General features: G+C 39.9%; 4 protein-coding genes and 2 non-coding genes across 10 annotated transcripts in view; 2 read left to right on the top strand and 4 right to left on the bottom strand.

Moving 5' to 3' along the window:
- kmt5b (lysine methyltransferase 5B) overlaps positions 1-4,883 on the bottom strand; it is a 13,286-nt gene extending 8,403 nt beyond the window's left edge. The window contains exons 1-8 of one of the 3 annotated variants that reach the window (XM_054771619.1): positions 4,757-4,883; positions 2,814-3,071; positions 2,576-2,723; positions 2,325-2,490; positions 2,137-2,246; positions 1,895-2,061; positions 300-319; positions 56-192 (exon numbers count right to left, since the gene is read on the bottom strand). In XM_054771619.1, coding sequence (XP_054627594.1) covers positions 56-192; positions 300-319; positions 1,895-2,061; positions 2,137-2,246; positions 2,325-2,490; positions 2,576-2,723; positions 2,814-2,982 — 917 coding nt within the window. In that variant the 5' untranslated portion in view covers positions 2,983-3,071; positions 4,757-4,883. Of the gene's footprint in view, positions 1-55; positions 193-299; positions 320-1,894; positions 2,062-2,136; positions 2,247-2,324; positions 2,491-2,575; positions 2,724-2,813; positions 3,072-4,098; positions 4,303-4,339; positions 4,697-4,756 lie in introns of those variants that run through there. The other 2 variants (XM_054771618.1, XM_054771620.1) reach the window with 2 other exon arrangements.
- A 4,912-nt stretch (positions 4,884-9,795) lies between these two features.
- Positions 9,796-15,349, top strand: pole3 (polymerase (DNA directed), epsilon 3 (p17 subunit)). Its single transcript, XM_054770840.1, has 4 exons — positions 9,796-10,151; positions 12,218-12,303; positions 12,672-12,790; positions 14,499-15,349. The coding sequence occupies exons 1-4, from the start codon at positions 10,086-10,088 to the stop codon at positions 14,672-14,674; spliced, it is 447 nt and encodes a 148-aa protein (XP_054626815.1). The 5' UTR covers positions 9,796-10,085; the 3' UTR covers positions 14,675-15,349.
- A 3,082-nt stretch (positions 15,350-18,431) lies between these two features.
- Positions 18,432-21,723, bottom strand: rpl12 (ribosomal protein L12). 2 transcript variants are annotated; one of them, XM_054771855.1, is made up of 6 exons: positions 21,555-21,723; positions 20,451-20,524; positions 19,220-19,318; positions 19,011-19,092; positions 18,857-18,943; positions 18,432-18,576 (listed from the first exon to the last, which is right to left on the bottom strand). In XM_054771855.1, the coding sequence occupies exons 1-6, from the start codon at positions 21,589-21,591 to the stop codon at positions 18,458-18,460; spliced, it is 498 nt and encodes a 165-aa protein (XP_054627830.1). In that variant the 5' UTR covers positions 21,592-21,723; the 3' UTR covers positions 18,432-18,457. The 2 variants fall into 2 exon arrangements, with proteins under 2 accessions (XP_054627830.1, XP_054627831.1); XM_054771856.1 differs by having other exon boundaries at positions 21,457-21,606.
- LOC129179180 (small nucleolar RNA SNORA65) lies at positions 18,649-18,776 on the bottom strand. The gene has a single exon (XR_008569917.1). It is a non-coding gene; the product is annotated as a small nucleolar RNA SNORA65 (small nucleolar RNA).
- On the bottom strand, positions 20,275-20,401 carry LOC129179181 (small nucleolar RNA SNORA65). Its single transcript, XR_008569918.1, has one exon. It is a non-coding gene; the product is annotated as a small nucleolar RNA SNORA65 (small nucleolar RNA).
- Positions 21,724-38,728: 17,005 nt separating the features above from the next.
- On the top strand, positions 38,729-54,793 carry LOC129179025 (potassium voltage-gated channel subfamily G member 4-like). 2 transcript variants are annotated; one of them, XM_054771826.1, is made up of 3 exons: positions 38,729-39,103; positions 42,836-43,685; positions 47,716-54,793. In XM_054771826.1, the coding sequence occupies exons 2-3, from the start codon at positions 42,927-42,929 to the stop codon at positions 48,544-48,546; spliced, it is 1,590 nt and encodes a 529-aa protein (XP_054627801.1). In that variant the 5' UTR covers positions 38,729-39,103; positions 42,836-42,926; the 3' UTR covers positions 48,547-54,793. The 2 variants fall into 2 exon arrangements, with proteins under 2 accessions (XP_054627801.1, XP_054627802.1); XM_054771827.1 differs by lacking the exon at positions 38,729-39,103 and adding an exon at positions 40,798-40,924.
- Positions 54,794-61,667: the final 6,874 nt, after the last annotated feature.

Genomic DNA, 61,667 nt, shown 5'->3' on the forward strand with positions numbered 1-61,667 from the left:
AGCCTTCTCTGATAATACATGTACACTCACAATGCAAAGACAAAGTTGTACCTACCGTTCACAGGTGTAGCATTCACAAAATTCATTGTTTTCCCCAAAAAATCCATCTCCATAGTAGCAGGAGATCTCCTCGCCCGGTTCAATATCTCTCAGCACCTTCACACAAGCTGTGTCCCGCCCTGTCGACACAAACTAAAAGAAACAACAAAAAAAAACAAACATACAATAATGGTGAATACGGACATTTTTCAAACTTTTCTGTATCAACCATACCAATAACTATTAAAAGACTTATTTACCTTGCAGTTTGGACGACAATCTGAAAAGAAGCAGACAAAATTAATTTGGCATCTGAATACGGTTGGCAAATAAAAAGTGCAAATACAGAAAACATCTTCGAAAAACCTAATTTATTGTTGTTTCTGTTATGGCCGGGAGTGTTTATTTACTCAAGATGGTAAGGTGTTTATTAGCTGAGCGTTTTTATTTGTATAAATTTATTTCAAGGATGCTTGATTAAATACAACGGTTTAAATAATAGTTTAAACTTGAATAAAAGGAGTACTTTACAGAAAATGCAGACAAACATCAAGAACCTAGGCAGGCTGGACAGAGGAACACAACATAAAAGTTGGCCCGGCCAACAATGGAGTGGAAATTGCCAGAAAACGTCCATATATTAAAAAGGTCATCTTCATTCTGCGCAGGGAACCTGTTTAAAACATTTGACTGTTTTGCTTTGCAACAAATTTTTGCCGGGCTCAGCGGTTCACTCTTGATTAATGTGAACAAAAGTATCTTTGAACTGAGGTAATTCAGGTACCACCAGTTACACAAGATGAAAAGGAGGCATCTACGCGCCTGACAATTTAGATTTGGCGTCAATGAGAGTGGAGGCCACTATTTCAAGAAATACAGTAATATCCCTGTGCAAACGAACATGGATGTGTTCAAAAATATAAACACCCCTGCAGGTATTTGGTCAAAACGATATATATATATATATATATATATATATATATATATATATATATATATATATATTTTTTTTTTTTTTTTTCCCCCGTAGTTGCTGTGAGAGGCAAAGGTGAAACTTTAACTTCTAAACACTAAGTGTTCATGGATCGTCTTACATTAACATTCATTAGTGTTGAGTAACTATACGTTTTGTAATTTAAATGCTTTTAGAAAGTGTGTGAGTTGAAGAGAGGCAGGGCTACGTCAGCTACGTCGCCCGTCTACGTCATCAGCAGTTGACTCTCAAAAACACAAAACATGCTTTTATAGTTTTACATGCATAAAACAATTCTAAATACATACAAATGAAAGGGACAAATGAACATTTACGGTTACTTTTACCTTCATTGAAGACATGACTGTTCCCACACACACGATGTGGCAGCGAGACACCACACCATCTTTCTGTTTTGTTTTTCCACTTTCATCAAAAAGTGCTGGCACTTTCTTTGGCTCCATTTTAAGTTATTGAGGTGAGAAAAACGGTTGAATTCAAGAAATAACTCATGGCAAAACAGGAAGGTGGTGTCCGTGTGGTGCCACATCGTTTCTCTGGGAACAGTCAAGAATCAAGTCTTCAATGAAGGTAAAAGTAACCTTAAATGTTCATTTATCCCCTCCATGCATCATTTATATGTATTCGTATGCATTTCAAATTGTTTTCTGCGTGTGAAAGTAATTGTAAAACTATAAAAACATGTTTTGCGTTAACATTTTCGGTTTTCCAGAATGGATTACTTGGATTTACATTATTTCTTATGAGAAAATTAGATTTGGTTAGAGTACGTTTTTGGTTAGGGACGGACCCTCTGGAACAAATTAATGACACTAACCGCTGTATTTGTGAAACCAGATAAGTAGCATAAAGGTCTAATACCATGGTTAATAAAAGCAGCTGGCCCCAGCCAGAGCTGTGCACAATTCTTGCGAGTAGAATACATGACGCTGAAGTCATTCTCTCCATGCCGGAGTAGCAAGTTCTCTTCACTCTCAGACAGCTCAGCAATGCATCCCACCAAGTACTCAATCTTATCATTCCTTTTCCTGCAAAACATCCAAAGAGTTTTAAAAGGCTTTGAACTGCGCTTTTCATGTATTCGCAGGGTCGTAGAACCTCACCATTCTTTAGTTGCCACAATTTTGGCTCCATTTTGCTCTGAAGAATAGCGATTACATGGAAGAATCTCAAAGCCGCTGTCAGTGGCAAACATCCGCAAATACACGAAAACCTGTGGAAAACACACGGGTTCGTCATCAAGTGAATGTGATGCTGAGAAACACTGTAGATCTAAATAAAATATGCTTACATGTTGTTTGAAGAGCTTTTCTTGAGATTTTGTCTTATGAACAAAAAGATTTCTGGACCAGTCGCCTGTCGTCAAAGCTCTAAACGCTTTCTCCAAGTTATCATGTTTTTTGAAGCGTTCAATGATTTCCTTCAGCTCTTCCTGACGTCCCTTGACTGGTCGAAATCTATGGAATAGACATGCAAATGTGTGCATAAGAGAATATGCATAGCAGTGTTTAACCTTAAGTGCCGCAGAAGTAAATGGCTGACCTGGTGTTCATTTTGTGTGTCTGAAAGCCCAGGTATGGATCTAGTATGAGGCTTGTGGTCAGGTCATCATTCTCACACAGCTCCTTTGCAGTCATTCCGGAAGAGGGCACATATCGCCTCTCGGCCTCTAGACTAGTTGCATGAAACCCTGTGTAAAAAAACAAAACAAAAACACACCCAAGCTAGAATGTGGAACTGCCAACAAAAGCATAATTTCATTAGAATGCCTGCAACTCACTACGGCTACATCTTCGGTTCCTTGGGTGGGTTTTGTTATGCCTCTGGGATGCCCGCTGTGAATGCTGAGAGCGAGTCTGGCTCTGGCTCACAGGTTGATCGCTGGTCAACTTGCTTCCATGTCGTCTGCCATTTAATACCATGTTCTTGGATTCGCCCAGCCACTTCATGCCCACAAGCCCCCTGGTCCAGTTGCATTTAGTCCCCGAGATGAAGAAACACTCTTGGGTTGGGAAGACTGGGGTCTAGAATATGAACTCTGGAAACAAACAGACAGAACAAATAATATGAATCCTAACAAACGTTCAACAAGCAAGCATACAAAAACAACATTGAAGTGCTGTCATGTTAAAAAAAAGTTACATATGCATGTTTTGCCTCATCATTTAAAAGATAATATAAAATTTACTTAGTATTTGTGACATTTGTGATTATTATGGGTAGGAACAGCGTTCTCGAGCATTCAAAACTGAACTGTAGCGCTACCTAGTGGTCACGTAAAATAATGCACGCGTTTATTGTCTGCAAAAGTAACGTATTTGATTACATCTACGTGATGCATCGATGCGTGCCTTATTGCGTATTTGTGTTCACAATCTACAAACACGAGATCGCTTTTGTGCCAAAACACACTTGTTTTTTTCAATGTTAAACTAAAACACAGCACGCGCACGCACGCGCACCATGATGAAACCCGGAAGGCTACCGCGACATGTCATAGCCATAGCGATTAGCTTGTATTGTTTGCTAACAACTGCCGCGGCAACCCATCCAGCGAACACCACAGCAGTGCCTGATAGGCGGTTAGCTTGCAGCAGACGCCGGCAGAATGCCACGACAAAATGACAAAACAAGCCTAACGTGAGCTTAAGGCCACAGAATCCCCCGATGTTAGCAGCCACCACATACATTAAACAGACCGCAAAGCAGAGTAATTCGGATATTGTAATGTTTATTGAAGATTCTTCTTAACGACAGTTTGGCAAGAACCAAATACATTAAATATAGCGTCACGATAAAAAGGAAATCACCATTATGTACACAAAACTGTTGTGATGTTTAGTCCTGTTTGCTAACGAACACTTCATACCAGATAGCATTAAAACTTCATCAGGTTAGCTTGGCTAGCTAACATTGTCAATAGCGATCGGTCGGTAAATGAAACAGCAGTGGCCGTTATCGCACTACATCGCGATATATTAAATAAAGTTCACTAAATAGCCAAATGCAATAGGCGATAGTGAGCAACACATGTCTGTGTAAACGGCAAACATTAAATGACCCACCTACAAACCATTGGACGACACGCTAATAAGCTAGCATTAGCTTCGCTAAGCAAACAAATCAGGTAGTTGTCGTATCCCCTCTCGCACGTAATTATTATCAGTAAATAGATGAACCGATGGTCATTTAACATGTCAGTAAAGCAATCCAATTACAATATGCGCAAATCATTTTCACACGATACTATCGTTAAATGTCCCCTGTCAAGAAGCCAGAAAGACACTCAAAATGCCTTTTACTCACCGAGTGACCTCGTCAGATACCGCACGACAAAGCGAACGTCCTTGAAAGTCATTTAAATGAAAAACAGCATCGTAAACATCGCAGGAAAACACATTTTTTAAAAAAAGAAATTAACATTAAAATTCAAGATGGCGGACTGGCACGGGCGAGTGGGAGAGAGAAAGGCGCAGCACGGCTGTCCGACAGAAAGTAGTTCCCAATGCACACGCGACCGTTTTCTCATGCTTTCGGACCCAGACGGCTAACAGAACCAGTACATGTAGGCGACGTGGAGTCTTAACATTTTAGGTTACGGTCGCCCTTTTCTTTAGATTAAGTTCACAAGCGGACACAAATATTTGTCTTGGTTTTGAAGCCGCTTTGGTCGGATGTACACACGAGTGCCGCTGCATAAACAAACCTATTGACGCGTCCTACCTGCTCACAGAACCTCACAGAACCTTACAGAACCACGCCACAACAAGACAACTTCCACTTATGCCTTTGTTTTGAACTTCTTCGTCTTCGTTGAGTCTTCCGTCTGTCCGAAGCCACACTTCATTACGGATGTCAAGTTTTCTATACTGTATCTCCAGTTATTGACTGGTTCACATTAAGAAAATAAATCAAATCAATATTCACCTTGAATTCAGGAGGTGTGGTGTAATTGTTAATGAAATGTGAAGTTAAGGCATTTGTGCAGGTTTATTAAGTAAAGCACACTACACACGGTGTGAGCATTTTAAATTATTACAACAGCTGTTACCTGTTTTTGGGGCTCTCATATTTTCCTATTTTTACCAGATCTGGGCAATAATGCAAATTTTGGTACTGATCCGATACCAAGTAAATAAAGGGTCGTTGTTTTTTTGTTAAAACTTTTAAGGTCCTTGAATGATTTTGCCTTAGAATAAATTACAATAAAACAAAGAACAAACATTTTTGGCAAACAAAATACTTTGATCAACAAACTTATTTGTGAACAATTTAGCAATCTAAAAATACATCAATTTAAGACAATGTAACAACATTTACAAAAAAATGTAGATAATTAGTCCCTAAGTCTTATTTATAATCTACAATTGTTTCAGCAAAATCAGTCAACTAAAGCAAAAACTATTGTCTCTCATTCAAATCCTCGCTTTTTGCCCACACAGCCCCCCTATGTCCAAAACCTTATTCCCCAAGTGCGTAAACAATATAACAATACATAAACATAACAATATCAACATTAAAGAACACAACAAACATTTGTGAAAATAAACATTGGAGAGAAGTGAAAAATATCAGTTAATCACGCTAATATCAATCCGATAGTGCTACTACCCTTGGCAGAGGTGTCTCAAGTCTTGAATCACAAGACTCAAGTCAGGCCTCAAGTCAAGACAAGACAGGTTGAGTAAAGTCCCCAGTCGTAGCCTTGAAATTTTCGAGTCCTTACAAGTCATAAGCACTGTTTAATGTTTACCAAATAAAATGCCATGACCTCGTAATTTACGAATGCAAATGAAATTGTCCTCGGTAGCATGTTGACACATCCCAGTGTTAATCACTGCCGCTCTCCAGCAGTCTGGCGCTCACAAAAATGAAAGCTACAGCCTCGTTGTTTGTTCTTAAACTTGCTTGGACGTTAATAAATGCATTCAATGAGGCAGATTCTGTGGGAAAATGTTGTGTCTGGCTGGAAATGACATAATCACAGTCACATTAGTTGAATACTTTGAGTGGGCACACACATCGAAAATCTCAAGTAATTTCAAATCATCAGACTAAAGTCCGAGTCAAGTCCCAAAGTCATTGATGTCAAAGTCCAAGTTGAGTTGCATGTCTTTGATGATATCGTCGAGCAGAGTCCAAAGTCATCAAAAATGTGACTCAAGTCTGACTCGAGTTCACACCTCTGACCCTAGGTATCAATATAATCGATTTTTGGATCGATCCACCCACCCCTTGAAAAATATTTGTTCTGTACGTACAAGCAAGGGTGCCGTCTGGGTGGGGAAAGCTAGGACAATTCCCAAAAAGATGGAGATGTGTTTACAGCAGCTGCCCGAGGGGGGGGGGGGCACCCAATGTGATTTTTTTCATGGGGCCCAGAATTCCTGATGGCACTCCTACATAAAAGGTAATCTTAGTGGTAGGGCTCTGTATCATTTACATATGATCCGATACCGCTGCCAAATCGGTACATGAATTTTAGTCGTATTTAATTTTATTTGTTACAACAACAGAATAAAACAAACAGAAGTGCAGTTTGTGAGATCTTTTTGAGTCCTTCCTGTATTAATTTGTATAAAATTTAAATAAAAGTTATCCCACATTAATATAACAAAATAAAAACATAGTTGCAGCTGTGCAATTTTAAAAACGTAAACATAAATTTAGGAACATGTCTTGACCGGTCTGAAATAAATGCTTTTTTTCTGAAAAATTGATTATTTTATGAAATATTTGATAAATACTTTAAATTGTAAATGCTAGTGTTCTCATCTGTTTAATGCAACTTGTGTTTCTCTCGATGCGGATCTTCTTGATGACTTTGCTCTTCACACAGGACTGTAGGATCTCATTTGTGACCGATATTGATGAATTATTTATTTTTTTGATGTATTCATGGTTAGCTTACAGTGGGGGTTGCATGCTCAAGAAACCGCCTGCAGGTAAAGGCAAAGGCCATAGACGTGGCTGTGCTGCATATTTTAATTGACTAAATATAAACATTTTTTAAAATTCAGTGTTTAAAGTTTCACTTAGAACTCAGAGATATAAAATAAACCAAAGTAAAATGATATATATATCAGAATTCCAAAAGGAGCCACAGCAAGGATGCTGAAGAGACGCATGCGGATCCGACGCCACGGGTTGCCTAGCCCTGGCCTGCGGCCTAACTGATTCCTCGATTAAGCGAAGCAATAAGCCTGCTTCAGGTTAATCGACTAAGAAAATAATCGTTAGTTGCAGTCCTAATGTATTATATTCAATATTTGCTTTGAAATATATATAATTTGTCATAAAAAGGAATTATTCATTCATTTTCTACAGCGTTACCAAAGTGAACACAAATGAAGAGTGTAGTAGTAGGGGTTGACTTAACAATAGTGTGATTTGTGAGTCATGTAAACTTTAGTATCCTGGAGCACAGCCCAGAAAGATACAGCACCTTGAACTTGGTGGGTGTAGAAACTCACCCTATAGTCTGCACAAAGGAGTGGTGTACAATGTGTGGGCTGCATCACTCTGCTCCATTAGTAATGAAGCCAACTACCATGGAAACCAGAATAATGCCTTAAAACCTGATCTTCTACTGGGTGAAAGGAAGGTGTGAGCAGAACCTAAAAGTGTGCCCTGGTAATGCTTTTTAAAATAGTCATCCGTGTTATACTGTACATACAGTATGAGTGGCGGCATGACTCCAGTGTCAGTACTATGTTGCTGTCGATATGTTTATTGTGCAAAGAAAAATAAATGCCATTAGTCAAGTGGTGTTACATAATGTATCATCTTCTGGCTCACATCCATCCATCCATTTTCTCTGCCGCTTGTCCTCACTAGGGTCACAGGGGTATGCTGAGCCGAGGTGGGGCACAACCTGGACTGGCCGCCAGTCAGTCGCACGGCACATATAGACAAACAACCATTCACACTCACATTCATACCTATGGACAATTTAGAGTCGACAATTAACCTAACATGCATGTTTTTGGAATGTGGGATGAAACTGGAGTACTCGGAGAAAACCCACACACGCACGAGGAGAACATGCAAACTCCACACAGAAATGCCCAACAAAGAGTCGAACCCAGATCTTCCCAATCTGCTGTGTGTGTGGCCAACATGCTAACCACTAGGCCACCCATCGCCAGTATGGCCTTTTCTTAAATTTCCTCAACAATTCAGCACGGATCCTACAGAAAGAGTTGCATATCGTCATGCTGCTGCCTGGGTTGATGTGTCTAATGGTGTGGCCACCCGCCACAAATAGATTTAGCGCTCATAAACTAAATTATAATGGGACTGTCTGTGAATGTACCTTCTCGTTTACAACCCTGTACAGTAGATGGCGTCATAACTCTGCTTCTTAACACACCTCATACGCACATGGTCTGCCAGAGAATAAGAAGATGTCGCAGGAGGGATCAGTCTTGCCAATGCAACAACTTTGTTGCTGTATTTAGCAAGAAATCAGACCCTTCCAGATTGTCTTTTTCAAAAAAGTGACTCGCAACAAATTTAGCGCTTTTGTCTGGTCTTACTACTGTAGACACTAACATGAAAGCCTGTATCGCTCTTCTCAACGAGCAGCGGGTCCTGCTGCCAGACCTGAGTGATGTTCGTCTTTAAAGATACGAATCGGGTAACATTAGCTACGTAAATCGGTTGTACTATAACATGGGTGTCCAAAATACGGCCTGGGGGCCATTTGCAGGCATTTTTATTGGCTCACTATACATTCTAAAATTTTTTTTAAAAAGCCAGCAACAATAGTAAAAAAGAAAAAAGGTGTCATAATAGGTGAATAGGTGTTAATAATAATATGCTTCGTCACCTAAACACAAAGTTTTGTCTTTAAATACTTATAAAACTTTTTTAATTTATTTTTTTTTGCATTTTTACAAAAATGTTGCAAAAAAAGTTGCTAAATGCGTGATTCATCTTTTGACTTGTCCATTTGCGGCCCTTGGTGAAAACAGTTTGGACACCCCTGCTCTATAATATTGTAAAACATTACGGCTGAATGTTTATTCCACCTCATGAAAAGTCAGCCAACTTTCTTCTGAGCATCCCGGACAACTCTCAGGTCTGGCGCCCCTCATGGTAGATTGACTAATTTGCCTTTTGTTCCGTGATCTTGCAACATTTCTCTCATGCAGTTGTTTTTTGGGCGGTGTGTGTATGTGTGTGTGTGTGTTGCAGCACTTTTCTTTTGAATTAGTTTTTGGTCTCGCAGCGTTTACAGCAGCACCAACATCGAACAGCACCAACATCGAAAACTAGCCAATGGTTAACGACTGAATTGGTCACCTAAAACTGGTTAACAGTTAAAAAAGGGCTGAAAACAACCACCAGCCTACAGCCCCTGTTGGCCAACCTATATTGAAGTGTACTAACGTAAGTATTGGATTTGAGACACAGCCATAGGTTGTTTTTTTTGCATAACAATTACATTTGTTGAGTTTTATTTGTCAAAACAAATACATAAAAACGTCGACAAATCATTTTGATGTTGAGGTTTTACATTACCCTTTTAAATTTGCCTCTGAATACTTAATTACTTTCTTGGGTTACATAGAAAAGAGCGATCACTTCTCAGTCCTTCTATTTCATGTCAGAAAAAAACGTAAGTACCACAGTGACGAATATGACTCGATACGTTGACGCCGGACTGCGCCAGAAGAAGAAAAGGGGAGTAAAAGACATTGTTGCATACGTGATTACGTACGTAAAAGCCAAACGTAGTTTACGCATGCGCCAGAGGTTAAAGTTGACAGTTCACGGGGGAGGTTCGCGGGAAAACGTACCAAAGCAATTGTTTCAGAACCGCAAGAACTTCGTTTTAAAAGTACCTGTCAAAAGTAGACCGATTCATCCGAACATTTAGTTTGTAACTTGTAAAACATCAGACTAAAAGTATCAGAGCTAATAGCTTTAGCTGTTGAGGAGTCATTGCCGGCGTGGTTATCGCTGGAGCTCTGAGGAGTTTTTAGGTCTTGTGCCGTACGGCGACGAGTGAACACGCCGTGGTGTGAAGACGACAAAGTCAGCGAAGATGGCAGAAAGGCCAGAAGATCTGAACCTTCCCAATGCGGTCATCACCCGTATCATTAAGGAGGCGGTAAGTGCAACCATAGCAGGAAGTGAAACACATTCCTCCAACACGTTGTTTTAATATTAGAATTACCTTTTAAATTAATTCCTCGTCGCCACACGTCGAGTGGCTCGTTTACTTGTGTCAAAACTAAAGTTATCCCATAGTTAAAAGTACTTTAAAAATGAAACTAACCCAGTAACAATACTTGCGTCATATAAAGTCCATCTACGCTACAGTATTTGAGATGTTCGCCTCCACCTTCTCGTATAATAAGTGTTTTTGTAGTGCGTTATTTAGAAATGTTTTATTACATATGGGTTGTGTTTTTACTCTAACAAGAAACTGCCTCATTTTGTTGTTTTACAATGACAACGTACTCATTCATTCATTCATTACCAGAGTTGTGCAAGTTACTTTAAAAAAGTAATTGGTTACAATTATTTACTTTCCCATAAAAATGAATAATAATGAATAAAAATTGAATGTTCAGGGCTCCAGACAGACTCTTTTTGCTAGGGGTGTTGTGGCCCCTAACTTAAAATTTTAGGAGCACAAGCAAAAAAATTTAGGGCCGCATACCGAAATCGACTTGCAAAGTAAGCCGTCACATTTTCTCTCATTTTCATTGTATTACTGATAAATACTATTGACTACAATACCGCCCTCTTTTCACACACATCGGCCCGCCTGCTTCTTCTTGGTGTTTATCTCCTTTCTTTTTCTTTGGGAATGAAAGTGGGTTGGCAAACCAGCTCTTTTGGTGTCGGGCTGAAGTGCGGAAGCTTGAAGTTTGTCAGCAGCAAAAAATATTAAATAATAATAAAATCCAATCGGCAAATTAACTGGTAGGGTTGCCAACTTCTACAACAATAAATAAGGGACATCTTGTTGGCAGGGCCACCCAACCCACCTGTGTTTTTTTTTTTGCCTTTTAATTGTGTGAAACAAATTTTGTACTATTTGACACAAACCTGAATTGAATTTGATGGCTGTTGTGGAGTAATACTACTAATACATGGGGAATTAATTGTTCAATAATGTGTGTGTGTTTTTTTTTTAAGCTAAAAATAACAGTATTAACAGAATAAAACAACAATTTCAATATTTTTGTTATAGAAATCTGCCCTGCATAACAGGATAATATAAATCTGTATAAATTGAGTGTCCAGGTTTATGATAGTGCGGGTGTATCCATCTTTCAGCACTATTAAAGATACTTTGACAAAAAGAAAGGAGAGGTGAGCTATTTCTGTTTTATGTAACTGGCAGCATTTACATTGTTCTTTATTTACAAAGCACATCTCCACTCAAACCGTGTGCTCATTGTCTTTATGCTATTTTGTAGTCATTTGTCATTAAATACAGGCATCATGTCTAAATTGAACAGTTATAAAATTACTAAGAGTTAATATTCTTTGGTGATCTACGTACCCCATGAATGTGACAGCCACTTGTAGTTTCCCCATTGGACGAAAACGAGCTCCGAACGAAAAAGTCACATTTGGAGCCCGTGGACCAGATGCGAGGCCGCCAGGGTGACGGAAGAAAGTGAGGGCCAGGCAAAATGTGTAAACAAAGATGGTGGAAAAGCAGAAATGCTATGCGATTGAAGCGTGACCGATCACACGCGCTGGCATCGATAGGCTTGGACTGTGACAGGCTGCCGTCAGTTGACTGCACATTTTACAGACTATTTTTCATTCTTACAGTAATAAGGGACAAAGTCCTTTTATCTGGACGCACACGTGCGAATAGGTGAAATATTTACACGTGATGTCTCATATTTTAGTCGCAAAATGCAACCCTTTAATCACAGTCTGGAGCCCGGATGTTACGGAATAACTCCTTCATAAATGTAACTAGTTGCTAGGGAAAGTAATTATTGCACGTTTGCATCCTTCCTGCCCTACTGCTGTGTCTTTGACTCAAGTGAATAGACTTCCTGACAAGTTACTGTGACCTGCCGCCACTGTTCTTTTTGCAGTAAGGTGTTTTCCTCTTTGTGAAAGTAAATATTACCAGCCAGTGTGTGGTCTTGAATGTGTTTGCAGCTTTTGAGATAACTCCTCCGCACCGTTTGTTTTCGACAGCTCCCAGATGGGGTGAATGTGTCAAAAGAAGCAAGGAGAGCGATATCCCAAGCTGCCAGTGTGTTTGTGTTATATGCAACATCTTGGTAAGAGTACAGAAAACTCAAGTGCACTTGTGTACTGATTCACAAAATAAGAGTTTGACTCCAGATGGTATGATATTTCAGTGATTGTAATATTTGGCAGTATTCCCAGGAAGAGAAAAAAAATCAACCTTAAGTCAGTAGCTTCAAAATCATTTTCTGATCGGGAGAAAAGCATCTCTGTCATCTGTCACCGTCATGGCAATCATCATTTGAAGACGTGTTGCTGTAACACGGACCACATCTATTAGTGGTTACTACGGACTTTCATTCATGCAAACTACACTTTACACTTACAATATTATCGCAAGACACACAAAACAGCCACTTAAAGCAAATAAAATGTTATTTTTGGTTTCCCATTTTAACAGTGCAAACAACTTTGCCATGAAGGCCAAGCGAAAAACTCTGAATGCAGGTGATGTCTTAGCGGCAATGGAGGAAATGGAATTTGAGCGATTCCTGGAGCCTCTCAGAGAAGCCTTGGAAGGTCAGTACCAAGGAGCCCAACAATTAAAATAAGATACTGTATAATGATGAACTATTTAATCTGACATGCTCCGTCAGGTGTTCAAAAACCTAGGAGTGAACTTTCCGAGTGTCCTTTTTATTGAATTATTGCATTCACAGACTTGCGGTGAGTCGGATATTTAAAATTCTTTATGAAAATGCTCATTTTCCCCTGAGGCTCCGGAGACGCGAGTTGCCGACACCGGGCCTGAGTTGATATTCCATACATGGTTGACATAAAATGAGAGCAGAATGAGGTTAGTCAGTTTACGTAGTAAAACACTAAGCAGCTTGAAATGACAAGAGCAACATAACTACTGTCTAGTTCAGGGGTGTCCAAATGTTTTGGATGCAAGGATATTCTGTAAAGCAACATGTAGCTATCAGGGCTGTACAAAATTCAGAATTGAATTGAGAATGACCTCGAAGTTCCAATTCAGTTCTTGAATTTGTTTTTCAATTTGAATTGCGGTCGCAAACAGGAAGCAGAATTGCAATTCAAATTCCAATTGCAGGAAGTAGAACTGAAATTCCATGAAATTTTAAGAAATTCATAAATGCATAATTAAGGTGTATGTACCAATAAAGCTTTACAGTATATATTTGATACATGAATTTGACAAAAATATGATTTAATTTATTTTTTTACACTTTTTACACAAGTAAGGGTGGTCACAAGATCTTGTTAAATTAAACCTTGATAGGATTTTTCATTCAGAATTAAAATTTTCATGTGGGCATGTGTGCTTTATCCGTCTTTAAAATGGTTGTCCAAACATTTGGAGCGCACTAGTGAAATAAATTGCTGATAATTATAAATAATTGAAGGCCAAAGCTGGTGTATACTTTGACGTCCCATAAATTGCTAAGCTTTCCAACATTAAGGAGTATGCTTAATGTTAGTGTCTTGTATAGTGTTATTTGGGAGAAAAATGTATGTTCAAAGTATCTAATTCTCACTGATATGTCATGAGAATGAATTTCTCTGAATTGCATTGAATTAAATTCCACTTCCTGTCATTGAAATTCAATTTAACATCATTTCAAATTCATCCATTGAATTGAATTCTAAATTTTAACAGAACAGGAAAGGATAGATAAACTAATAAGTTATGTGTATTAAAAAAATGCATATCAGCTTTGTGATATAAGTGAAAAAGCCTATTAGTAGTATCAACTTTGCTCTTTTTTCCCTGCAAAATATTTTCTTTTTGTCATATTTTCACTATATTCCCGTATTATAAATTTTCCCCAACTTAATTTTCCAAAAATTACAACTGTATTTTTTGTTTTTTTCTTCATAATATTATGACTTTTAAAAAATACGTTATTACTACAAAATGCTACTAAAGTGCTACTAAAAATTTCATCTTATTATGGTTTTATTTTATTTATTAATATTTTGACTTTATTAGTACTTTGACTTTATTCGGGCGTTTTTGGTTTTTTTTCATTTTCCAACCATTTCAACTTTGTTTTTGTAAATTTCCGTCTTGTAATATTATGACTTTATTCCCCGTAATATTTTCACCTTATTCCTAAATTTTTCCCCAACCTAATTTTCCCAAAAATGACAACTTAATTTTGTTTGGTCTGTTTCTCATAATATTACAACTTAAAATGTATTACTGCTGTTCTGCTTTGCTACGCTTTCCCAATTGATGGTGGGTGTTTGTGTTCCTTATCAGTGTATAAGAAGGGCCAGAAGGGAAAGAAGGAGGTGTCGGAGCAGAAGCGCAAAGATAAAGACAAGAAGACGGACTCTGAGAATGACAAGAGCAGGGAGGAGGAAGAGGAGGAGGCGCGCATGGAGGAAGAGCCTGAAGCAGACAACGAGGTGGAGGAAGAAGAGGTCGAAAACTGAGGACAATCCCCATTGGTGGAAGCTCTGTTTAAATAACGAGATGCACTCAGTAGCCCTTCAGAGGTTATCACTGTCAGGACAACAAGTCAGGTCCCATTCGAGGTATGGTTACTTCTTCCACAGTCGTTTTTCTTTTTCCGTATGTTGAAACAAAGCACAACAAATCTCGTACTTCCTTAAAAAAACATTTAGCATGTGACAAAATGTGACATACACTTGCACTGACTGGGGTTGATCGGTTCCCAAGCAAAGCCTGTATCTCAGCTAAACCATTTTGACGTTTACATGCTGTCATTAAAGATAACAAAATGTCTTCAAAACCCGTTCTGGTTGAAATGATGACAAGACGAATGAAAATCACAAGTTAAATGCTTGCATATATCAACTATAGTCTTTGATAGTAACTATATGAGATACATAACATAACGTAAAATTCTTTCAGCTGGGAACCGTACAGTGATGAACTGGGAAACTGAAAATGGAAACATGCATTGCCACTTTTGAGAAAGACTTCAGAGTGGACTTGTTTTTGTTTGTAGCAAAGTTGTTTTTTTTTATGTAGAATTTCAACATGAAATGCTAGATTTGTTTGCTGCACCAATGACCTGTCCATTAGCAATTTATACTTTTGTACAATTTTTGTGAGTGGCAGAAATTTCCAATAAATATTTTTAGTAAAACCCAAAAAATGCAGTGATTTTTTTTGTTTTTCCCCCTTTTTCCATTAAAGGCTGTGTACAGAAAAATGGGTAGGTTTATACAGTTGTGTTCAAAATAATAGCCAGATTAATCACTGTTTTTAGTGGAAATGTTAATACTACATGACAAATAATTTACCAGTAGGTGAAGTAGTGGCATAGAAAACCAACACGTCCAGCAATCATGATGTGCACCCTCCTGAGTCTGTGTAATTGAGTAACTGAAAGGGGTGTCTTCAAAATAATAGCAGTGTGGAGTTCTCGCAGTTCTCCGAGACAGTGGTTATACAACCTGTGGGAAAAATAATTATTACAAGTAGATTTTATAATAACTGTTTGCATTGATGTTTGATTGTTGGTTGGTTGATTGTTGTGTCTTACAATAAGTACAGTATAGGTATAACTGTTTAATCAATTAATCTAATAATTTAGTGAATGACTACAAGTAATTTATAGAAAGCGGAGTAGATGAACATCTGTTTAAGTGTGTCAAAGGTTAAACAGAAATACTGTTGGCCACAGCTTCTACACACCAAGGTTACCACGCAGATACGGCCCAGAGTGTAGTCAAAACAGAAACATTGGCCGGAGCAAAGAATGTATTGTTTATGTCAACAACTACACAAAGTGTTGTCGGGACAGCGAGGGAGCCGGCTATCATCTACTGGCGTCCAGGAGAAAGCTATCCTTGGAGAGACTGACGCCGATGGTTTGAGCAAACAAGTATAAAAATGACTATGGGACAATCGGGCGGGAGCCCTCTTTCATTTCAGCCAGGAGATGCGTACAGGTGGATGAAACAGGGTCCAGGTACTTGTAAACTGCAGAAACTATCCTGTCTGACTTATTTTTCAATTATGTCTGATTTATCTTTCAATTATGTCTGACTTCTTCAATACATTTTGAAAAAAATCTCATTTGGTGTGAGTCTCATTTGGGGGGGGGTGAAATTGGCTTAATTGATTTTCCAAAGTGGTCCTTTGACCTTTGGGAGGATGTGTACAATTTCACCTCCAACAAACCCCTTATATTAGTGAAGAATTTTCACTCTATACAGTAAGTATTTCAGTTTATAAAGAAAAATACAGACATTACTATTTTTTTGAACAGCTCAATATTAATTTTTCTTCAATTTCTGTAACAGTTGATAGTTTTATTCGTGTTTTGATTCAGAATATAATGTGCAGTGTTCCTAATGCATGGAAATAAAAAAAACTAAGTAATTTGAGCTATACTCAGATTTTTTTAAAAAGAGACGGCTATTTTTTTGAACACAACTGTATATGGTAAGCTTATATACACCTACCCATATATTAAATAGCCCAGCAGCTAAACTATTTGGAGATAACTGACATCTTTGTGCTGTAGTTGACAAAGCAGTTTTTAGTGTATCCATCCATCCACCTCCTACACGCTTATCCTCAATCACGATCATGACCACGGGTGAGCTTTATCCTATCCAAGCTGATTTTGGGCGAGAGGCGGGGTACACCCTGGCCTGGTCACCAGTCAATCACAGGGCACATAAATACTAGTAATAACCATCCACACATATCCATTCAGAGCAGGGGTTGGCAACCTTTAACATCAAAAGAGCCATCTTGCCACCTCTTCCAGTAAAAAAAAAGTCTGCAGCCGCAAAACATTACACAGTTTATAAATGTTTCAAAGTTGTAATCTTTTTTTAAATGTTACATGTCACAGCAACAAAATTCAACAAAAGTGCAGCAAGCACGTGTAGTCCTACTCTGAAATCGTTTAAACGCCTTTTTCAGTGTTTTGTTTAAAATGCAAAGAGACTTCACGTTTGCATACGTGTTGTTCGCTCAATAGCGTTTATGCCTGTGCTGAATTGCCATCAATCACCAGTCTACTAAGCCTGTCCTTGACTGTCTTTGAAGAGGGAGGCATTCATTTTCTGAATCATTTTTTTCATTCGAAGAATAGCTGCTCTAATCTTGTCCATCTGTGAACGGCTTTCCCCTCCTTACAATCTCACATGCTGCCAACTTGGCCATTTTCTTGCTAAATCTGGCGACATCCCAAACCCTCTTGATTTATTTGGAAATAGAAAGTAAATACAAAGTAAAAAGTAGTACATTACTTTATCCACAAGTTTGATGGAAATTGTACTGTCTGTAGGCCAATATTCATAGAACACCCTACGATCCACATAAGAATTCCAGTTTTGTAGCTTTGTGGTACATTTTCAAGGACAAGATTGTCAAGTTCTGACCTCATTTATCGCAGACAAAATTCCGTATGGCAGAGCTATATGGTGGCCGCGGCCACCCCACTGGCAGGGCACTTTGTGGCAAACACCACTTCTACGAACAATGCCATTTGGCACAGCAGCACCAGATTACTTCGGTATGGCAGCAAACATTTAAGTCTTTTCCGTTGATAAATCAGTGATGTTAATTTCCCCAAATATTTACACTCCAAAAGTTTGGTAACACCTGCAGGTGTTCAAAACTTTTGGATTGTGTAGGATTGATTGATTAAAGTTTAACGACTATCAACACAAAGTGTCATGTAAGTGTCTGGACCTTAATATGTAAAGTTATTAATGACAAGGCTTGTTTCGCAGAAGTGAATCTGTCAATTTAATTAGGAAGCAAGGCTTGTAGGATAAAAAAAAAAAAAAAAAGTGGTCTACTTTTCCGGGAAAAATTACCTACTCTTTTCGAACCAAGTAGGTTTAACAAGCAAATGGTCACACGTGACCGACAACCTAAAGTCTCTGTAAGACTACTGTATATAACAAATAAAATGGCCTGCCAAAGAGCCTGTTTCCATTATCTAAAACCTAATAAGATTTCTTTAAGGAACTCTTGATACATGATCACGAAACTTCGCTGAACAAGGTTAGGATAGCGTAAGAGGGCACAATGCTAAGAATTTGGTCATTTATAATTTTTTTTATTACAATTTTAGTACAAAATCCATTTTCAGTAACTTTTGCGGTGCTTAACATGGAAAACCATTCCAACATTGCCCTTTTACTCAAACCAAATTCTTTGCCATAACTATACAGCTTTTCCAATAAAAGACTGAGGTTTTGCCCAAGATTTTATTAGTGCTTTTACTCAGATGGGCACTCGATTTTGCCGCTGTTGATGTCATCAATGACATCATGCGGAGGACGACCATCAATGGTGCAGCCAACAGACTGAGCAGTACCCAGAATCTCCTTGATGGTTCCTGGGGGAAACAAAAGAATTCAATTACTTCTAATGATCAATAACAGGTTTATGTAGAGCTGCATTCCACTTATGGTGTTCCAGACTTTTCGGCACAGAGTTGTCCATTAGTTTGGGCAGCTCTGTTTCCTAAAGCCGGGTCAATCTGAGCCTCCACTGGATTATACTCATGTCACTCAAACAGACAGGCATAGTGGCGGGAGGCTAAAGAGCACAAACTAAAAATCATTTGGGCCCATTAGCGGTTTCACTGCCAGGCCAACCAAAACTTAAACTCTTACCGGAGAGCTCTCTTGCGATGGAGCGAGGCCTCATGACGCGGGCGATGCCCAAAATGTCATCAAAAGTCACACTTCCACTATGCTTGACTGGAAAAGACATTTGCGTTATTAGACAATACTTCCTGAAAAGCTAGTGGTTTGAATAGTCACTTACTGTTCTTGACCTTCTTCCTGTCACGAGGGGGCTCCTTCAGAGCTTTGATGATAAGTGCCGATGCAGAGGGGACCACCTCAATCTTTAAAACAAAAAACCCAAAACAATGAGCAACAAGCTAGCAGTCCCACCTCAACACCACAATGTTCTTTTGAAATGAAGGGATTGTCCATTCAAGGCTTGATGTGTAGAAGGCAAAAGGCCCGTACCGCTGCCTGCCTGTTCTGGATTGTCAGCTTCACTGTGATCCTCAGACCCTTCCAGTCACCAGTAGCTTTGGCAATGTCATCACCAACTTTCTTGGGAGACTATAAGGGGAGAAAAATGAGATAAGTTCCACAGTTAAACAGAAACACGAGTGACTGAGCCACATTACACTTTGAAGCAAAGCGTGTGTCTGTCCTATTAGCAATTTTGATAGTGGAACCCAACGATGCTTCTTTGACCGACTTAGGCTGAGAAGAGAGTGTTGACATAACCAAAATCAAATCCCAAACTAGCCATTGCTGACATTTACTGGTACTTGAAGGCTTTTTAAACCTACAGCAAGTTGTTGACAGTCTTCCACCATTCGTGCATATTGTTATTGCAATTTTATAGTCCGACAGATCTGCTGCAGTAATTTCATTTATGTCTTGACTATCTAAATATGCATGTGAAGTTATTAAAATGTAACAAATCTTATAGAAAACCGCCATTGAAATAGTCCATTCTCTGAAATATTTAGAAGTGAAATATAATCTTCAATCTTAATCGGGCTGCACTCTGCAGCCAGGTTAGCGCTACCATCTTGTTGGGGAGAGATCTCACCTTCCCCATGATGACACAGTAAACATGGTTTATACCGTCTTTACTGCTGTCTGCGCTTCACTCCCACTATGCAGCATCTACGTACAGTATCTCTGCAGGGATCTCTGGTCGATTTGCATAGCAAGAGGCAAGCTACAAATGTAACAAGACGAACATGCATAGCTGGATGCTTGCTTAAGGGCAGATATGGCACAACACAAGTATGAATAAAGCACTAGTAACCTAAAAACGCAGCGGAAAATACGGCGCTGGTGACACTCGGCCGGCGCCATCATGAAGCATGAGACCTCCACATCAAATTCAGTCTATCAATATGAATGCTTGTTTTTGATGTCGTGCTTAAACAGATTTTAAAAGTATCGATATGTCGCCCAGCTCTACGCCACAGCAGGCTGTCTGCATTATAAGAAACAAGTTCTACTCAACTGAAGAACACACATTAGCATTTTACTAATTGTGTTCCAGACTTTTCGGCACAGAGTTGTCCATTAGTTTGGGCAGCTCTGTTTCCTAAAGCCGGGTCACTCTGAGCCTCCACTGGATTATAGTCAGTCACTTTGACAGACTGCCATAGTGGCGGGAGGCTGCTTTGTTTGCCGATAAAATGTAAAAAAAAAAAAAAAACCTCACCAGACCCAGCGGCCCAATTTTGGGGGCCAGAGCTGAGGTAGCACCAACTTCTCCTCCGGTGCATCTCATGTACACTGAAAGACACAAAACAGGCAAACTCCCATCAAAATAGTAAATACCACAATTGAAAATCATTAATGCCAGTTGTCTAGAAATGTGCATTGTGAGCCATATTTTGGCAGAAAAGACAATTTAAGCAAAGATGATAAGTAGATGCTTTTTCTTTAAATACAACTTCATGGCATATAAACCTTTTTTACAAATTCCCCCCCCACACAGTATCCAACCTTATTTACCTGAAACTAAAAACATGTAGGATTTTCGCTTTGCAGGGGGATCAAATCTAACTGTATTTACAAAAATAACTACTCACATGGTGTGATAGCACTTTCATCAAATTAGTTTGCTCCTCAAAGCTCATGGAAATTAACATGATGCAGTAACAGCAACTACAGATTAGGCAGAATATATAAATACGGGGAGGGGCACATCAAGCCATCTCGTGACGCTTTCTGAACAAAACATGTACATACAGGCTTTGCATTACAGCTAACAAAGCAAATTAGTGTGGTATTTAACCACACTCACCAGCTAATCTTAATGAATTACATTTGCAGAATACACCGGCCCCGCGGGCCGCACTTTGGTCCCCCCAACCTACACTGTCAGCGCTTCTGGTTAATGAAAAAGCTTCAAGTTGTTTAAGCAGCACATTTATAGATTATATATTAATCTCCACCGGAAGCAAGTGGTGTGCCTAAAACCAGATTATTCAACATTTAAAACGGTATATGTGTTCAACTCAAACGAGAAAACGCACAATTGATAGGAAAACAGTAGCTCCACTAGCTAACAGCAGCTGCTATGTTTCGCCCACGTGTCATAGTACTAGTCGTTAGCACTAAACTTCTGCAGATTATCACATCGTAACCATCTCCACCCCTCCCCAAAATATAACGGACTAACATTTATTAACGTCTTCATCACATTTCAGACCCAATATTACCGTTGCAAACCCGTCGTGGGGAGGCGAACAGAGAGCGACGCCATCTTGACTGTCTTGCACGCGTCTGCTTTAAGTAGCACTTGACACTATAAACATACCAATTTTAACCTCGTTGGGATCAAACTTAGGAGGCATGTTGATCGTGTGGACGTTGAGCTCAGTTCAGCTTGATCGGTGATGGTGTCGGATGAACCCGGTTCGGGACGACCGATTACTGTTGCACCTTCACCACTATAGCGAGAAAGAAAGACCGACATCCGGGCGATCGCGGTATATGTACTTGAGCCAAATCTCGCGAGATGTGTCGTCATCACTTACGGTTCAGCCAAACTTTCCTCAATTCCCAAGTCAAAACAGTGAATAAAATGTAAGGGAGGGGCTTATAAAAATGACCACTGACGTTGTGAAGGTTCATCATGAACTCGAGAGGCACTTTGTTGACATCCAGCTTCGTTTCGCCGCCGTCGTCAAGTGGGCAAAAACAAACAACACACTTCCGGTATTCACAATAAAAGCGGTGCGTGGTACTAACATCCCGTCTGACTGCACTGAAGAAAATAAAGGTCTCGGAAAAGTGGCCTACAATTACATTAACCTTGGCAGAAAAAAATATAAAAACATTTTCATTGACGTACCCCCTGTGGAATAGTTTTTCAACCAAATACCCCCTAACAAGAGAAAAGCATTTTGGTTAAAAAAAAAAAAAAAGCACAGCAGCATACTGTCCAAACCAGTGCCCACCTGTAGTGGTCTTATTTGAATCACTTGGAAATACCAATACACATAAAATAACGTAAAATCAACTACAAAAAAGCTTTGTTCATTGAAATAACTATTAACTTAAATTCCCCTCTTTTGGGATTAGAATAAAGATGTGTTCTTAAATGCAAAATACAAATAAATTTATAAGTGTTAATTAATATTGTTTTTTTAAACTTTTTTTAAACATTCTGTCTCTCTCATTTGACTTGTTGGCTCAGTGTAGTGGACGAGCAATGCAGATTGAGGAAAGAGGGGCTGGTCAATGCGCCCTTAACAAGCGTCGTCGTCGTGGCTCTAACATTTTCTTGGAGGTGCATGTCTATGGAGTTATATGTGTTATAATGTGTGCTTCAACTTTGATGTAGCAAAGGCAGACTGAGCCCTATTAACGTGCAATAATTACTGTTGTGTCCGCAGGCACATCGCTGCGCTCTGTCACTCCCTCCCTTTTTGCTAGCGCGGGGTGCGACTCGGTGTATGAGGCGAGCCGCTGATATGATAATACATTTTTTTTCAAAATGTTCTTGCAATCGACCGGGAAAGTCCCAAAGCTCGACTGGTAGCTCACGATCGACAGGTTGGCGTCCCCTGGCCTATAGCCTACTGGTTGAAAATAGCTGTGTCAGAAATTCATAGTAAAGTTCATAAAAAGTTCATATAATTAAAAAAAAAATAATGGAGAAGTTCAAACATGTCACCCAAAAAGAATTGATCCTGCCTCGATCCTGAATCGATCAAATTCATACGATGCCAAAAAAAAATTACCACAAATTTGGAGCCACACATGCTAAATCGGTATGCGGCGATCCACCGTATATATTTTTTATAAATATAAATGTAACTATAACAGTATTACATATGACATAACTTTCTGTATTATGTTGATCGTGTTTTTAATAAATTAAAATTCAATACACAATAGTCACAATACAAAAGTAGTAGTGTTTTTCATTTAAACTTTGGGGTAGCACTTTACAATAAGGTACACAAAATTACAGTTGTTAATGAGAAATGACCCTACCTAACCCTAACCCTAACCCTAACCACTACTCATTAGTTACTCATTAGTTCTTCATTAGGCCTCAGTAACTACTCTACTCATTAGTTCCTCATTAGTTCGTCATTCATTCTTCATTAGTTCCTCAGTAACTACTGTATTTTTGTGTACCTTATTATAAAGTGTGACCAACTTTGGTTACTTAATACCTGACAACCCTCCTGTTTCCTCTGGAAAAACTACCGTTTTTTGCCCTTCTTTCCCTGCCATTTTAATAGTTTCCTGTATTTTCCCCGTAATTTAACTTTCATGAAATAAAAAATCCTCTCCGTAGCAGCTTCCAGCCAGGTCTTTGGGTCTTTCCACCAGCACCCCCCACCAATTCCGTTACTGAAATTTATTTCTATCAATTTAATGAACTCTTCAAGGTTGGAGTTTATTATGTATTGAATTGATAACGGATTCCGAGCATGGAGTTTATCGGGTTGTTGCATGATCTTTTTTGTGTGCTCAGAACGAGGCAGAGTGGTGCGTGTGGGTGCTGAGTGGATGAACATCCTCTCTAGCAGCATAATGGGCACAAACATAAGCGTCCCCATAGAAGGCCAACATAGCACCAGGATTGCAGCAATGCAAAACTACATGAAGCTGCTTCCTATTGTCATCCGTGTGTAGCTCTGAATGGAATGTAGGAAAATGTGTTTTTCATTCTGGAAGGACTCTTTGACTCAGTGCTGCGCCACAGGAATAGCAACAGAACACAAGAGGGAGTAAGTGGGTGAGAAGCTGAGAGCATCACTGTTGAGCTGTTTAATATGCATGATGAAAACCACTGATGGTCAGAAATTCACATCTTGCGTTATGAAAGAATATGGCGTGTGTGTATTTTTGAAATGCATTGATTGGAAAGGTCACAATTGCATAAGCTTGGCTTTAATAGTGATATACTGTATATATTTCAAAGCTCTGATTAGTAATTGCTCTCTTAATACTATCTGAATAATATAATACAGGAAGACCAATAAGAACATACAGTAACTGAAACAAGATTGAACATTGCATATACAACACATATAATTTATAATTACATGAAAATACAGGTAAACTGTACAGCATACACGTACCACTGTTGGAAAGCACACAGTTTTTACATTTTTGTGCCTTTGTACTTCACTGATCATGTTTTTTCCACAAGCGTTGAGATTTCGCACTTTGTTTGGCAGCCCTTGAACATGGCATAGCACCACCAGCTTCCACAGTCAATCCAGCCTCAAAACATGCAGCGAGGTAAACACAAGTTAATATATGATGGTAAGTAGTTACTGGAATGACAACAGTCAAGGATTATGGTGACGTGTCTTGGAGAACCGCCTTCTCAAAAGGCTACACCGTGACTCTGATTCCATCTGTTGACATTATCATTCAAGAGTGGTGAGTACCTATACATTTATACTTACGTTTAATAAGGCATACAGTATTCAGGGCTTAAACCTGGATTGTGTCGTGAGTGAACAATGGCAATTGAAGAGAAAAGGGGAGCTGAATCTAATTTAATAATCACAACAGTCACTTTTATTGCAAATTCATCCATCCATTCTCTATGCTGCTTATCCTAATTAGGGTCGCGGGGGTATGCTGGAGGCTATCCCAGCTGACTTCAGGTGGGGTACACCCTGTACTGGTCGCCTGCCAATCGCAGGGCACATATAAACAGACAATCATTCACACTCACATTCATACCTATGGACAATTTAGAGTCCACAGTACCCGGAGAAAACCCACGCACGCACGGAGAGAACATGCAAACTCCACACAGAGATGCCCAAGCGGAGATTCGAACCCAGGTCTTCCCGGTCTCCTGACTGTGTGACCAACATGCTAACCACTCAGCCACTATGCGGCCCTTTTATTGCAAATGTTGATCTGAAATCTGAGGGCAACATCAACGTCAAGCTAGCTGGAGGATTTGGCGGAATCAAAAATAGGCATTTTCACTCGCAGTTTTTCACCATTCACTGGTGGTCCCTGGACATCACGTAAGGGGGGATCTACTGTAATAGCAGCAAAGGTGTGTGGATTTGACTCCTTTTTGTTTTATTTAATGTGAAAAATGGACTCCCTTTTCACAGTGACATGTTGATGGGTTTTTACTCTGTGTACTTAATACTTTTTGATTTGAGGTTTCTATAGTAGAAGAGGATGATTAAAGAGCTGTTAGGAGAGAGGAATACAAACCGAATGCATGTAGATGAGTATAAACTAGATAAAGAGTCAGCCATACATCAGCATGATTGTGTTAATAATGTGAAGAATCACTGCATTGTTGTGCTACACCAACGTGAAGGAGTCCAGTTTCACTTCTGCAGAGGAGAGGGCAGCATGAGACGCAATTAAATGTACATTCTCTGCTTTTACTGTGTTTACATGGAGGCGAACGTGTCAGCCTTTCATTTTGCATAAACTGCGTGAGCCTGAAGCAAAGACAGTGAGTCAATCTTGATATTCTGCACTTAGAGGCTTGTTTTTTTGTCTTTATTCTCTTTGCATGCATGGATGTCATGTTCAGAGAACACATGATTTATGAGGCGAGATAATGTTCTTTTGTTTTTTTCTGCCCATCAACCTTGTCGGTTCATCAATGATTACAAATTGATCAGCCTGTTCAGACTCATTTGGCCGTGATTGGGCTTGCAGGAAGGAAGTCAATATTCCAGCTGCTCCTCATTTAGTGCAATCCATTTGTTGCCGTAAAATCTCAAGGTCATGCAATACTTTCTTGGACATTTCTTGGAATAGAAGTTATATTTTGTGAAATTTAGATCCTATTTCTTCAGGAAAAGGCCTTCATTTGATGTTCCCTTGTCCCACAGTGACTGAATTTTGCCAGGTGATTCACAATCAGTGCTGGAAAAAAAAAATCAGCATTAAATCGGGTGAGTAAATCTGAGACCCAGAAAACAAAAAAACCCTGCTTTTTTTTTTTCCAGGTGAAAACAATATAACCAAGATAGTTTTTAGGTAAAAAAGTGTGCTTGTTTTTTATGCAATGTCCTTTGCAGTGGACAATGATATCTTCCTCTATTTCCTCGGTTAACGGCCTTCCATGTTACGACGTTTTGTGGTTACGAATACGCTCCCATAAATTAATAAAAAATGTTATTTTGGTCCAGAAACACGAGACTCAAGCCACCCTGAGAAAGAATAACATCTATTACATTATTTGTTTGAAAAAATGTAACATACAGTAGCGGTCACTGACATGACTTTTCAACTTTGCTTAAATATGTTCTATATTGTTTGTAACTATGCTCTACTTTGTTCATTTTTTGGAAGCGGACGTTAAATTTGTAAAAATTAAATTTTTGTACGTGGCGGGAGCCATTTTGGTCTCAGCGCCTTAGAAAAGGGGCGTTTCCCAAGTGATGTCGGCAAAGGTGCAGATCTCAGCTCATGCCTAGTAAACAAACCCTTCAAGAGGCAGCTCATCAACTTTGGTATATTTTTCATCAAAATAGTAGTCATGCCAAAACATTGTGTTGCTTCTGGCTGTTCACAGTGTCCGAGTGATACTGTAAGTTTGTTTTCTTTTCCAAAAGACGAAGGTTTAAAACAAACAAAGCAAGTACACAGGAACAAAATGACCACCACCTTGCGTTCATTTCACTGAAGACTGCTACGAAGAAACATCTTTACAAGAAGCATTTGGCTTGAAAGTACAGTATGAATGCATTTTGGATGCTAGGATGCTATTCCTTATGCTATGCTACACAGGACTAAACGAGGAGAATGGCATCAAAGTTGCCAGAAAACACAGTAAATCATGTCTTATTTACATACATTATTGTATTCTAAACACTATGCCACCACAGCGACAAGCATTCAAAGCATTACACATGTAATAAAAGATACTTTCACAGCGATATGTTGACGATGGGACACGGGGAAGCTCCAAAGGCCCTTTTACGCTCATTAAGAAGCCGATTTAAAACAATAATTGAAGGATAAGCAACTCCAAGGTAATTTACACTTTGTCATCGGACACCTCCACATCAGACATATACAGTAATCCCATCATCGGTGGTTCAAATACGGCTTAACTCCGTGTTCTGCAAGTTCTCTATTTCATATTTCATCACCAGATGTTTCTTCCTCCTCAAAAACGATTGACACATCGCACAAATCTTGGCTATAATCACTATAAACATCTTCTATCTCGTCCAGCCGCTCGTGTATGTTTACTCTGATGAGTAAAGATGAGCGCTGCGCCTTCGCTGACGTCACTTCCGGAAACGCCCCTTTTCTGCGGCAGTCAGTGAACATTTCTCCCGCCACGTACTATAAATGTGTTTTTTTTTTCGAATTTACCGTTCGCTTTCAAAACACGAACAACGTAGAACATAATTTGGAACAGAAAAGAACATATTTAAGCAAAGTTGATAAATCATGTCAGTGACCCTTTAATCCGTGACAGGATGACAAATGCGTAAAAGTAAGACCAAAACTTCATTTCTGCATTCAAAGTGGAATTAAAACAGTGCAAAATTCCAACAGCAATTAGAGACTTCTCTCCCTCTCAGCTATTCAGCTACTTTCGGCCCCCAGCTAGTTTTTTTTTAGCTAATTTATTCGCCCTTGGCATATTGTAAAATAACATGAATTAATTATTAATGCCATGTATTCGAATTATATTAAAAGCTAAGCTGTGGATGTTTTGTTCAGATACCTCAGCATGTGTTGTTGCATCAAAATGGTACTTTGAGGTCCAATAATCAACCTCATAGGGTACATTTGCATATATTGTGCATTTAGGACCCATACTACACCTTGTCTTCTAATAGTGTAGATCGGGAAATGAAATGGTATAACTGCTAACTCTCTGTATTGCAGAATTATGTTGTGTTGGTCGACAAATTATTTGTAAATATCACTTCAATTATTTTGACCTTATGCATCACAGCCGGAAATACTGACTTAAAAATGTAGCTATTCGGTTCAAAATAAAATGGAAAACAAGTGGCTGGATAATGCAATAGCAAATATTTTGAGACTTGCACATCACAACACAATCACACACCACTGATGCCGTGTGCGTGTGCCTTGTTGATCTGCCTCTTTGTGTGCCTTGCCGAGGGATGTTGACATTCCCTGTTGACTTGTACTTGCTGTTTCTGCCAAAGAGCCTGAAAGGCAATCTGTTGCAAAACAGAATCAAACTCTTAAAATGTACCCGCCGTCTTATTTATTGTTTGTCTTCTGTTGAATTTGAACAATGAAAGTTGAATAATAGAGCGAGTATCATTAAAACAGCTCACAAACTCTCAAATCTGTTATGGCCAATTCTGCCAATTTTGGTATCAGCCAGATACCAAGTAAATACAAGTATTGCCAATAACGGTACAGATATCATTACTTTTTACTTTAAACGTTTCAAGGACTTGGGACTCAGAAAACCAGTCAGGTTCTGGTGTGACCACCATTTGCCTCATGCAGTGCAACACATCTCCTTCGCATAGAGTTGATCAGGTTGTCGACTGTGGCCTGTGGAATGTTGGTCCACTCCTCTTCAATGGCTGTGAGAAGTTGCTGGATATTGGCGGGAACTGCTACACGCTGTCGTATACGCCGATCCAGAGCATCCCAAACATGCGCAATGGGTGACATGTCCGATGAGTGTGCTGGCCATGCAAGAACTGGGACTTTTTCAGCTTCCAAGAATTGGGGCTGTGCATTATCCTGCTGCAACCTGAGGTGATGGATGTACTGCCAAATTCTCTGAAACGCCTTTGAAGACGGCTTATGGTAGAGAAACGAACATTCAATACACGAGCAACAGCTCTGGTTGACATTGCTGCTGTCAGCATGCAAATCTTGCAACATCTGTGGCATTGTGCTGTGTAATAAAACTGCACATTTCAGAGTGGCCTTTTATTGTGGGCAGTCTAAGGCACACCTGTGCACTCATCATGGTGTCTAATCAGCATCTTGATATGGCACGACTGTGAGGTGGGATGGAATATCTCAGCAAAGGAAAAGTGCTCACTATCACAGATTTCGACAGATTTGTAAACAATATTTGAGAGAAATGGTGATATTGTGTATGTGGAAAACTTTTAGCTCTTTGAGTTCGTCTCATAAAAAATGGGAGCAAAAACAAAAGCGTTGCATTTATATTTTTGTTGAGTGTGTATATATATATATATATATATACACACACACACGCACACCTACACACACACACACACACACACACACACACACACACACACAATATATAGATATCACTATTTGGATTGTTTGCACCCACTTCACTGTTTCGCTGATTTTTTTAGTGCTTCTTTTTTTTATTCCACCTGAACGCTGTTACAGGCCAAGCCTGGCCTTTTAAGTAGAATTGCATTGTGGGAAGTGCAAAGTGTCTGCACCGCCCATTGTTTTCTGTGTCTTGATTGGTTGTAGACCACTGTCAATCAGTGTCCTTCCTGCCCTGTTTCCTGTGTCAACGCTAGCTAGTTTGCTTGTGAGCTTGTAAATGAATCTTCGGTTTGTCTGAAGCAATATGTTTTAACAAGGATACAAAAACGCTACAGTACAGCGGAACGGCGCCAGGACAAAAAGGCACGGTCACAGGAATTAAATATGCGTGAGGGACTTAATAATTTCTTGTGATGAGCATTAAAACTCAAACGGAGGTTTGAACTTTTTTGAGAATGTTTAAACAACAGAGAAATGGGAGAGAACGTTATTGCCTGTCTGACAACCATTCACACTCACATTCATACCTTTGGACAATTTGGGGTCGCCAATTAACCTACCATGCATGTTTTTGGAATGTTGGAGTAAACCGAAGTAGCCGGAGAAAGCACGGGGAGACCATGCAAACTCCACACAGAGATGGCCAAGCGGAGATTTGACCTTCTCAATCTCCTGACTGTGTGGTCAACATACTGACCACTCAGCCACAGCTATTTCCTCAATTTCTATGACATAACTTTAAAAAGATCCACCAATCCATTTACATTTTGCATGGGCCATTGGCATGCCCTTTTAACTACATATGTCAATACTGTTTCACCAGTAGTGAGTGCACTCACTCTGACTGTGAGAGATCCAACACGTTACAAAAAGGAGACAGTTCAATTCCCGTGGGCATACTCTACTGTTTATGTGTGACGTTAGTTGAAAAAAACATCTTGTTTTATTTAAAATCGTAGTTGTTGAGATGAAGGTCTGCTCTTTTTTGGAATTTTGCCCATCATCCACAATCCTTGACCACTGGCATGTTCTGCTGGAGCTGCTCGGCTGCCCCAGCTGACCGAATAATTGTAATCAGGCCTTCATAAGCCGTGCTTGGACACTCTTATGCGGCCAGATTGTTGCAACGTCTATGCTGTCTTCCTGCTCAAACAGCTCATCGTGTTGTGCTGCCTTGCACGCTTCTTACTTTTTGGACATTTACTTTCCAAATGTTTTTGTGAGTACTGTGGCTAATTCTGCTTAGCTTTTCAGCTGCTCCCTTTGTTTTGTAGTTTTTTTCTGTGTGGCTTCACCCGGATTTTATGTTGTACTTTGTTTTTCTACTTTGCATTGTTCCACTCTGTTTGGGTGTTCTTTTTGTTATTAAACCTTTTTATCTTTGCCATCTTTGTTGTCTCTGCTTTGGGGTCCAACCACTGGCTTAACACCAATCCTAACAACCACGCTTGTCTTTTCCTTTTCTGTGCGTTCTAAAGAGAGGAAAAACAGTTACAATGTGGGAGCTAACAAAGCGCGTAACAGGACGCACCTATTTCAACTATAAAGCCTTAAAATATTCCTCCAAAAAACACCAAGGATGTTCTATTTACATCGACACTGTTATTGTAGCAGCTAACACAAAGAACTTTTTTTCTGGCGTAGTGATGCAGCTTCTCACGTCACTACCAAAAGGTAACGGGCCAACTCCCAAACAAAGCGATAGCACACCAATCTGTACTGACTAGGAAACAAGAACAAGCATATGAACAACTACGAAAAGACAACCAAATTATCTGTAGAGTATTAGCCCACATTGCATGTTTTGTTTGTACACAGCTAGATGGACTGTATGCATTTACCTGTGATATCAAGCACTACTGTATGTGCTCCATGTATTAGAATCAATATCATGGTGACTTACTCGATGGACAGTTGTCCGTCTGGTCCACCTGGCCTGGGGCATCTTTTCCACATGATTTTGGGTAGGTGGAAAAAGCGCAAACTATTCTTTGTCCTCCTCGCCATATACACAAAGCCCTTCCATGGATGGTAATGCTGTGTGCCACTCAGTGCAGCAGAAACACTCGATTTCTGTCGGCATGGCTTGGCAAGCTCCACATTTACACCACCATGTCATGCCGGTCCTGACTCTCTCGCTCCCCGACGCTTCTGTTGATTGAACTCTGCTTGGAAAAAATACATGCTGGCGCTACAGCACACTAGCACACTACTAACAGCACATTTATGTGTTTTTGTTTGCTATAAAATTGTCTACTAATCTGAGTGACCAAAACGGACAAGACAATGTGTTTCCGGTGTCTGTTTAACACTTTGTAAGACGAGAGCAAAGAGCTGCAAGTCAATAATTGTAAAACGACTCCTGACTTAATTCGCCTGATTCCTTTCTGAGGGTTTCCTCCTCCTATTTCTACCCTTTCCTCATTACATTACGAGAAAGAGGAGACAGCAGGAGCACAGCTCAAACAACGCCTGCATGCTTAAGTAAAGCTCTGCATATTAATGAAGGATAGTTCACAACAACACTTTAAAGCAAGGGCAGCCTGTGGCAGCTGACTCCCAGCCAGCTGATAAGGCTGGGATTTGAAGCAGGAGTTAATTAACCAATGTTTGAGAAGACTGATTATGCTGAATCAAGGATGAATTATCAGTTGCCTCGCTGCACAGCTCCCTTGGTGATTCGGCACAAATTGAGAGACGAAAGCAATTCCCCAGGAATCTAGTTTAATTTCGTCTGACAGACTTATTCCACTGAACCATGTTAACCTCCAGCTCCATCGGGAAGATTTAGAAAGTCACAAAACAGGCTGTAAGATTTCCAAACATAGGTAAACAGGTAATTGGTAAACATTCCAAACAGGCTGTACCGGATGTAGTCATCATCAGTCCACGGCGAGGAACCGGTTAAACCTCAACATTCATTTGGGATCGACATCCCTCGGATTGGCTGACTTACGCTGACATAAGCGGTTTCCGACATAGCCAAAAGTAGCCATTGCTTGCACATTTGTGACTATGTGATAATAAATAATTTTTGAACCTATGGCAATTTTTTTACATTGTTTTCTTTGATTTGTGCAAAGTTTAAATGGGTAGATTTTGTTAGATGTCTAAATGTGCCCTGCGATTGGCTGGCGACGAGTCCTCGGTGTACCACGCTTCTCACCCAAAGTCAGCTGGGATAGGCTCCAGCATACCCATACAACACTAATGAGGATAAGCGGCATAGAAAAAGGATGGATTTTGTTAGAAAGGGGGATGAAAGAACAGATGAGAAGTCAGAATGATAATGTAAGATGGTATCAGAGTCACGGTGTAGCCTTTAGCCTGGTCGGCAGGTACAGATACATACAGTTACAGAACAGCTAAAAACCAGAAAGCTACTTCACAAAGCAAGGAAAATCACAAAGCCGAGTTGAGCGGAGAGTGGGTGAAGCTCGAGGTATAGTCGCTTCCAATACATTGTCTCAAAAAAACTCAAAACTGCTGCACTACACTTAATCGGGAGCAGTTCCCAATCAATATTTATCTAATACCATGACAAAAAACATCAAAAATGAAATAAAATACATTACACTCACCACTCACTCAAACAAATCCTTTCCAAGGCTGACATATATAGAAAATTATATATAAAATATATATATAACGTCACTTATTTGTTCATATAACGCACACAGAACTATGAACAACACTGTGTCTGCCTCCTTTATTTGCAAGCAGGATAAATGTGCTGCACTGTTCATGTAGCGATGCATTCAAGGGCACTGGTAAGTTTAAGTTTTAGGGAATAGACTTTCAGACATCCAACTAATCAGACGACGGGAAAATGTTGACATTACTGTAGTCCTGCTGGCTGGCCTTGTGAGGCAAATCGGAAGAAACAGCCCCATTGCTAATAGTGTGTAGGTGACATGGGTCAGCACTCCTGATTCTGAAGGCCCTGCGCAGATTACATTGACATGGCAACATAGCTAAAACCTGATTGGACAAAATCTAACCGACACATACACGTACCAAAAGCAGTGCAGCCAAGAAACACGCTACAAAATAAAGATAATAGACTGTTGGGAATAAATTCATACAACTTCATGCAACAAATACAACAATTTTAGTTGTAAATGTGGGTCAGTGTTTCTGATAGTGTTTAGGCCAGCAGAGGAGGCTTTGCTGGCTCTGACTGCACGCCACTGCGAGATTCCAACCCAGAGACAGATGTACCAACCATATGCACCACCATGCTGCCCAATTTGGAAGTTTTATTGCAGGTTTTTTGTTCCAACAGCCCAAAAACAACAACAAATGTATTTACTTCACAGCTTTGAGCTTTTCAGAGGAATGTTCACCATTATGCATCTATGCACATCGCACAAAGCTGTGCTTAAATGAGTCTATTTATTGTTATATTAGGTAGCCCTTCCATCAGTCCACTTCTCCAGTAACAAATTGGATGCTCCTCTGTTGCTCTCCGATGTTCCTATTTCTAATAAGTTGTTGGATAAGCAGGCTTGAGTCGTCTGTGATTCTTCTGTTTCGTGACAGCGACAGCGTTTTTGTCATTGTCCAAATACCTCCGTACTGCAGATCTGTAGATTAGTGAAAAATCTTCAGGACTGCTGTATATCAGATCTTGATTATGAAAGAACGACTTTCATTTTGCATGTAAAACCTGCTAATACAACAATGATTATGCTGCTGCTGCTGCAGTGTCCCGACAGGCTCTTCCTTCCCGCTACACCCTTTGTGCTTCTGGATTACCATGTAATCCCTGGTATTCATCAAGCCAAAAGACCAGAGGTCATTTTCTTACAATGCTGCAAATAATGCTCTTTAGCTTGAGCTGTGCTTGCGTGAGGGGCAAAGGGTTACATCACGTAAGGACGATTACACGTCTGTTCACCAACCAAAAATGATTCACAATCACTCATTCATTATTTGTAGTACAGTATTTATTTATTTACTGATTGCAATCTGGAGAATAATTCTATGAAAAAAACTGTACTTGATTCAAATTTTACTACTTACTTTACTACAGTGGAACCTCGGTTAACGTCCGCCCCTGTTAGCGTAGAAAATTTTGCCTCTGTTTGTGTACATTTTCAATTTTACAATATGGACCATATTGTACAGTCCAACTGTGTTCTTAATGTATTTTTATCACAGAACTAGCATTGCTAGCATTCCTCGCTTGCAAACAAAATGGCAAACGGAAGCGGAAGTCAGCTACATCACGGACTATGATGTCATCAGCGATTGACTCTCAAAAATGGTGATAGAAAACACGATTTTTTATATTTTACACATGCAGGAAACAATTCGAAATGCATATAAATGAGGAATGAAAGAACTAAATGAACATTTAAAGCTAGTTTTACCTTCATTGAAGACGTGACTGTTCCCAAAGACATGAAAGTGGCAGTGAGATCAACACCTTCTTCAACACCACCTTTCTGTTTTGTCATGAGTTATTTCCTGAATTCAGTAGTTTTCACCTTCTTTATCAAAATTGTGGCACTTGCAACTAAAGAAACACTATTAAATTCAAGAAATAACTCATGGCAAAACAGGAAGGTGGTGGTGAAGAAGAAGGCGTTGATCTCACTGCCACATTGTGTCTTTGGGAAGAGCCTTCAATGACATTAAAAGTAACCTTAAATGGTCATTTATCCCTTTCATTCATCATTTATATTTATTTATATTAGGGATGCTCCGATCACGGTTTTATGCTGCCGATACCAATCTTTCGTGAGTGAAATCGGTCAATAACGATACCAATCACATAGGTTAAGTGTCAATTTTTAAATGTACTATTGGCTATATCGGGGGTCACCACTGTTTTGTCTTTTACAAAATGAAAATGGCCAAGAGCTACTCATTTTTGCAACATTTATTTTCATAGCTTATTTCAACCCCCCCAAAAAACGAATATGCTTGTTTTACCAGAACATTAACAAAATGCTGTTACAGTATCCACAACTGACATTTAGTGTTCCAGAATGCCTTTCTTTCCAGTGTTTTCACATTATTCATGAAAAGCAGGCTTGCAGGCGCTTCATCGCTGGTGAAAACACTGGTGAAACTTAGAGGATCAGGCGCCTTCTTTAAGGAGAATTTGGATGCGAGATCAGCTTGATGGCGCTTCAGCAGGACCCCCAGGCAGTCCGACGAATCCAACCACATTTTGGGTTATCCGCCTTAGACCTCCGACTGCCACGCACACACGGGCGCTACATTAGCCGCCGCCCGACCGATGATCACATCGCGAGCCTCGATAACTCACCACACCCTGCCAAGTGCCCGCCCCCCAAATGCCACACCAAATTAGAGCTTTTTAACGCGCCATCCTGGCGAGACCTTTTTCATGGCATGTTTTGCAGGGTGCAAAACCTATATCACTCTCACAACAGGTACGTCCCACACAGCAGACATGCATGTTTTGGCTTTGTGAAGGGAAAGTGGGCTGGAGATAGTTGCTATAGGCTGGATGCTGCAATGGGGGCGGAGCTGATCGGCGGACGTGATCGGCATTATAATGCAAGTATCAGCATATGCCGGTACCATGCTTTTTCGGCTAATATTGATCGGTGACCGAGCACCCCTAATCTATATGCATGTCCAATTGTTTTCTGCATGTAAAACTAGAATTGTAAAACTATATAAACATGTTTTGTGGTCAAATTTTGGCTTTCTGAAACCAATTGAATGGATTTACACCATTTCTTATGGGAAAAATGATTTGGTTAGCATCCACCATCTATGGCTGGTGGTTAGTCATCCATTAATGACACAAACCAAAGGTTCCACTGTATTTTACTAATGCCGTTATTGTTTTCCAGTAACGGCTAATCTAATTAATTACCATTTCAAATGTTGACTGTTAACGACAGCAGAATGCAGTGCGTTATTATGCACTAATATCGACTGTATGTCAACGATCTGGATGTCACTTTGTGTGTTGGATGACAAAGCAAATTAGTGTAATCTCTAATAATATAGGTCATTAATAATTAATTAACTCTATTTTTAGAAGGCTCCCCCCCGGCCACACTTTGGACACCCCTGCAATAGAGTCACAATGTTTCAGGTATTGTGTTGTACTATGATATCATGTACACTAATCTGGAGCTTCGAAACATATTTTGTGTTTTTATTTGCATTATCATAGTTGATGCCCACCAATATCTTACGCCTGTAAATGAATAAAGACAACCATTCCTGAACATTAACTGCAAGTACATCATTTGACAAAATGTTTATTAGACACAGTGTGGGTGGAGGTCACCTTCAATGGAGCTGATGTACTGGTTATTAGATCTGGACCAAAACAACCACCTGCTTCTTGGAAAGCAGCAATGCAAATCATGAGTGACGTGTGTGTGTGTGTGTGTGTGTGTGTGTGCGTGCCTAATGTCTGCATGTGTATAGCAGATACACGCACATGCTCTGTATTTATTTTCCTACCTTAATATTAATCCTGTGTGTGTGTGTGTGTGTGTGTGTATGTGGATCTTCACCTGCACACTTGGTCAGTTGGCATCAAAACAAGGACTTCATATTTCATACTAAAGCGTATGATAAAGTATACAGCATTTATTTTTATATTTATATATAATTATATTTATTAGTGTTTTGTAAGATGTGTGTCAAAATTCAGACATTAACCCAAAAGAACCCAGACACACAGGATTTTATGTAAAAAAAATCTCATAATCGTTTCTCAGATTCAGAATTGCTTGTTTTTCACTCTTAGACAACTTTCTGGTTTTCATAATGTTTTGACCTCTAATTGCAGTCTACACAGGGAAACCCTATTCTACTCAATGTGAAACTGAGCGTAGACGTTCAAGCAATGCAATAGGACACACCTGGGCAACAAAACACACCCGTCGGGCACATGTTCTTTTGCTCACATGAAAAATAGGTGGGTTCAAACAAAAGGTGCTACTGTATCTTCTAATTCAAGGGTGTCCAAACTTTTCCCACCGAGGGCCGCTTACTGAAAAGTCAAAGGATGTGGGGGGCCACTTTTACATTTTCTAAACCAACCCATGCAGAAAGAAGAAAGTTAGTACCGGTAGTTAAAATTATTAATGTGAACTTTTTTCCCTGACATTACACTTTTTTGCTCATTTTCCTGTTTTTTTTTTTTTTTTTTACAAAAACATTTTTCTTCTTGTTCATTTACATCTTTATTCTCAAAATATTTTGACTTTATTATTGTAATATAACTTTGCCCCTAATATTGCAACTTTTTTCTTTGTTTTGTTTTTTTGTCATAATATCACGACTTTTAGAAAATTGCATATTTAAGTCTTTAATATTTCAACTTTATGCTATTTATTCTCTTAATATTATTACTTTATTCTAATATTTTGTCTTCATTCTTGTAACATTACTGGTCTTCTTTACCATTTTTGCTTTTGTTTTTTAAACTGTGCCTTCTTCGAATGTCCCGAGGGCCAATAAAAAACAGCCGCGGGCTGTAAATGGCCCCCAGGCTGCACTTTGGACACACCTGTTCTAAGTGCATTCGATCCAGATGTAAATACCCGGAAATAAAAGCTGAAATGTTGCTCTCTGGTCTCACATTCGTCTTTTGATGGCAAACCCAAATGTTTTCATTCTACAGCAAAAATAAAGGAATTGACCTCACTGTTCCAATACTTCTGGACGGCACGATATGGTATGGTTTATGTGTTTCAAACATGCTTTACAAGCTACATGAAGGAACATCACATTGTTACATTGTCACAATTCAACATATCAGCAAAGAAATATAGGAAGAAGCAGTTTATTTTATCCTACCCCTTCTGGATACAAAGAGAATCAATAATAAAAAAATATACAAATGTAGTCATATTCTTTTCCCATTTTGTCATTCCATATCTCGATGCCTGTAACTGCCAATCCTTATTTTGCATGTGGACATTTACAATATTTTCTTTATATTTTCTGTTGTTGTCATTTAAATTCGGTTCACTTCCTTCTACTTGAGGGTGCTGGAAAAAAATATCACTATCAACTTGCAAATATGGCTATTAAAAAAGGAATTAATTCTGTTTTTGTGTGCAAATAAGCGTTATAAAAATGAAATAAAGATAAATATGAATAAGTGCAAAATAGAAAGATGAGTGTAACCGTATTTGAAACAGGTGAATAGATAGTGTATGTGGAGAACGCATATCCTCGCACTCTCTCGCTTTTAAAAATCATGTGTGGCACAGAAGCAAGTTGGTGCTGGGCGGAGGAGGAAGAGGAGGATGAAGAGGAGGACGGTCCTGCTGTCACAGATGGAAATACATCAGCAGGGTTGAGGAGGACACATAATCCTATTTATTTTGTCCTCCGAGGCGCACACGAGCAGTGGATACAGCGATACGAGGACAAAATGACGTGAAATGCATTCGGTTTTGGATTACACGTCCACCATGGAAACTTTAGCCGTCATTTAAAGACTGGTAGAATACTATATTTATATATGTGCACAACAAGAGTGGGATTTAAACCGCAAACTGTGAGTTTTGGGCTCAATGGGCAAACGACGCGAACGGTTTCCTCGTTAGAAGCAACAGCTTGTAAAATGTGCAGGTCACAAAACAAAGATGTTACTGAGACGGCACGCATGCGCACTCTGAGGTGAGTAAGTATTACGTCCTGTTTTATCCAACTTCTAAAACTTTTAGCGTTTTTATTGTTTCGCAGTATACACTGAGCAACGTCTACTAGGAGTGGGCGATACTACAATTTTTGGTATCGATCCGATGTCAGGTATTGCCGATACGGATACTCATAGCGATACATATTTACCTGAATGATTTTGCCTGTAATTTTTTTAAATTATAATTTTATTATAATTTTTTTTATTATATAACAGATTTTAAGATAACGAGAACACATTTTTATAACCAAACTTATTTGTGAGCAATTTAACAATATGTAAATGCAACTATATCAACAAAGCAATACATTATTCCCTCAGTCCATTTTATTACATACAATTGTTTGAAAAAAATAAAGTCAATAGTAAAAAATAACTAAACAAAAGCAAAAACTATTGGTTACTGTGACTATTGGTTCTCATTCAAATAATTTTTGTCCCCAAAGCCAAAGTTTGTAAACAATACACACAGATATTTCTGAAAATAAACATACATGAGAAGTGAGAAATATCGATCTCATCACACTAGCATTGATCTCAAACTTATTGATTGATGAGGTGTGCAACCGAAAGCAGTGATTTATTTATTTCTCATTTTCATTCAAAACTGTATAACTATATGAGACAGAGTTTTATAAACAGTTCCACTAGGTGTCAGGTGACCTACGGAAGGGGTGTCCAAAGGGCATGCATTATTTATGAGATATAGCATTAGATATTACACTCATTTGCTTTGTCGTTTATAACACAAAGATGTGGATGTTTTGTTTAAACAGATGAGCATTTATATTGGAACTGGATTGGTTTAAGCATAACGAACAAAATGTATCAAAGTTGCCCCCTGCATCCTTTAATTTTTCAGCATGTGGCCCTCAATGGAAAAAAGTGGGAACACCCCTGACCTCCATTACATGTGGTTTGTATTGTATTATTACAAGTGAATCATAGGGACAAATAATAATAGGGAAAGTTGCACTATACAAGGCTTAATTAATAATATACTGTGACCTCCAGTGTTTCCCATACATTCACGTCCTGTTCTGTTTGTGACTGTAGCTTGTCGTTCCAACTCAGATGACAACATATTCACCCTTATTTTCCTTCACACAAGGTGACATCCATTAGGAAACATAGCATTGTTATTTAAATTTAAAAATAAAATAAAATAAAATAAAATAAAATAAAATAAAATAAAATAAAATAAAATAAAATTAAATTAAATTAAAATTCTTGTGCATTTACATCAACTTTTACATCATATAAATTGCGTAATAGGCCATGACAACCAGTGACATGTGGTGAGGTTCACGGCTGGTGAGGCACCGAATATTTTTTTTTAACGTAAGTATAAGTTGCTCATTAAGAGGACAACAAGAACAATAAGAGAGTAATTAACTTCTGTTAAAAATGGTTTCAGATACTTCTTATTCCCATTTATTTATTTGTTAACTGAAAAACATTTGTGTTCTTACCGCTTATCTGTATATGAAGTACATGCACCCTATCCTTTTCTTGGAAAAGTTCTTATACTTGTAAATGTCTTGGTGAGTTTGGGTATATACTACTCAATTTTAGCAGTAAAGTTCATTCATTCATTCAGCAGAGCATAAAAATATCTTGCATTTGACTTGTTTTTGTAAATCTAGCTCTAGCCGGCACTGCTGTTTGTGTGTTTCAATAAAAGTAAAAAAAACCAAAAAACTGTGGCTTTTCATGTCAATGGAAGTGACAAGCACCCTCCAGCTCACGCGGCGCGACCCCACCCCTTCAGAATAAATCAAGTACTGGAAGTGCCTCAGGTATGTCAATTTAGCCAGAATAACGATGTCACACTTACATTACCAACATTATAATATATTTTTCTGCAACAATATATTGTTGGCGACATGCTGACAAACAGAAACTGGCAGGTGCCATGATCCAATTCAGTGGACCCACTGAGTGCACTCAGGCGGAAGGCAGGGCTTACGCACTAAGGCAAGAGGAGACGCTTGCGGCAGCCTCATCTTAGGTTTCTGCCATGTATTTGATCAGGAAAGGTGCAAATTTGGATTTTCATGTAAGAAAATGTAAAAAACGATCGGAATCATATAGAAAATACATTTTTATAATACAGTTCAATGGATAAATATTTATTTTATGTTATCATTATTTGTTTTTCTTTGCCTCACCTGACTCCCCTGACTACATGTCACTAATGACGACATTATCTCATGTTTTTAAACCTCATTTAACAAAAGAACATGAAGTCATTCACTGGGTGCTGGTTTCATTCCGTGAGTGCGTGTGCCTCATAACGCGCATGTGTGATAAAAAACATACATGATCTTTCCTGGGTCCCATGTAAGTGTGTCCTGATTTTCAAGATAATGTACATGTACATCTAACATCTCCCTATATTGATGAACAGAGGCGTTATAATGTGCAGTTGTGGTTGATTTTTCAGACTTCTAATTGGCCAAAATGCTCATGATGGCCAGTGAATATGTTTTTATGTGGACAGGGAGGGGCGTCTACAACAGGACCCGTAGAGCGATACGTTCTTTCATGTGACAGCCTCCAAAATTGTCCAAAAAGCCCTGAAAAAAAGTCGCTACATTTGTCGCTAGTCGCTTTATTGCTAAGTCGGCAACACTAATACCCCAATGCAACGTCTACTTATTTTTTAGCAGACAAGGTGCGTATGAGGTGTGTTAAGAAGCAGCGGTACGATGCCATCTACTGTAGGGAGTTGTAACAACAAGCTACACAGACGGTCCCATTATAATGTGTTTATGAGCAAGGGTGACCTAACAGGTAGTGCCACATCTAAGAAAAAGTGACATGGCTCGGTATAGTGGTTGTTTCCCAATCCTAGCCATGTCTACAAGGTGACATGGCTCAGGTGGTAGATTGGTCGTCTCCCAACCAGATGGTTGCTGATTTGATCTTGCTGTTTTGTTCGCTAACTACTCTCACATTTCTCAAGCGCTTCAAACCATTCCAACAACAAAATGTTCAGCTCGTTCAGCAGATGTAGGCTATTTAATCATGAGTTTTCCAAAAATTCTCACATTTTCTATAACTCAATATTTTCTGTGACATTTTTCCCATTGAAAATTAGTGGACAATTTCAATTCTATTCGTAGAAATTGATTTTACATTTAACATTACATGTAACATTATGCTTATTCTGTGCACTCAGGTCATAGAGTGGTTGTCTCCCAACCCCCATGGTTGCTGGTTCGATCCTCAGTCGCTGACTAGGCAGACATTTTTATGTGCGTATGAAAAACTTGAGGTTTGTACGCCATTTGTAACTCACACAAAAAGTAGGGCTCTACTGTAATCAATTTGGGACAGCACTATACTGTCAAAATTTGTGCAGTCAGGAACTAGATACACAATGTACACAGTATACACATTGTAGTGTACAGACGGAAGTATTAGATTTAAGAAACAGCCTCAGTCTTTTGAGTGCATAAGTGTGTTCAAAGTCAGAAGAAAGTCGGTGCACTGTCAGTATAAATGTTGCGCTCAGAACAGGCAAAATGGTGAGTGCGTAGTGACACTTACCACCCTCAATAGTCGCCATCTTGGCTACGTAGCAGAAAGGGACGGCCTTACCATGTGAGGCGTGGTGTCTGGACAGATCACCCAGATCAATCACACGGTGAGTCAAAACCGAAACAACATGCTCAATGTTTTTTTTGGTTTGTTTATCATTACAGCTGTCGCCCTCCTTGTGGTTGCTCACCATAACATCCAGTCAGCTGCTCAAACAAATACCTTCTCAGTCCCGCCTCTTACACTGAAGACAGAATGCCGATAATCAGCAATGCCAACCATGACTTCAGCACCTACTCGATAAGCAGTGATGACAGTAGCCTCGACCGATTCTTCACTGAGATCCCTGAGACAGAGACCATCAAGGGAGTATATTTTAAGCGGGCCCAGCTACTGCGTGACCCCAAGGCCTCATATGTGGTTGATCACACCCTTCAGGTTCTCATCAATGTTGGGGGAAACCGATACACCTTCCCCTGGAGCACGTTGGAGCAATTTCCCCAGAGTCGCCTGGGACGCCTGCGCTTCTGTACCACGCCAGAGGAGATCGCACACGTCTGCGACGACTACGACGAGACATGCAAGGAGTACTTCTTTGACCGCAACCCGACAGCTTTCCGGGTCATCCTCAACTTCTTAGCAGCGGGAAAACTGCGTCTGCTGCGGGAACTGTGTGCCGTATCCCTGCACGACGAGCTGGACTACTGGGGTGTCGATCCGGGTCATATGGAGCGGTGCTGCCGCCGTCGCATGATCACCCGCGTGGACGAGGTGGCTGAGCGAGACCGCAAGGAAGAGGAATGGAGACAGAAGAGGATGATGCTGAAGAAAAGCCCAGCAGACGTTGAGAGAGGCTACCGCAAGCTGATCTGGATGCTGCGAGAAGTGGTGGAAAACCCTCACTCGGGGTTGGCGGGGAAGATATTCGCCTGCCTCTCCGTCATCATGGTGCTAGTCACTGTGGTCAGCCTCTGTATCAGCACCATGCCAGACCTCAGGGATGAAGAAACTAGGGTATGTATGCAGCTTTTTCAAATTTTACTCTCATGATACGTTTTACTTTTTAACCTAGACGATAGCTTCGTTTAATCCAGTGATTCCAAACCACTGTGCTGCGGGAAAATTAACTTGCGAAAAACATTTAATAGAGAAATATATTTCAATGAGAAGAACATTTTCAAGATAGCATAGAAAACCTGCTTACCACCTTCTACATACAATTTTTAATATTATCATAGCCCCCTAGACATAGAATAACAAACCTATAGTCATCTTTAAATATAATCAGAGAAAATAAGCCATTTAAGACATAAATAAGACTTATGCTCATGTGTGTTTCAATAAAAGTCCCATGGACATGTGGACAGGAAGTGACATTGGGGATTCAGAGTTTCAACTGTCGTACGGCCACAACAGTATGCCATGTTATTATTATTATTATGATGATTATTATTGTTGTTAATGTGCCTGTTGTGAGATAATTCAAAACTGTAATAATTGTTGACAGCGATCAAGTCTTCTGCATGTGTTACTAGTGACACCTAGTGGCAAGTGTAGACTGCAGTTCATCAACGTCTTTTAATCCCTTTAACTGTATTTGTGTTTTAGTTCATTTAGTCATTTCTATTCTTGAAAATGGTTAATTTAAGCCAACAATACATTAAATTTGTTTAATATGCATATTTTTTTTACCGCAAAGTGGCATGGGACGACCATACAATAGTCTGTGTCATCAAACGAGCAATAATACAGTCATCCCCTCACCACTTTGAATTTCAAGGCTTCATTCAATCATGGGTTTTCAAAAATATATTAATTAATACATCATGCTGTTTTGTGGTTGAATATGGCCTATTATTCATCAAAAAATGTGCATATTTCAGCAAACGTTATGTGTGTTTTGCCTAAATTAAGCATTTTCAAGCATAAAAATGCTAAGCAAACCATATAATGCATTCAGAAGACGCATTCAAAGACACCGTGAATGATATGTAGTATTCTACACTAGTCACTTGGTGTCAGTAATCTTACTGTAATGCTCTTTGAGACGCAAGTGCCAGACTTGATCGCCGGAACAACAGGATTTTATTGCAGGTTTGAGTGATCTCATAACAGACACAATAATCCCTAACACGGGCTACTGTTGTGGCCGTAATCCATGCCAAGCTAAAACTCAACTCTGAGCCCCAGACGTCATTTTCTGTCTGCCCGCCACTTTTCTCCCCTAGCACCAGAACACAGCAAGCACGAGTTTTAATTATGTCTTAACTCTCTTATTTTCTGTTATTGTGTCTCCTATATTGGGTAAGACGAGTGCGAAGTTGACTATTTCATGTCTAGAGGGCTGTAATTATGGTAAAAAACATTTAGAAGGTTACAAACAGGTTTTCTTTGCTCCAACTACAAAAATATTCAATTTATAAATAAGGAATTCTACTTCAAAGAAATTCACTTATCATGGTTGGGTCTGGATCCACTTAACCACAATAAAAGAGGGATTACTGTTTAGACAATTTTACCAGTCCCAACTTCCATGTTATTCTGCAACGATAAGCCAAAGGACTACTGAGCAACTGTTTGCATTTGTTCTACGTTTCCAGCAAAGTGTGCATTTACTAAACACTGATGAGTCCAAATACTTACATAATTCTAATTCTAAACTCATACATCTGCAGTGGAAGGTATTCAATAGTTGCTTTTGGATAAGAGCCGAAAGGACAAGGAGTAGGAGCCAGAGGTGGGCGATACTGCAAATTTTGGCATGGATCCAATACCATGTAGTATACCACGTACTAGAAAATTTTCAAGCTCATTGAATGAGTTTGCCTTTAGAATCAGGAATAAAAGACAAAGGTTTTTGGCAAACAAAAACAATATATTTTGGCAACAATATATAATATAACAATGTAAGACAATGTAACAATGTCAACAAAATATCAACAAATATTTACTCCTTCCCTTGTATGACATGCAATTGTTTGAGCACAATAGTCATTAGTGCAAAAACAAAGCAAAAAGTACTTTTCAAATCCTTTCGCTTTTAGCCCCCAGAGCCCTTCTGTGTCCAAGAACTTATTCCCTGAGTTTGTAAACAATACTAACAGTATTGATACTTTTGATATTTGAGTCGATGCACCCACCCCTAGTTTTCAGCCGTTTTTCTTCACTGCACTTCAACTAGGGAAGCGCAAAGTACGACCCACGGGCCACATATGGACTGTTTTGTTGTTGGGTCCGGCCCGCCTCACATTCACTCACATACTACACTTGGTGATGTGCAGCCCGGGGAGGAAGTTGAGGCTTTTATGTACAATAAAAAAATTTAATAATGCTAACAAAAAATAAATATTATTTGTTCTTTGAACTGTATAATACATGTATATTCTGTATGATTCCATTCGTTTTTAACATTGTCTTAAGTAACAATCGCTGCATTTTCACATTTCCTGATGAAATACAGGGCAGAAACGTGCTGCCGTGAGTGTGTGCAAACCCTGCCAACCATCTGTGTCACTGGATCATGGTGCCTGCCAGTTTGTGTTTGTCAGCATGTCACCAATAATATGATGTACGAAATCTACATACGAAATACGAAACCTTTATTATACACCATGACTTTCTACATGTCTTTAATGTAAATGTGACATCATTATTCCTGCTAATCGGACAATAAAATACAGTCGTTCCTCGTTTATTGTGGTTAACTGGCTCCAGATGCAACTGCGATAAGTGAATTTCCGCAAAATAGGGCTCAATATTAATAAATGTTTACCCCGCCTGTCGCCCAAAGTCAGCTGGGATAGGCTCCAGCGTACCCCCCCGACCCTAAAGAGGAAAAGCAGTATAGAAAATGGATGGATGGATGGAATATTTTTGTAGTTAGAGCATTTATTTATTTATTTTTACCATTATTAGAGCCCTGAAGATATGAAATAACACCCCTATAGTCACCTTTACACTTCTATTATTCTGTGTTAACAAATTATTGCTCAATTGTAACACGCAGGCTGTGGGATCACTGCAGGGACACAAGAGACAGCCGCCGTTAGCATAGCAAGCTACCAAGAGAACTGGTTCGCTTCTCCAATTTACTTATTCTAAACTTAAGAAAGTGTTTCAAACAGAGTGGGATAGAGGGACAAACTAAAAAGCAAAAACCTTACCACTTCCACACAGAATGGGAGGAGAACTGGTAGAAGAACTATGTTGCGTCAAGACATGCCATGGCTGACTACATGCAGTGTGAGGTGATCTAATCTAATGTAATATAACATTACTGACGCCTAGTCGCCAGAATGCTAATCATACTAATGGACTAATAATAGTCCATAGTCAACCACAAAATAGTGGTCATTTATTAATGAATTGCTTTCCAAAAAAACCCGATAGAGTGAGGAAGCGATGTTCGAACTGTAGCGAGGGAAGACTGTACACAGAAATGTCATACAGGTGGCGCTGCAGTATTTGCCTCATCCTGAAGGGGTGGGGGCGTGCATGAGCTTGGGAGGTGCTTGTCACTGCCGTCCTTCTATAGAGAGGAAAAGACAGTGTTTTGTTTTTTGACAGCTGCAGTAGTTGGAGAGCAGCAAGTAAAATGGAATTTTTACGCTCTGCTGAATGAATGAATGAATGAATGAAAAAATGAATTTGACTACTAAGATGGGGGATTATATATTGAAGCTTGCCAGGAGGTGAGCAGAGTTTTACAACAAAGTACCAGAACGTTTCCTGGAGAAGGATAGGGGGCATGTATTTCATATACAGACAAAAGGTAAGAGCACAAATGTTTTTCAGTGAATAAAAAAGAATGTATTTGAAAACTGTATTAACCAAAGTGAATTATTCTCATCCTTTTCTTGCTATCCTCTTAATGAGCAACCTGTATTAACATAAAAACTCAGAAGGGCCTCACCAGCCATGAACCTCACTGCACATCACTGCTTGGTATCGATGTGATCAAAACGTTAAACAAAAATCCTGTTACTATTGCTGTGCACAATGGATAGACCCCTTTTGATTGTTCCTTCATAACTGTGTCTTGCAGGGAGAGTGCTCCCAGAAGTGTCGCAGCATGTTTGTGGTGGAGTCCATCTGTGTCGCCTGGTTCACTTTAGAATTTGTGCTGCGATTTATAAACGCCCAGAGTAAGCTGGCCTTTGCTCGTGGTCCCCTCAACATAATCGATGCTATCGCCATCCTGCCGTACTACGTGTCCCTGGTTGTGGATGTCAGAGATGAGTCTCAGGAGGAAGTCGTCATGGGAGCTGGCAGAGGCTACCTGGACAAATTAAGTCTCATTCTTCGCCTTCTGCGAGCGCTGCGCATCCTGTATGTGATGCGGCTGGCTCGTCACTCCCTGGGCTTGCAGACCCTGGGACTGACCATGCAGCGGAGCATGAGGGAGTTTGGGCTACTGCTGCTATTCGTGTGCGTGGCCGTCACTCTCTACTCACCCTTGGTCCACCTTGCAGAGAGCGAACTTGCGCCTTACGCCGCGACTCATCCACAACACAGCTTCAGCAGCATCCCGGCCACTTACTGGTGGGCAATCATCTCTATGACAACAGTTGGCTATGGAGACATGATTCCGCGCAGCATCCCTGGACAGATGGTGGCATTAACTAGTATCCTGAGTGGAATACTCATTATGGCATTCCCAGCTACGTCCATCTTCCATACCTTTTCTCGCTCCTACCAGGAGCTGAAGCAGGACTATGACAGGCTTTCGAAGGAGGAGAGAGGCGAGGAAATGGCAGAAGAGTCAGACCAGACGGGCTTCAAATCAGTTGATCTCACATCTCTACGCAGCGTTCATCACTTTGATCGAGTGACAGACAAGGATAATAATTCTACTCTTCCATGTACAGCTTTCTAACGGAAGTGTAACCCAGGAAGTGTACAAATTAAAAAAGCTTTCAGTTGACTGCTTGGGTAAATTATTAAATTATCGCGATACAGTGGATCCCCGCACATTTGCAATTCAGCATTCATGGCTGCATAAATTTGCAGATTTTTGTTCAATTATTTTTTTAAAAATCTGAAAGTAGGCCGTTTTTTCCAAAGAAGACACGTCTCATTCACCCTAAGTCTGTAATCATTTATAAATACGTGATAATACAGGTAAAATGGACAGCTTACATGTACCACTCTTAAAAAAGCCAACCTTTTTTTTTTTTTTTTTTACATGTTGACAGTATGTCTTTATGCATGCGAGACTGATTGTGTTTTTTCATCTAGCGTCTCACTCTCACTTTGTCCGGCAGTCCTCGAACCATAGTTGCTGTGAGACGCAGAAGAGAAACGCATATATAACATCTACATCTTCCATCTGTTCATGGATCATCTTACGTTATCATTCATTAGTGGTGAGTCCTATAAAAGCTCTTTCTTCCTCGTTCTTGGGATCGCATTGCTATCGGAGAAGCAGTCAATGGTCACACAATTTAAAAGGTTTTCAAATTGTATTAAAATATGAGAGCAATACATTTGGTTACAATGCTGCATTCTACATTGACAAGGGAGATGGACAAAGACCCCAGAATGAAAGTACACAGAGTATATATATAGCAATTGCCACTCCCCTCGAGAAAGTGAAAGTTAAGCTTGTGTGAGTGAGATCAATGCATCTATTGTGTGTCTGCCTCTTCCATGATTTTTCCATCAGTAATATGTAACTATTGCGCAACTCTGATTGTGCTATGTGAGTGTGTGTGTCAAGAAGGCCTTCTACGAGAAGCTATTAGACCGAAAATACACAGAGCTAATAAACTCAATCTAAAAAGGTAATAATAAGATGAACGGTATCTATACATTTTATACTTTAAAAGTAAATAAATCTAATCTAACAGTCACTTTTATTGCAAATGTTGATCTGAAATTGAATTTGCAAACGAACAACCCCTCGGCTCTTTGACGTGAACTAGAGGAGTCAGTTCTTTGAAGTGAACGTTAACATTGATTTAAGATATTGAAGTTAACATTATTAGAGCCCTCTAGAGATGAAATAACGCCCCAATAGTCACATTTACACTTGTATTTCCCAATATAGTAGCCATAAGGAGAGAGAAAATACATAGAAGACATAAATTAGACATAAAATAAACACATATATTAGCACATATTACACATATTAGCTTTCCTTGCTGTTTTTGTTGCTTTCTTTGCTTCCTGTTTGATACAGTACTTCCTGCAGTGGCTATTGTTTCATGTAACATCAGTGACCTGTTGAATACGACATATCATCACAAGGTTTTTAAATGCGTCTTCTGAATGCCTTAAATTTGTATTTTAGTCCATTTAGCCATTTTTATGCTTGAAAATGCGTAATATTTTTGGACTAATAATTAGGGATGTCCGATATAGGCTTTTTTTTTACCGTTAACCGATATGCCAATGTTGTCCAACTCTCAATTTCCGATTCCGATATACCCGATACTGGAATGTATCAACCGGTATGTGGACCATCACATATCTCCTGTCATGGAATTAACACATTGTGGTGACCCACAATATTGTTTTTATTAATATCTATCTATCTATCTATCTATCTATCTATCTATCTATCTATCTATCTATCTATCTATCTATCTATCTATCTATCTATCTATCTATCTATCTATCTATCTATCTACTTCCGTTTCCCGGTCATGAGGTTGCTGTAGCCTATAGCTGCAGCCACTTAGCTATTGCTAAATTATTGTTGCTTGTTGTTGAGTTGAGTGGACAGTAAAATGATTGCTGCCACCTACTTCGACTCCTGTCTCGTAAATCGCATTTCCACATTTGGTGACCCTAAATGTGGGTAAAAATGTCACCCAATAACAATGACAATGAGACCTACAAGCTAGCGAGTTAGCTAACGCCGGTGCTTTCTTAACCCACACACCCACGCCTGTGATTTCAACATATTCGGCCGAGTTCCGACTGCGAGGAATAACACAAAATGTGATGATGTATTTCCATGTATTTCCACGTATCCTAAGTCCAGTTCTGGTCAGATTTTGGTGAAGAACATAGTTCCGCTTAGTTGCTGGGGCCATTTAAGTGAAGGGTTTGGCTTCTCAAAACAACATGCATTCAAAAGAGTAATACATTTGCATCACAAAAATGCCTTCTCAAAAAAATCTGACCTCACAAAACGCTTGGCGTTATATTTGTCTCCCGCCGTATCCCTACGCACTGTCGCCTGTGCTTTCATGTGCATGTGATGAACACACTTGCGGTAATGCCACTCTTCTGCCACGACGGAGCACCGCGGCCAAAGTGACGAGGGATTACTATATAGGTACCGTACTCACCACGAATGAATGATAATGTACGATGATTCATGACTGTCAAAGCTAGTGTTTCCGGAGCCAAACAAAATTTTGCATCTCAACACACAACTATGGTACCTTCAAGGACAGCAGAACAAAAAGGAAAAACTTAAAAACATAATCAGTGAAGCATAAATACACAAACATGTAAAAATTGTGGGCTTTCTAACAGTAGTACATTTATAGACTAGAATAGAATAGGCTTTGTTGCCATGGTGCAGTTTGACACCAAAAAATTGTGGGGGTACTCCTCCACGGCAGTGCACACTTATAAAACACAAAAACAGACATCTAAAAGGACTTAGGTTGGGAAATTAAAATACGTGTTAGGAATATAAAAAAGATAAATAAAAACACACATACACAAGGGGAAAAAACCTGCTCATATTTCCATAGACCTACAAAAATAGTGCAAATATGGATATGAAGCTATTATGTCTACATCTATGTAACCCGCCCTGTTTCACACCAAACTCACCGGGGCTCGAACACAGGACCTTCGTAATGGGAGGCGAGAGCGCTGACCACACGGCCAAAAGCCCTAACTGTCGACCACGTGTTCAGCGCAGCTCTTCAGGCAGAGGGAGTGAGGTTTACCAACGTACACTTGCACAGCCCCACTGGCTGGCATCCGTTACACTCACCCCCTCAAACCTCATTCCCATCCGGGGAATGTAAACCGCCCCGCCTACTCCCCCCAAGATTCTTCGAGGAACACAGTCAAATGCCTTCTCCAAGTCCACAAAACACATGTGTACTGGTTGTTTGGACAGGATATAAACAGCAATAACGATTACCGTTAGCTCCGTTGGCAGATAGTGTACATTTTACCTACAGTATAGTATCGCGTATTGATAAAGTCTTACTGATTTATGGTGAATGAGGTAAAAACGGCCTTATGTGATTCAGGATCACGAATACTGAAATGTGCAAATGTGCTGAGATCCACTGTAATTTGTTTTGTTACCTATAACACAAAGCCTAAGCTGTAGATGTTCAATTCAGATATCTTAGCATACAGTATGTTGACCTGCACTGGATTGGTTTTAGCATCTTTTGTGTACAAAATGTATCAAAGTGGTCCCCCACATTCTTTAATTTTTTGGTGGAAAAAGTTTGGACACTCCTGCTCTTGTGTAACAGTTTGCAATTGCATATTTCTTTTGTCACATCTAAATAGTCAGTTTGCTGCTTTGTAAAAGACCTGTTGGACAATTCTATGCTTCCAGCTTTGTGGGGACAGTTTGGGTAAGGCCCGTTTGTGTTCCAGCATGATAAAGCAAGGTCTTTCAAGCTCTGACACCTTTGGAATGAACTACAACAGAGAATGTGAGTCAGCAGGTTCAACACCAGTGATCTGCATGAATGGAAAAAAAATCCCTGACACGTTACATCATTTTGTAGAATGTTTCCGGCTTCCAACTTTTTATAAATACAAACTCCTTATTTTCTAACATTTTGACTTTATGTCGAAGTAATGGCAATACATCCCAATAGAGCAGTCCATGTATATTTTTTGTGTAAACCTTTAGGTAAATAAATACGCTGTGTATTCTTGTGAGTCACACATGTTCAATTTCATTGACTGAAAAAGCAATATTTAAGTAGTAAATCATGCAAATATGAAACCAAGCATTACTGTTCTAATCAGAGGTGGGCAATACTGCAAATTTTGGTATGGATCCGATACCAAGTAAATAAAGAGGCAGTTTTGCCGATACTGATACTGAATGTTTTATCATAATTATTATCAGAACAAAGATTTTAGGTTAAAAAAAAAACAACTCATCAACAAACGGATAAGTGAACAATGTAACAATATATAAATACAATAGGGCTGGTTATGTAAAAATGTCTATTTTTGACACGCTGCTCGCTCCTCCACCTCCAAACTGTCCTGCTAGCTTGATGTTGGTGTTCTCCTCTGATTTCGGATCATCTTTTGCAATTCTTTTGTAGTGACTGCTGTAATTATTAGATTAGCTTCAGCTTCAGTTAACTCACGATTAATTGCATTTAAAAAAATATAATAAGAGAATACTTTTAAAAATGTAATTCATCATGACTTAACGATGAAACATTTGTGATTAATGAAATTTTTAAAAATGACATTAATAGTAATTTAAAAATATATGAACAGAATAGTTTTAAAAAAATGCAATTAATCAAGAATTAACTATTAAACTATTGCGATTATATTTTTCACATACAGTAGATCCCCAGTTTTTGCGGGGGTTCCACTGTGGGACTACCAACGAATGAAAATCCACGAATAATCACCCCGCCACACCCCACACCCAACTTTCCTGCTAGCTTGACATTGATGTTCTCCTCTGATTTTGGCTCAACATTTACAATAAAAGTGACTGTTATGATTAACAGAACCCTCCCTTTCTCTCTTCACTTGACATTTTTCACTCACGACACAATCCAGGTTTGGATTGCCTCACACACTTTTAAACACATGTAAAGTATAAAATGTATAGCTACTCACCACTAATGAATGATAGCCACTTCATTATTAGTCCAAAAAATAGTTCATGTATTTTTTTTGCCTAAATTAAGCATTCAAGCATTAAAATGGCTAAATGAACTACAAACACAAATATAAGGCATTGAGAAGCCGCATTCAAAGACACTGTGATATGTAGTATCCCTAACTGTTACTAGGTGTCAGTAATGTTACATTGACAAGACAATAGCCACCACAGGAAGTACAAGGAACTCTCCCAAAGCTAACCTGTGAGTCCATATTATGTCTTATTTTCCCTTATTCTGTCTACTATATTGGGTAATACGAGTGTAAAGATGACTAAGGTGTGTTATTGCATGTCTAGAGGGCTATAATAATGTTAAAAACCATATTTAGAAGTTCATAAACAGGTTTTCTATGTCTGCCATTTTCAAATAAGGAATGCTACTTTGCGGAAATTCACATCTCACAGTCTGGTCTGGAACCAATATAAATGCAATCAACTTTATTACAATCGGCCACCATTGTCACCATAAAAATATGTCTATTATATGGTCATGTTTTACAAAAGAATACATAACTCATGGTTGGTAATGGGAAATCAACAACACTGTTTCTTCACATATTTCGTCATTGTCTTATGCTGCCATTGTTGTATGGTAATAATTTCTTCAAATGACTGTGGCCATGCGAAACCATGTGAAACCATCACAACCTCTTTGTGACCTACTGGGGTTAACAGTGTGTAATACATGCTAAATGTGTAAACAAACTACAGGCTGTCCATAAAGTCAATAAATCATGCAATAAATACATATATTTTTTTAATTAAATATATAGTATAAATACATATTTTTTGTTTTTAATTAATTACTTTTAAAGTATATTTATTTATATTTTTTGTTCATGTTTGTAATTTTTAGTGTTATTTATTTCAATTAATATTTTTTAATTAATATTATTTTATGTATTATTTTATATAATAAATTTAGTATTTATTCATGATTAATAATAAAAGTAAACATTTTTTAAGTATCGTGTGTATATTATATGTGTATTATTATACAGTATGTCCAGACATTGGTTTCTATAATGACCTAAATTAGCAACTGTGTTTTTTTGTCTGCATCAGTTAATGATACTTTAGGAAATAACTATAGCCCAGTTTTGTCTGTGAGAAAATAACCTTTTCTGATGTTATATAGATTCATTTTCATTTAAAGCATGCCAAAACATTGTTGCCTTGTCATATAATGATCATATTTCTCATTAATAAACCAGCTGTCAATAGTATATCTCTATTATAAAGCTCTCTTCATAAACAAAAACATGTACAGTATATTGGAGATGAGTTTGACTTTTTGTGTATTTTCAAACCCTGCAGTGAATTGTCATCAACTATGCGTTTAGTTTTCCCAAGGCAGATGGATGCTTTTCAAAGATCTTCTTTCAAACTGTGAGGCTGGCAGCCTTGATGACTCAAACCAGAAAAAAACAACAACCCAGAAACATTAAAAAGTCCACAACAATCATTTTGTTCTTTTTCATCTCCCACTTCTTCTTTATCTCAGCTCCAACTGCACAGCCTGCTGTTCTGTCACAAACAACAAGCAAGATTGCGGCAACAAGCTCTGCCCGTGTCAGCATACGTGCCCTATTGATGGGAACAGTGCAAAATAATGAAGGATTTAGATAAGGATTGGCATCAGCAATTACACTGCAAATTTCAAAAGTATATATCTGAGATGTAAATTAATGTAGGCTCCATTCAAGCATATTGAAACACATCACATGTGTACATGGCACGGATCCATCCACATATTAATACCAAGGGTGGAATCAGTATTGGATCGATAGTATGATTGATTTTTCATTTATTTTCACAAATGGAGCCAATAGTAGTCTTTTGCACTGCTGACTTTATTTTGCTCTAACAATTTCTTAATATTTTTACATTGTCTTATATTGTTGTGTTTATATACAGTAATCCCTCGTCACTTCGCACTTCAAATTTCACAGCTTCAGTCTATGTTTTTTTTTTAAATATATTAATAAATCATGCTGTTTTGTGGTTGATAAACACCTACTGTACTATGAGTAAAAAAAAAAGCATATCTATGTGAATTTTATGTATGTCCTGCCTAAATTAAGCATTTCCAAACATAAAAATGGCTAAATCTGCGATTGGCTGGCGACCAGTCCAGGATGCACCCCGCCTGTCGCCCGAAGTCAGCTGGGATAGGTTCCAGCATAACCGCGACCCTAACGAGGAGAAGCGGTATAGAAAATGGATGGATAGATGGAAAACGGTTAAATGAACTAAAATAGAAATATACAGTAAGGCATTCAGAAGATGCATTCCAATGATGATATAGAGTATGATAAGATGTGATGATGTAGTATTCTACAATGGCCACTAGGTGTAATTTATTTATTGATCTGTATGAGTTGCTGGCACCAGCATCATTCAAGCATGACTAAAGATACTAACTCACCTGCCAGGAAATTTTATGTTTTGTGCCCCTTGCCTCTCACAACCTCCTTGACACCTCATCGCGTCCCTCCCGCCCCCCAAGGGGGCCTGCCCCAGTATTTGAGAAGCACTGCTGTAATGTTGGGTGAGACACACAAGCACCAGAGGAGCAACAGGCTTTTATTGCAGGGTTGAATGATCTCAAAACAGGCACAATGATCCCTAACACAGGCTACTGTTGCGGCCGTAACCCACGCCAAGCTAAACCTCAAATGTCACTTCCTGTTGGCCCCTCACTCAGCTCCCCTAGCACTAGAACACATTGACAGCAACATACATGAGTCTTATTTATGTCTTAAATGGCTTATTTTGTCTTATTATGTCTCCCATATTAGATAATACGAGTGTAAAGGTGACTGTAGGGGTGTTATTTCAAGTCCAGAGAGAGGCCTCTGAAAATTTTTGATTTATAAATAAGGAATCTTACTTCACAGAAATTCACTTAGCAGAGTGGGGTCTGGAACCAATTAACCACGATAAATGAGGGATTAACTGTACTGTTAAATTTTTCACTATTAATTTGTTGATTAAAATTTGTTTTTGTTTACCTAAAATCTTCGTTACGATAATAATCAAGATCACCAAACTAAATCAGAAAATCATTCAATGATCTGGAACAAATTTAGGTTAAAAAGTATTGTTATCAGTAACGGCAGCACTGGCCCTGTATTTACCCATCACGAGCCTCACCAAAGAGTACAAGTACTCTAAAGGAAGACTCCAGATGACTCTGAAGGACTCCAGAGACAGGACCATCTGCAATGCTTCACCCATCCCCGTTAACGGGACAAAAATGGACACCATCCATTGCGGCGCAGCAATCTATGCCAGCCCTGATGCACAACGTCTTCATGGGGCATGTCCACCTGGGAAGAGGAGGCTTTGGTCTTGCAGCAAGTAAACCAACTTGGCGTAAGGCCTCAAGATCAGGGAGGAGAAAAATGGTGGTCACGAAGGTGCGTCGTCAGGAGGAGGCTGAAAGAAGCGCAAAGGCTGTCTCTCTTGCCAAGCAGGGATAATGGATGACGTGGGAAGGCCTAGAGAGAAGAAAGCTCAGTTGGAGGGAGCTGTGGGAAATGGAGGCAAACAACATCAGCTTCATCATCAGAGCTAGCTATGATGTGCTCAAATCTCCAAAGAGTCTACACCAGTGGTATGGACCTAAGCTGTACCCCCTGCCCAACTGCTGCGAATCTCAACCAGTAACCTGTTCCAGCATGGCACCAACATTCAACCGAGAGGGTCGGGGAAAGCCAAAAACATCTTCCAACCAAATTAGAAGCTGGACAGCTTGTAATGGCTTGGCATTGGAAGACAATAGTTGATATCGGCCAGCAACTAATATTTCCACCGGAGACTGCAGCCACCACCCTGAGGCGAGACTTGGTACTCTAGCCGCCTTCACTGAAGTCTGCATACGACATAGAACTCACAGTCGCGTGGGAGAATTCAGCTGAAGAGGCCTATGAGTGCAAGAAACTGAAACACAAAACTGGCAGCAGACTCGCAACAACATGGATGAAATGCAAAAGTGTATCCGGTTGAAGTGGGATGCAGAGGATTTGTGGCTTCTTCCATCATCAGGCTGCTGAAGGACCTTGGTATCCATGGACAGGCCCTGCGGCAAACAATTAAATCAGTCTCTGAAGCAGCCGAAGGAAGCTGCGATTGGCTATAGATTAAGCGGAAGGACCCTTGTTAGGTTGAAAGAACAGCAAGATGACCCTCCACACAAGCTCAGGCCTGATCACCCTGTAGCTGGTCACCTTTGATGAGGGTCAAAGGCCAAAACACCCATTGATTCAAAGGCAGACTGCTGACGATGTGTCCCGAAATGTACATCCTTCCCATGTGAAACAGTTTCCTTCCCACTCTTAACATCAAGGTATACGTCATGTGAGTAAATACCATCGTTTACTTTTCAACATCATGTCCAGTGTTTTTATGACTCTATATCAGGGGCGTCAAACTCGTTTTCACCGTGGGCCACATTGCAATTATGGTTATCCTCAGAGGGCCACTTTTTATAATTCTATTTTAGAAATTTGTTCATTATTACATACATCTTTCATTAATAAGTAATAAAAAAAATATTCATTTTAAATTGGATTTGACACCAAAAAATATAAGGTTTTCTGTCAATATTGACAACAAATACATTTAGCAAGAAAGATTGTCTTTTTAATTAAAAAAAAATATTTTTAAGTTGTTTTTGTTAGTAATGTTAATTTTGTTTGTACTTTATTATTTTATTTATTGTAAATGTAACAGTAAATGTTTATTAAATTATTGTAAAAATATGTTTTAAATATTATTTTTTTATTTTATTGTAAAAATATTTTGTATATATTACATTTTTTACTTATTTAAATATATTTATATTAAGTAAAAACAAAATAAAATATAAAATATAAAAAATATAAAATATAAAAATGCAATAATATAAATTATAGTTATATTATTGCATTTTTATATGTACTCTATGCTGTATGCTGTGATTTAATTACCCAACTGCACCCCAACTGGTGACTCTGTTGTTTTACTGGGAGACTTCAACGCCCATGTGGGCAATGACAGTGTGACCTGGAGGGGCGTGATTGGGAGGAACGGCCTCCCCGATCTGAACCCGTGCGGTGTGATATTGTTGGACTTGCGAACCACAGTTTGTCCATCACAAACACCATGTTCCAACATAAGGATGTCCATAAGTGCACATGGCACCAGGATACCCTAGGCCGCAGGTCGATGGTCGACTTTGTAGTCGTATCATCAGACCTGCGTCCGCATGTTTTGGACACACGGGTAAAGAGAGGAGCTGAGCTGTCAACTGATCACCACCTGGTGATGAGTTGGATTAGATGGCGGGGGAGGATGCCGGACAGACCCGGGAGACCCAAATGTGTAGTGAGGGTGTGGTGGGAACGTTTGGCAGAGTCTCCTGTTCATCGAGTCTTCAGCTTTCACCTCCGGCAGAGCTTCTCCTGCATCCCGGGGGAGGACGAGGATATCGAGTCCGAATGGGCTCTATTCCGTGCCTCCATTGCTGAGGCAGCCGATCGGAGCTGCAGCCGCAAGGTGGTCGGTGCCAGTCCTGGCGGCAAGCCCCGAACCCGATGGTGGACACCAGAGGTCAGGGCTGCCGTCAAGCTGAAGAAGGAGTCCTATCGAGCATGGATGGCTTGTGGGACTCCTGAAGCAGCTGACGGGTACCGGCAGGCCAAGCGGCACGGGGCTTCGGCGGTGGTCAAGGCAAAAACTCGAGTGTGGGAGGAGTTCGGTGAGGCCATGGAACACGACTTTCGGTCAGCCTCGAAGAGGTTCTGGCAAACCGTCCGGCGCCTCAGAAAGGGGAAGCAGTGCCCAGTCCACACTGTTTACAGTGGGGGCAGGGGCCTGCTGACCTCGACTGAGTACTTTGAGGCCCTTCTCAATCCCACTGACATACCTTCCATAGAGGAAGCAGAGACTGAGGATACGAACGCGGACAGTTCCATCACCGTGGCTGAGGTATCTGGGGTAGTCAAAATGCTTCCCAGTGGCAAAGCTCCGGGGCTGGACGAGTTTCGCCCTAAATTCCTCAATTCCTCAATTCAAAAATTCCTGGATGTTGCGGGACTGTCTTGGCTGACACGTCTCTTCAACATTGCGTGGAAGTCGGGAACAGTACCTCTGGATTGGCAGACTGGGGTGGTGGTCCCCCTTTTCAGGAAGGGTGACCGGAGGGTGTGTTCCAACTATAGGGGGATCACACTCCTCAGCCTCCCTGGGAAAGTCTATTCCAGGGTGCTGGAGAGAAGGGTACGACCGTTAATCGAACCTCGGCTACAGGCGGTGCAATGTGGTTTTCGTCCTGGTCGTGGAACACTGGACCAGCTCTACACCCTTGCAAGGGTACTGGAGGGTACTTGGGAGTTTGCCCTACCGGTCTACATGTGCTTTGTGGACCTGGAAAAGGCATTCGAACGTGTCCCTCGCGGTGTCCTGTGGGGGGTGCTCCGGGAGTATGGGATTGGTGGCGCGCTACTACGTGCCATTCAGTCCTTCTACAACCGTAGCAGGAGCCTGGTTCGCATTGCCAGTAGTAAGTCAAGCCTGTTTCTGGTGAACGTTGGCCTCCGCCAAGGCTGCCCTTTGTCACCGATTCTGTTTATAATTTTAATGGACAGAATTTCTAGGCACATCCAAGGTGTCGAGGGAGTCCAGTTCGGGGGCACTAGGATCTCATCTATGCTATTTGCAGACGATGTGGTCCTGATGGCCTCATCGGGCTGTGACCTGCAGCGTTTACTGGGACGGTTTGCATCTGAGTGTGAAGCTTCTGGGATGAGACTCAGCACCTCCAAATCCGAGGCCATGGTTCTCAGTTGGAAAAGGGTGGATTGCTCCCTCCGGGTTGGGAATGAGGTCCTGCCCCAGGTGGAGGAGTTCAAGTATCTCGGGGTCTTGTTCACGAGTGAGGGAAGGTTGGAGCGTGAGGTCGATAGGCGGATCGGCTCAGCGTCTGCAGTAATGCGGTCGCTGTACCGGACCGTCGTGGTGAAGAGAGAGCTGAGCCGGAAGGCAAAGCTCTCAATTTACCGTTCGATCTATGTTCCCACCCTCACCTAGTCATGAGCTTTGGGTCATGACTGAAAGAACGAGATCGCGGATACAAGCGGCTGAAATGAGTTTTCTTCGTAGGGTAGCGGGACTCACCCTAAGACACAGGGTGAGGAGCTCGGTTATCCGGGAGGAGCTCAGAGTAGAGCCGCTGCTCCTTCACATCGAGAGGAGCCAGCTGAGGTGGCTCGGGCATCTAGTCCGGATGCCTCCCGGACGCCTCCCTGGTGAGGTATTTCGGGCATGCCCAGCCGGGAGAAGGCCCAGGGGAAGACCTAGGACACGCTGGAGGGATTATGTCTCACAGCTGGCCTGGGAACGCCTTGGTGCCTTGGTGTCCTCCCGGATAAGCGGAGGAAAATGGAATGGAATGGAATAAATATAATTTTACAATACTATAAAAGTAAAATAATTAAAAATATTGCTTAAAAAAGTAGACAAAATCAATATTAATAACTAAATTACAATGTACAGTCAAACCTGTCTTAGCGGCCACCTGTATGGAACAGCCACCTGTCTACTGTATAACGGCCACTTTTGCCGTTTCCCTTTAGTGGCCACTATAGACAGGTTTGACTGTATATAGAAATATATATTTTTAATAATATTAACATAAGTGTCCTTTTGACATGCATTATTTCAAGGCTTTCGCGGGCCACATAAAATGATATGGCGGGCCATATCCAGCCCCCGGGCCTTGAGTTTGACACCTGTGCTCTATATGATATTGAATCATTTGCAGTATCACTCACCTCAAATACAAACTGCTCAGCAAAAGAAGGGGCGGAGGCTCTCTCCAGTGGCGGTTCTGGCTTGAATGATGCCCTGGGCGGACCGAAGCTGTGGTGCCCCAAGTACACCCGCCCCCGCAGTACAACCCCTCCCAGCCCCCTTCTCCCCACCTCAACACACTTCAACTTCTTCCAAATACTGAAAGTTGCTTATTTCACAAGCTCCAGCTCCCCTTAAATTGTGTTTGACTTAAATACACATTTACACAATTAAAACTCTCAGTCAAGAAAACAAATGAACAGATGTTAGTCTATAGCCTCCAAGTAACGTTAGCTTATTGGAAC

Source organism: Dunckerocampus dactyliophorus, chromosome 3, assembly GCF_027744805.1.
Source record: "Dunckerocampus dactyliophorus isolate RoL2022-P2 chromosome 3, RoL_Ddac_1.1, whole genome shotgun sequence".
NCBI lineage: Eukaryota > Metazoa > Chordata > Actinopteri > Syngnathiformes > Syngnathidae > Dunckerocampus > Dunckerocampus dactyliophorus.

Bases quoted from the DNA above. Each gene is read 5' to 3' on its own strand.
- pole3 (XM_054770840.1), top strand. From the start codon at position 10,086: ATGGCAGAAAGGCCAGAAGATCTGAACCTTCCCAATGCGGTCATCACC. The intron at 12,304-12,671 runs GTAAGAGTACAG...CCATTTTAACAG, and splicing joins GTGTTATATGCAACATCTTG to TGCAAACAACTTTGCCATGA. The intron at 12,791-14,498 runs GTCAGTACCAAG...GTTCCTTATCAG, and splicing joins TCTCAGAGAAGCCTTGGAAG to TGTATAAGAAGGGCCAGAAG.
- rpl12 (XM_054771855.1), bottom strand. From the start codon at position 21,591: ATGCCTCCTAAGTTTGATCCCAACGAGGTTAAAATTG. The intron at 19,093-19,219 runs GTACGGGCCTTT...TTTGTTTTAAAG, and splicing joins TCCAGAACAGGCAGGCAGCG to ATTGAGGTGGTCCCCTCTGC. The intron at 18,577-18,856 runs GTAAGAGTTTAA...TGTTTCCCCCAG, and splicing joins CATCGCAAGAGAGCTCTCCG to GAACCATCAAGGAGATTCTG.
- LOC129179025 (XM_054771826.1), top strand. From the start codon at position 42,927: ATGCCGATAATCAGCAATGCCAACCATGACTTCAGCACCTACTCGATA. The intron at 43,686-47,715 runs GTATGTATGCAG...TGTGTCTTGCAG, and splicing joins TCAGGGATGAAGAAACTAGG to GGAGAGTGCTCCCAGAAGTG.